The sequence below is a fragment of the Pyrgilauda ruficollis genome, unplaced genomic scaffold (genome assembly GCF_017590135.1).
Source record: "Pyrgilauda ruficollis isolate IOZ18807 unplaced genomic scaffold, ASM1759013v1 scaffold4, whole genome shotgun sequence".
Lineage (NCBI taxonomy): Eukaryota > Metazoa > Chordata > Aves > Passeriformes > Passeridae > Pyrgilauda > Pyrgilauda ruficollis.
This window is the reverse complement of record NW_024525489.1, coordinates 14,664,963-14,737,051: the sequence shown is the minus strand read 5'-3', so window position 1 is coordinate 14,737,051 and position 72,089 is coordinate 14,664,963. Positions and strand designations below refer to the sequence as shown.

Genomic DNA, 72,089 nt, shown 5'->3' with positions numbered 1-72,089 from the left:
TTGTGTTTCTGGAGAAATGTTTAAAATCCCTTTGCTTTCCTACTTCAGTGGCAAAATTTCCTGAAAGTTAGCCTTGAAAAGATCTTTAGTGTGACCAAGTACAAATTTGGGGTCCAGTGCATGTCAAAGCTGTGAGATGTTTTGGTTAGGATCCACAGTGTAGCCAGATGGCCTTTTCAATAGATGGTTGCAAAACATGACTTGGAATTAGTCTGTAGGGGTGAAATTACTTTATTCTCTCAGTAATGCACAATCTATTGTCTTTAAAGTTTGTTTTGTGGTTTTGTTTTTTTTTTTTCTTATTTGATTTTGCCTAATTCTGAAAACAATTTGTCCCTACAGACAACTTCCAGATACCTGATGTCATTTGGGGATTATCTTATACCAGGATTAACTGAAAACTCCATGTTTGTTTCTTCATGTCTTTTCTGGTGCCTATTTAGTACGTGCATTCCCTACTGCCGGGGTCTGAGGCATCTCTCCCATTGCTTATGCCCCAGGAATGAAAATGCTGTGGTACTGGTATATCCAAATTAAGGAAGCAGTTATGTCAGTTTGTTTTCTTGCAGGTTGCAGGAGGGTGTGTTGGTTGGATCTCTTTGGAAAGGGCAGAGAAATGAGGAGAAGATGGGGAAGAAAGTGGTTGCTTTTCAAGTTTGTTGTCAGCAGCTGTTCTGTTGTCCTGTTGGGGAGCTGAGGTGCTGCCAAGCACTGTCCAGTGCAGCTGTCAGTCAGGTGCACTGGTGGGCAGCCTGTTACTGCTGCTTCAAAGAGAAGGCGTGATGGAGGTGTCTTGTCAAGTGGAGCTCAGTTTGGTGACATTCAGGATTGAGAATCCTATGCTGAAATCCTTAAGTTATAAAGGTAAATAGAGGCATCTCTGCCTTTTTGCAAAGGTGACAGATGGACCTCCATACCCCCCAGATTTTTAAGGTGATGTGTTTGGTTCTTGGTGGATTTAAGAGAAGATAATCAAAATAACTTGCTCAATCCTGACATTTGGATTGATATAAACACTTTGAGATATCTTTTTCAAAGCTTGTGAAGCCCAATTATTTTAATATTAATGTAAAAAAAAAATATATTCTAGTAGTCGTGTTTAAGTCTCATTAAGAGAATTAGCCAGGGCCTCAAACTGTGCAGTGCGTGAAGCCAGTAATGAAACTTTAGACTTGAGTGATCTAATATCTGTTCTGTATATGACAAAGACCTAAATGACAGAAAGAAGAAAACACTGTGTTACACATCAAACTAAGAACTCTACAAACCCAAACTTCTCAGATCTCTTCTTTTTTTCCTCTAGTGAGTTTTTAAAAAGTGAGAAATTACTTTCCTGAGCCTGTGACTGTAACTTCACGAGACTGAAAACGGCAGTGCTATGAAGTCCCTTTTTTGGTAAAAGGTGTTTATTTTTCTGCTAAACTCTTGCAGCAGAAAGTGGAGAGTTGGCATCTTAGTGCCCGAGCCACAGAGGCTTGTCTGGGATCCTGCTCTGTGTGGGCAGGTAGGGAAAACCATCCCCTGGGATTTGTTGGCTGAGACTTCAACTACTTTTCTTTTGTCTCCAGAACCATTACAAAGATTTTGAAGAGCGATCCCTTAAGCTCAGCTATGATGAATAAGTATTGAACTCATGCATATTTTTTACTGGTAAAATTTATTTTTCTTTATGATCACAGTCCAAAGAGCTGGTGTTACAAAGAATCTGTCTGTAAGATATCTGCTGTAAATGGGTGGTCTGGAAATGCAGTCTGGCCTCACAGCTGCTTTCGGGGGGAAAGCACATCTCTGCATTGTAAGGAATGGTTTTGTGTTTGCAGAGCTGCGATGTAACCAAAATGCTGCTTTCAAGCTGTTCTGAAATAAACTGACTTGGTTGTTGTATGTAAGCACATAGCTCTGGAATGGGCTCAGCATTGCGTCCATCAGACAAGCAGCAGGGCAATGGGATGCATTATTTCCAAGTCGACTTCAAAGCACTGGGCTGATGAGGGAAAAGAATTCCATTCAAGTGGAAAACAGGTATGCTGTGGCAGGTGTAAAACTACTTTATGGAGACTGCACGAACAGTCTTATGTTCATTTAAGGAAAAAAACTAATCCCAAAGCGCAGGACCAAAACACCTCCCCAAGACTTAAAGAAAAAGGCACCCCGAGTGTGTGTGGGCGTGAGGGGCGGGAGGAACCGCGGCGGGCAGGGCCGGGCAGGGCAGGAGGAGCCGGGCAGAGCCGGGCCGGGCAGGGCAGGAGGAGCCGGGCAGGGCCGGGCAGGGCAGGAGGAGCCGGGCAGAGCCGAGCCGGGCCGGGCCGGGCAGGGCTGGCTGGCGCTAGGTGTCAGTGTGGGAGCACCGAGCGCAGCCGCGGCCCCGGCGGCAGCAGGAGCAGCTGCTGTCATGTGCACATATCAGATACAGCCTCGCTTTTTCTAGCTTAGCCTGAGCTTCTTGCCCGTATCCAAAAGCCCCTTTTCCAACAGCCTCTGTGTTTTAAATGCAAATCTTTATTTCTAAGTTAGTTTGGAGATCGTCACCTGCTGAGTTACCTCTGTCACAAACTACAGGAAAAATGGTAACAGCATCTGTTATGCACAAATGTTTCAGGTGACAAAGCTCCTAACCAAACGCTCCAAGAGAAGCAATGGCGCAGCTCCCACTGTGCCTCTGGGCCCTTGCTGCTCTCCTGTAACCTGTAAGTCCAGGTTTTGTAAGTCCTGCGCAAGTTACTGTCCCGTGGGGTGTTTCAGGGAGCGTGTTCTTCAGTAAAAGACAACGTGGCAGCCTGGGTTCCAAGCTGTGTAAGAGAAGGAGTTCTCCCAAGCTCTGCTGCAAGTGGCACTGCAGTTGGAAAGTTCGACACGTGCTCTTGCTGCTGTAATAGGTGGTGGCCAAGGCCTGATGAATTTTGGCAACATGGGCACTGGAGCTGTAGCCCTGCCTGAGCTGGGGCCAGCAGGAGGGATGTGAGCATCTCCCACCCTTGCACCCCAAGACCTGGTCTGTGTGTTTGGTGTAGCCTGGCAAGTGCAGGGTTCCCCCCATGGAGATGGGGGACACCCACTGAGCTGTGTATCTTTGAGCATGCTACCTCTGCACAGATATTTATTTTTTCAAAGCTTGAAAAAATACCTCTGCATCTGACTGAGCTCTCACTGAAGTCAATGGGAGATGGATCAAACTTCACATTCTTAAGGAGACTTGGAACTGCTCAAGAAAGTGGTGAGGGAGGCAGGTCTTAGCTGTTGTAACCTGGGGAGAGTCTGTGGGAGGAGGGTGCTGGCAGCCCATGCAGAGGAACAAAAGCAGAGGTGAAGAAGATGCACTCAAATTGTATCTGGAGATAAATGTCCATGCTGTCCAGCCCTAAGCAGAAGTTTTGTTTATCTGATCTTCAGTTAATTTTATAAGATTATTCTGTTCACTAAAAAAAGAAATAGGAGTTAAGCTGCTGGGTTTCTTAAAATTTTTTAAAACACATCTTGATTTTCTTGACATATGAGTTTTTCCATGACTAGAGTTTTTTAGCTAACCTCATATTTATCTGAGAGAGAAATCTCAGGCCAGATCCAGCTTAATTTATACTTAAGCAGCATTCCAGAATGAAGTCAGAAGGTGAGGGTCTAAAAAGTCATGCTGGAAAAGACAAAAATAGAAAAGAAAAAAGAGAACATCTACTTCTTTTCCCCCCAGCTATCTCTAAGTGCAGCAGTGAAGAAATTTTGAAATTTATTTTTTTCTCTTTCCATGCTGGCTTGTTTTTTTTTCACTGGAGAGCATCTGGGCCCTGACAGCTCCTGATGTGCTGGAGTGTGCCATCACTAGTCCTTACAAGGAATGCAGACCTAGCCCTGGTGTTGCTGTCTGTCTAGGAGCAGGAAGGTGTGTGCTGAAATGGGCACTGCAGACACTGTGTCTGTGTTTATATTGTTTTTGCATGGGTGTAGCTGACAGGATGCTAAAGATGCCCTTTGGGTGCTGGCTATTGCTGGTGCAGAGCTGTACCCTCACAGGAGGAAAGGTAAAACAGAGGTAAGAGACAGTGTGTCTTGGGCTCTCCAGCATCTTGCTGTACTGAGAGAAACAAAAACTGAGGGGAAAAGCCCAGCTTGACCATGGCCAGAAAGCGTGGTTGGACCTGTGTGAGTGGAAAGCAGGGCCTTAGGTGATCTAGGGCATTGCCAAACAAAGCCCTGCATGTTCCATCGAGGGAAACATCACCACACCTCCAGGCAGCCTGCCCCAGCCTTTAGCTGGTCTCACAGGAGAAGTTTTTGTGCCTGGAGATGAAATTTGCCCTGAAATAACTTAACTGCCCATCACAGTGAATCCTCATGAAGAGAGTGCCTTCATCATCTCTCAGTATCTGGCACTGGAAGGCAGGAATGGAATTCCCCTTGCTGAATGAACCCAATCCCTTCAGCCCTTCTTCATGTGGCAAGGTCTCCAATCCTATAACGATCTTGGGGCACTTACCCCCTATCCCCCAAACCTGCTGGGCTGCAGGTGTTCCTTCTTGACTGTGGGAGTAATACTGGGCACAGTGTCCAGATATGATGTGGGATAGCTGTAACCCTTGACATGCTGGGTTCAGCGTCACTGATACAGCGCAGTCAGGTACCGCTACTGGTACAGTCACTGCCATGGGGTGTTTTTCATCATGAGCTTTCAAAATGCTTTGTAAGGATGTTTTAGGAGTAGATCTCTGTTTTGGCCCTCCTGAGATTTTTCAGAGCATGTCAAAGCTTCTTCAGCCCTCCCATCTGTAGATCAGAAGAATTAAGTCTTATTTTAGATGCCCTCTTTCTTTTGGCATGGCAGACAAATACCTTTTGCAACATGTAATTCTAGGATGAAATGTACTGGAGGAAAAAGACCCTCTTAAAGAGTAAGAGGGGTACATCAATTTTACATGTAAACGAAAGGCAATGAAATCTTCCAAGTTTCTTTTTATGTACACCTCATGAAAGGAATTAAACTTTTTCTAAACTGTTCTATAAACAAAACTCCCTGTTTTTCTTGAATATTTTCCTGAGCAACATGACATTGACACAAAAAGAAGTCCTGATTCGGATATTGATCATTTTATCCAAAGCTGGGCAATTGCTCTGCCAGATTCCTGGGGATGGGGTTGCACGTTCTGTATGAGAATGCACTGGCCTTCTTGCTCAGCTCTGTGCTTGATGTTGAACTTTCATCCAAGCAAGGATCTGTGCCTGATATTCCTCATCTTTATAGCAGAAACCATGCTACTTACTTTTCCCTTTGATAGCAAAAAGACCTAAGTGACCTCTAATCTTTCTGTCTGGATCTTTACAAAGAATCATAGAGTTAACTAGGTTGGAAAAGACCTTTGAGATCATCAAGTCCATCCTATGACCTAGCACCACCTTGTCAACTAAACCATGGCACAGAGTGCCACATCCAGTCTTTTTTTAAACATCTCCAGGGACGTGGACTCCACCACCTCCCTGGGCAGCATTCCAGTGCCCAATCACTCTTTCAGTGAAGAATTTTTTCTGATGTCCAGAGTAAACTTCCCCTGGTGCAGCTTAAAACGGTGTCCTCTCCTTCTGTCTCTGTTTGCCTGGGAGAAGAGACTGACCCCCACCTGACTTACAACCTCTTGTCAGGCAGCTGTGGAGAGTGATAAGGTCCCCCCTGAGCCTCCTTTTTTCCCAGGCTGAACAACCCTAGCTCCCTCAGCTGTTCTTCACAGGACTTGTGTTCCAGACTCTTCAGCAGCCTTGCTGCCCTTGCAGGCATTTGGAGAGATAGCAATGTTACATTGTATGACATTTGGGAGGTCCACCACCCATCTGCCATTCAGGTTGCCCAAGCTTAAATTGCTTGTGGCAGATGATTCCCCACTGTGTTTGTGGAAAACCTTTGGTGTGGTGACCCCCAGCCCCCCAGCATGGTCCTGCCAGGGCTTTGCTGCCATTTCTGGGAGGCATTTGGGTTCAGCTTTCTTCCTGCAATTTAATCCTATTTGCTTTCCATCCCAGCAGACTTGCTAAACACCTCCACCTCCTTTCCAGCTGCTGGTTTTCATTGTGAAAACTTTATTGTATTATTCTCATTTTTCTCTTTCCTGTCAGGAGCAGCCCCAATTCTCTCCATCCTTTTCTACACCATGATTAGTTGCTCTTGCTGCTTTCCTGCAGGCTGCTGGTCAACACTTCCTCAAACTGGAGCATCCAAAATGACTCATTTGTGCTGAGACCAGACTGGTGCCAAGTGTGGGGGAGTATAACTCCAAATTTTCACATATGTCACCGCTGCACAGTGTGACCCAGGATGATGCTCCCCCTTCCTTAGCAACAAGTCGCTGTGACATAGATACTGACACCTAAATTCAACAGAACAACTGTATAGCCAAAGTGTTGTCTTGTTAAATGCCTGCTCTTCTAGAAACCTATGTCAGGTTTGCACTTTTTCTTGTCCTTATCAAACTGCCTTCTGTTTTTTCCAGTACTTTCTCCAGTTTGGCTAGATCACTTTGAATTCCTAGGCTGTCGCCTGTATACTAGAAGTCCTTCTACCCTATCCATCATCTTCAAATTTATCAATAGTATTTCAGGAGCTCAGTATCCATTAATGAAGATAGATAGTATAGTACCATAGACTGGCTTCAGTGAAATCCATGCTTAATGCACCCTTCTATTTTGATGAGAAATTTACTGGCAGTGGCTCTTAGAAGCAAGCTTTCTAACCAGCTCTGAACTGTCCTTATAATAGTGTCATATAGGCTCCCCTATAACACCTCATGTAAGAAAATGCTAAAGCTTTACTGTAGTCAAAGCACATCTATTGCTTATGCAGAATGACAGTTTCTATTTTTATCCTCTCACAGAAGGAACCTGCAAAGGTTTGAAATGTTAGTTCCTCCTTAATCTCTCCCATCACTCATCTGCTTGGCACCTTTCATGTATTTGCAAGTAGCCTGGTTTGTTCTTACAGTGTTTTTATGGGTACTAAAGTTCAGCCAACTGGTCTGCAGTTGTCTTGCTTCTCTGTCCCTCCTCTATTAAACTCATCTCTCCATTTGCCCTTGATCAGTTTTGTGGGACCTTGGTCACCCACCCCAAATTCTCAGGTAACCCCTGCCAGACCTCAGGTAGCTTCTGCTAGTGGTGAAAATGCCTGTGGGAAGTTTCATTATGATGCAACCAGTTTGAAATTGTTTAATTTATTGAAATGATCTTTTAAAATAAGTTTAGATAGTTTTCTCTTTTTTTAGCACCCTGAAATCTCAGTCTTTATTGGCAGCTCTGTCAGCTGTCCAATCACAGCTTGACCCCTCCAGTGGAAACAGAAAAAAAAAAATTGGCATTGATAGATTTAAGTGATAGAAATGTGGGAAGAAAAGGGCAGCCTGGTTCAGCAAGTCCCATCTCCAGTGCCCTTAAAGTATAACACCATGCAGAGACTACACAAGTCTCTGCACATAACAAGCCAAACCTCTTCAGCATGTTGGTGCCAGGAAGATCTTACCCTGGGCTGCTGACACTGAAAAGGCAGGCTGAGCTTTTGGAAAGCTGGGGATTGTCGCTCTGATTTTGTAAGACTTTGTTAAGCCTTCTGATGTTTACATTCTTTCAACAAACTTTTTCACACACAGTTCTGTAAATAACCTATGTTTTGCATTTTTTTCATAGAGGTGGAGAGAATTGATGGACCCTTGGTCTGTCCAGTGGCATTGGAGAGGTGGCACTGTCACCCTCCAATCCACTGTCACCTTTGGAAAACTATAAATGTTGGAGTCAGAAAATAAAGCTTCTTCTTTTTTGTTCCCCTCGAGAGCAGCAGTGTCTGTGTCATCATTTCGTGCCTTATCACAACAGGGGATTTACCTTCTTCCTTTCCCCTTCACAGGGGATCACATTCCTACTGCTGGCTGCAGCTGCCCTGCTGGGTGGGAGCTTCTGCAGGGCTCCAGGCACCACGGCAGGGCTGGCAAATGGGCTGAGGCTGCCAGGGGAGCCCTGGGCGAGCAGTCCCCACGGCAGGAGGGGCTGCGGTGGCCCAAGGAGTGTGGCCCCAGAGTGGGCTGTGACAGCCAAAGGACCACTCCCTCAGCCCTTTGTGCCAAGGGGGATGGATGCAAGGCTTGGACTCGTGATCCCTTGGTGCAAAGCTCTGGCTGGTGGTGGAACAGCGAGGAGAAAAATACAAACAAGAACTCCAGGAGGGAGCCTGGGGTAATGGCAATGCCCATCATTTAAACAACTCTTCTACTAACTTTTATCCAGGTTCTTCTTCTCAATTCAAAGGAAAATACACTTTATTCAGGGATTCTCTCTTTCCTGCAGCAATCCATGGCTTGCCTATTGTTTTGTGATGGCTGTACAGTTTCTAGTTCTCTGGTTTTTTTATGCAGCATCACCCCAGATCAGATACCCTCAGAAATGTCCCCAAGCTGTAAAAATGGGTTAATCATCCAACAATCTCTTGTTTCAAATTCAGTAAAGTATTATACAAGTATTCACAAATTATTATCTTTAAAAATAAGAGCAGCTTTACATGCAATTGTTTGTTCAACCAATGTACAAAGCAAAAATTTTTTGGAATGTTACATTATTGTTATGTTTTTTAATACTAGCTGTCCTTTAGTGAGTGTTAATCTCTGACAGATGGCTCTGTCCATCTGGCACTACTGAAGAGTGTAAAAATCTAATTTATGTGGAAAATTTATTTAAAATTGTGTATTAATTGGAAACAACTAAAACAACTGATCTTTTCATCCTGGGAGAGCATGATGGTGCCAAAGCACCACTAATAAATTCCACTGCCAAGAAGTGGGAGAGAGTTTGCAGACAGAGCTCATGGCATGAATACTTTTTCTCCTTTCTTAGTTGTGAAATATTTCTAAGGACAAAATATCCTGTGAACGAAGTGCAGTGTCCCTCACAGACAAACTGACACAGGCTCTGGCTGGTGCTGAAGGAAGGTGTGAGATCAGCCTGTTCCTCATTCTCTAGTATGAGGAAGGGCATCCCTCATGGAAAGGCACACTTGGAGATTCTGGATCCGAGTGTGCCTGGCGCAGTGCAACACCTGAAGGGATGTTGATGGACATTTCTGCTTCTCCCACCAGACTTACAGCTTTATCCTCACACTACTTGCTGAAAAGCCTGCAGCTCCTGCTGGCTGGTTTGGGGTGCTGAGGGCATTGCCAGGAGAAGGCAGTGGGGGAGAGCTGAGCACAAAGTCTGCAGCATGGGGGAAGAGAAGGAGGAGGAGGAGATGAGGGCCCTCTAGAAAGTCTGCAGCATGGCTCAGGTAGGGAGGTGGATCCACGTGGAACCAGGCTTTATCAGTCGGGCTGATAGTGGAGCAGTGTCACTTGGGCAGGCATCAGCTCCAGAAAAATTTAAAAAACAGGAGAGGCCCTGCAGTTGCACAGAAATTTATAATAAAGCATAGATTTTACCATCTTCACAGTATGATCCCTGTCCTATGGTGACCTGTTTGGTGAATACACTTGAATTTTTTGAAACCAGCCCTGACTGGTTTGCTGCGTTGCTCAGGGAATCTGAAAAGTTATTTGGATGTGATCTTAGAGAATAAAGCACATTTTGATTATGACAAGATAAACATTCATCTGTTATATTTTCTTCCTTTAACACCATCAAGTACTCAATTTAAAGAGCAACATAATTCTGAAATTTTTCCTGAAATAAAAAAAAAATCATTTTTCTAATGTTGGTTTAGAAAAGTTCTTTCTGTCTGCAATGGGCAAGATGATTGTTTTATCTTGGACCTTGAAAGGGTTGAGTATTGTTTTGTGCTGAAGGAAAAATATTATTTCATCCTGAAGATCAGAGCAGATTACTCAGTATTCCTTCAGAAAACAGATTTATATTTAGAATGACAATACATAAGGTTTTCTTAGCAATGGTACTTTTTTTTCCTACAAAAACAGTGTTCTGAAAGTAAATCTTCAGACAAGACTGCTTTGCATTAAAAACATGCTTTCTCTTTCATGACTGCCAGGTGAGGTTAGCCTCTTCAATCTGTGTGGAAAATTCTTAGGCGATTTATTAAAAAGGAAACTAATCAGAATTTTGCTATGTAATAGCAATCTATTAAAATGCAAAAATTTCATTTAACATGTATTTTTCTGGTGGTGTTATGATCATGAGGTATCTGACACCAGAAGCATAATTTCTGTTAAATTTCAATTGCATAATTTTGAAAGCTGTAAATCACTCTTTATTTCCTTTTAAATGCTCTATTATGATTCCCTAGCAGCAAGAGGTAATATTTCCAAAATTCAAAGCCAAGCTTTAGTCTGCATTGGATGCCAGGGGGCAGCCATCAGGGTGCTGCTCTCTGAAGCTGAGAAGCTGAAAGTGGATCCTTGGTCCACCATTCCCTGCCTGCACAACTGTCTCTGGAGTCCTGAGTGTGGGACTGCAAGGCTGCAGCAGGCAGCCAGGGCTGCTGACATGGAAACCAGAACCTGAAGCTCATGCTTTTGATACAGGAGACAGATGAGGTTTGGCAGCCTTTAAAGAGGATTGGAAACCAGGCATACTATGGGTTAGGGTGCATCTACAGTTTGCCTTCAAGAGACATACTGAGAAAGGCCAAGACCTACTCCCTTCCTCCAGGCTGTGGTCACCCAAACCTGGGTCCTCTTTTGAGGCTTAGTGCTAATGTGTTGCCTTTCATAACCAAACAAGTCCTTTGCATCCTTCAAAAGCAAGGAAGAAAAAAAAAAAAAAAAAGGCTTTGGTGGTAATGCTTAAATTTTATATTAGTGGTTTGAACACGTGCTCAGGAAATGTGACACATGCCTTTTAAGCTTTTCTCAGCTGGAGGATGTTCAAACCCACATCAGAGAATATCAGCAAGAAAGAGCCTGTAGCTGAGGGATGAGAGTGCTTTCGGGGCAGAGGGCAGGTCTGCTTACACATTGCACTCCAGTCTTTGGATGAAAAGCAAGAATAATTCTGGAACACAGACTGGAGCTCTGCTGGCCTTCTGAGTTATGCTTCCTCTATCCTGGTCTCTTCTTCTGTGCTCTGGAGAGCTGCATTTGTACTGCCTCTGCCCAAGGGTCCTGACCATGTGAAAGATACTTAAAATTACTACCTTGGAATAAAAATGCCTTGATAGAAACCTCTGAGAGGCAGGGCACAGGTGTTTTGTAACTGAATGCTGGTTTTTAAGGTTGGCCACATGCTCACAGCCCACATTTTACCTTGATCAGCCTTATGGTGAAAGTTACCAACACACATGGTCGTCACAGCATTGGCAAGCTTTCATTCCCCACACACTGAATTAAAAGCTGACTTGCAGTTCTTGTCTCTGCAAATGCCAGTTCAGAAGTGTCCCAAAGCTCCCAGATGCTTTAAAAGAGAGTGGCCCTGTCAGAAAAGGTCCCATGTGAAAGCTGCACTGTCAGCTTTTTGCACCTTCCCAAGTGTAAAGACAACAGAAATCCTGTGTTGTAGTGGGGCCAAACCCCTCTCAGGGTTTCCCATGGCCCTTGCTGGTCAGGCTGAAAGCCAGACTATCACTGCTGGTGGGAGAGGCTTGAGCCCATCCCTGGAGAGGCACACATTGCCTGAATGTAAATAACGGAAGAAGAAGAAAATTAAATCCAACAGTTATTTAGAATGAAATTCACAAACAGATCTGCTCTTCCACTGCCAAGGGTGTGCTCTGTGGAACCAAGGCATTTTATTGTAATTATAATGCTACCAGAGGGTCTCAGAGCCTGACTCCCACAGCCCAGCAAACACAAGACAATCCCAGAATTGATTCAAAGTAGTAATTCAGATCCTAGCTGTCACAAGCTAGACAGAAGCTTGAAATTTTATTTGTTTTCTATTAAAGGGTTCAAACAAGCAAAAAAGCTATGGGTACTTTTAAAATGTAATTATTTTAAAACCAATGCCTTTATATAAAGAAAGAGCCTGATGTGTGATTTTTGTACAGCATAGTTGACAATTCTGTGACTACCCTGCATTTACTAGGTCGCTTTGCATGTGCTCCACCATATATACACAAATTAGAAATTAGGACCCTGATGTCCATTTGCCAGCAAATACAGATACCTGGCTGTTTAGATCTGTTCTAGAGACGATGCCCAACATTAGTCAGTGTTTGCATTGCAGCATCTGGTGCTGTCTGTGGTGTCCCAGTTGAAAAACGCTTTCCAGAGGTAGCATTCACAGCTGGGCTTGTCACCACGGGCTCAACATCCGCAGCACCACAGGGTAGTTTTGAGCTCTGTTCTTTCCTGTAGCTGAAGCCTTTTGAAATCTTTGGAAGAGCTGCTCAGAATAGAGTACAGGTAAATAAGGGCTGCCCAAGGAACTGCTGAACTTGTGCTTTAATTTTTCTGCTATGACAGAAGCTATTTCAGATAGGCTATGATAAGTAGCAGATAAGTAACAGCACGTGGAAATAATGCTTCTCCCATGGCAGTGGGATTTTTGTGCTATCACTCACCTTTGCAAGACTTTATGTACAGACATGGGAAAGCAGAAGGAAACTCAGAGCAACCAGGGCCCTCCATCTATAACATGCTCGTTCCTCTTACTCCTGATCATAAAAGGAGTAGGCAAGGCTTGTTTTCTCCTTCCTCCCCATTTCCTCCTTTTTGCAGAGAAAACAAGTTAACTGAGCCAGTCTGATCAGGGAGCAGTTGGAAAAAAAAGAAAAAGAAAACAAAAATGGGAAAGTTTATAAAAACTGAATACATGCTTCTTTCCTGAAAGAAAAGAAGTGGATTTTGAGAAGATAACCAGCTCTTGACATGGGAAGCTCACTCCCCAAAGCCAGTGCTCAAGCCAAGAGGTCAGGTCTTGTATCTTGCTGTTTGCTATTATGTTTGCATGTTACTAGGCTGGAAGGTTTGTGGTTTATGCCATGACTATGAGGGAGTGCAAGCTTCCAGCCACACAAACAAATCCTGAGGCTTTAGCACAGGCTCGGTTTGTCAGTACAAAGTAACATTTAATTAACCTAGAAACTGTTACCCACGAGTTTGTCTGAGCAACAAATGATCAAAGAAGGTGTCTCTCCCCCATTTCATTGGTCTGGTTTGACTCCCTACAAAAGGATGTTTTGCACTCTGAGGGTGGAGGGGGGATGTTCTTCTTTGAAGTTGTTTTCAAGTGCTTTTGGCAAAGGTGGTAAGAAGCATGATGTTTTTAATCTCCTCCTCTTTGCAAAAATATTACCAGCTGCAGAGGCCAAAGCCTTTCCCTAGAACTGCAGAAGAGTGCAAAAGGCTGCTTGTCCAACCGGTGGTGAAAAGTAGAGGAGTACCTCCTCTACTTTTATACTGGCTTTTTCAGGAGCCAAGTAAAGGCGCTCTTGCTCAAGCATGGCAAGTGACGAGTCAAAGGACAGGTTGCCCAATGGGGCTGCAGTAAGCTGGGACAAGAAACTGGATGAGAGCTGAGCCCAAGAGAAATTGTTGAAGTTTTGCTCTTGGCAGCACTTTCAGCCCCAGCCAAACCTGAAAAGAAGCTGAGCTGGAGCTTTACTCAGCTGAACTCCCTGCTTTACATGCTGTTCCCAAAGTGAAGGGCAGCAGGCTTCACATGGAACTTGTAAGTGTCACATATTTTTATTGAATTCTGTTTCCTGATCCAGAGGGGAAGGAGCAGCAGCAGGGAAAAAAGGGGAGACCATCCTCTTCGGTGGTGTCACAACTAATTAAAGTGATTAAAGTCATGCTGTATCCATGACCTTAGAGGACATGCAGCAAAGACACAGCAGGGCATGTGGCTCAGTGGGTAACTATTTACATAGAACCCCTCACAAGGGCTTGTAATGTATTAAACCCAGCCTTCTGGCAGGAACAAAACAGACAAACACAAATCCCACAAAATTGACTTATTCTGTATTTTTTGAAGAGATTTATGAAAAAATGAAGATGCTGTTTGATAAGGAATTAAAAAGGGACTGGGAATAATATGCCTATTGGAATCCTGAGGTTCTTTAAGGACACCATTTTAGAAATAGAGAGTAAATGCTCCTCTCAAATGAATAAAAACTATGAAAGACCCCTGATAAGGCAAATAAGTCAGTTTGGTTAACCAGCAGAAGCTAACAGAAGTTTACAAAAAAAAAAAAATGGGGAAAAGGTTACTTCAAGCAGGGGATAAAGACAATGTCTGTCAAAGTACATGTGAAAATATAAAAAGGTTGGACCAGATAAAAGATTTTCAAGAGCAAGTCACCAGAGGCAAAAGCTAATATGAAACATTTTTAAACACATCAGAAGCAGGAAATGGTCAGATTATGTAATGAAAGCTTATTTGCACACCCAGAGAGGAGCACAGAGAGTAGGGGATGCACAACACCCTGCCCAGGTCCTCCCAGGCCCCTCCCAGGGACCATCAGACCACCAAAGATCCATCTCCAGAAGCCTGAGGATCACAGAGGCCCAAGGGCAAGTGGGGATGCAAATCAAGGATCCCCAAGGAAGGAGGGAGGAACTTCTCGAGGCTCCTCCTGGGGCTGTCCCCAGAGAACTTCAGCCCCAGTGTCCAGACCCTAACCCATCACAGAGCATCGCTGGGAGCAGCTCTCCAGACCTCCTTTTCATCTGTGGGGGTCCTTGTCTTGAGCTCTAGGACACATTATGGGAAAAGCTGCTTGGAATTATTCACACCTTATGACATGATGCCTAGAGGAGGAACCAAAGGAGGGTAAAGGCAGGGATTTCAGTACTTGGAGTGCTTTGTGTGCCTGTATCTACTGGGAATGCATTTCCAGTCTCACTGTTTTCCAGACTCACCCCTCTTGAGCTGTCAAACCCAGCATGATGCATTTTACCCAAACAAACCAGCCAGGAGTCTGTAGGAGAAACTTGATATTGAGGTGTAAAATGGGCAAGCAAGACAGTGGGCCCTGGCAGTAAGGTTAGCAGGAAAGTTTTGGTGTTCATTGTGTTGGACTTTAGCCTTCCTTTATGGCAAAAACGCTTCCTAAAACTAAAGAATGAGTAAATGAGATTTCAGAAGTGCTGATAGGAATAATGTCTGGTTAGCAGGGCCAGAAGCTACTCAGACCAGGCTTCTGAATATAGCTGTAACTCAGATATTGAGTCATGAAGCTACTGCTTGGATATATAATCCATCTAGGAATGATACCTCAGCTGTGATGCCACAGGAATGGAAATTGATAGATGTGACTAATGTTTAATCCAGAAAACAGATCAGCAATCCTGACATCCACTCAGGGTCATGGCACAGACTAAGACTAGTAGTCAGAGAGATGAGTGTGGAATGTTGGGAAAGGTCTCACACTGTGTAGAGAAAAGTCACTATGCGTGTTGGATTCCTTTGAAGCTTTTCAAAAAGAATTAAATTGCCAAGGGGTTAGAAGGAAGATAATTTGTGTATCAATAATGGGTTGAATAATGGAAAAGATTTTCTCATTGGAGAAAGGACTTCAGTAGAATCCCTAGGGAATCAGTGGTGGAGTCTGTGCTCTTCAGCATGCACATAAACAATCAGACGTGTGTGAACAGTGGGACAACACATTTTTTTTTACTAAAAAATCTACTCAGATGTACTATGCTTATTTGAGTTCAGTCAAGGTTTTCAAGTCACGTATTTGCAAATCTGCAAGGATTTACAAGCAGATCTCTAATGGTAAAAATGGACAAAGTTACCAAAAGTCTAAGGCATAACTGAAATTTAACCCAGGTGCAAATAAAATAGCAGCTACAATCTGGATTTATAGTCTCATCTATGTAGTTTTCAAGTAAAATAGTACTACAAATCAGTATTATAAAAAAACATTTATTGTAAATTATCCTGTCTCTTTAACTGGAGATATCTGGCCAAAAGGGCTGGCTGAAATCTGCTATCAGATATTATCTTATCTTATACTGAATAGCTTTATGGGCTTCTAGAAATAAAGGCTGTAAAGTGATTTCTGGGACCGGTCAATCCACTGGTGTCCAGCCAATTGGATTGACCAGACAGTCCGTCACCTCAGTGATGTGTATTTTATCCTTTCCTGACAGACTCGTGTTTCAAAGACCTGCAGCCTTAGGGAAACTAGTCTCCACCTTGCAACCCTTAATATTGTGATGTTTTCCTTAATGTTTATGTTCAGTGTCCTTTGCAGTTAATTAAGCCTACTATTTTTCATTGTGAATATGGGAAATAGCTTATTTATTTCCTTTGTAAGCAACATTATACATATTAAAGGACATAAAAGAACTTCCTGAATTTTAAAATATTCTTTTCCTTCAGTCTGAGAACCCAGTTACTTCAATCTTCCTTCACAAGTCGTATTTTCTAGATCACTAGTCATTTCTGCTGCTTTTTCCTTGCCTTTCTCCATCTGCAGGGATGAAAGCCAGACCACCACAAGGAATATTCCAGATGAGCTGTTACCAAGCACTGAGTAGAGCAGAATGGTAATTTCTTGTCTTGGTGTCTGTAGTCTTGCTTTTATAAGAATGGTTGACATGAGTTCAACTTCTTCAACTAGTTTATTGATTCCCCTTGGATCATTGCCAGCTATGATTTATGGCTCCAGGGGCCTCTGTGCTTTTGGCTCATTACCTAGAGACAGAGCAAACTGAGATGAGGTTCTGTAGAAACCACCTCTATGTGTTTTGCATTGAGCAGTGGCCCATATGTGTGCCACCAGCTTTGTACTGGGCCTGGGGTAGTTTTGTGTGAACCAGTGGCTGGGAAAGCATTGTCTTTAGGGTTTGGATGTGCTGCCTCTAAGGGGTTTCTGAGATGCAGCAAAGAGAAGTAGGCATATTTTCAGTAAGCAGAATTTACTGTGAAGCACTGTGAGCTTCCTCGTGGTTCTACAGTAGAAAAGACAGATAACCAACCATCCAGACTGTGCTTCCCTAAATTGTAGTATCAAGTGAAATAGTGCTGAGGAAGACCTGGCTAGAAACATAGAATGTGGAAACTCTTGCTTTTGCCCTTTCCACAGGATATGTTATTCCTGTTGCAGAAGGAAAACAAACCAGTTCAACATTATTTATACTTGACAAAACTATCTTAGCTAATACTCACCTTCTTTGTCTTCCATATATAGTTTGTTCATTTTTTTCCATCAATATATGGAAATTTCCACAAATTTCCATTTTCAGTGTAAATTTCCTTTAATCAATTGATAGCTTCCCATCTCCATTCTACACCTTTTAAAATTATCTTCTCTGGTTTTGATTTTGTCATCTTCAGGTCACCTTGTTTGGCCTTTGTGGGTTTGCTGAGATTGCATCATTGTGAGGTTACTTTCACCCAGCCTTCAGGATGTCAGACTGAGGTTTTCTTGTTCTAGTCCCCTTGAAAAGTTCCAAATTATCTGAATAATTTCTATGTCAGGCTTTGCATATTTTTGAGTGAAAACTTAAATTTGCATCTGATTCCAATTTTTTCAGATACCTGCTTGAAATAATTTTGCTCACTCAGATGCAGCCAAGAGCAAGCAAAATGGAAAGGTCACAAAGGCAATTTCACAATATTCTTTACTAAGCTTCAGCTAAAAACAGACTCAGCGAGGGCCAAACCCTGTCTCATTTTCTAGGTAATTTACAATAATGGAACACAGGAGAAAAATGCAGATATTACTCCAAAAAACACCTGGAATACAGACCAACAACCCTTGATGCTCATAATCAAAAGATATCCACCATCAACAGAAATCAAACTGGTGGAAGAACCTCATGCATTTTAGGCAAAATTTGAATGCTCCAGAGACAAAACCCTACTGAGAACAAAGGAGGAATGATGAGGGTCACAGTCAAACCACACAGTTTGCAGTCTATTTGCCAGATCCTTGGCCTAAAGATGACAGCCAAAGAATGGACAAAACTCTGCACTGCCCCATTCCCTGGAGGTTTGTCCATCTCTCCTCAAGCCTCAGGGTAAAGACCTGGTTATAATTAGGTGGCAAAACTTTCCCCCAAGTGTCTTTCACATGGCCTGAAAAAAGAGGCTAACTAACAAAGCCTGTGAACCTCAAGAGGCAAACCATTAGTGCTGGGTTTCCCACCTGGGAACACAGCTTCCTGAGTCACGGGTCAGTGTAGAGGGAAGCAGCTCCACTCCAGCCCATGCTGCTCCAAAGCTGAGATACTGCCAGGATCTTGATGAGATCTGATGAGTCACCACTGGACACATGTTCTGCAAAATGTAGGTGTTGGGTGGAGAGGGTTAAAACCGGAGGATTTGGTGAGGACAGAATGGTTTTTGCTTGAAGTTGGGAATTGGAACCTTACAGCTGGGAATGCTAAGAAAGTCGGTGTGGGAAAACTCCATTTATTATGCCTAGTGTCGTTCATCCTCTGCCTGCTTCGAGAAGTAGAATTCCTGTGTAGAGATAACAGTCTAACAGACATGCTTCAGCCTCCAGCTGGGAGAGAGAAAGATCATAAAAACACAGCCTTGTGATAAAATGCATGTGCACAAAACCTTCTAGGATGAACTGAGCCTAACACAGCCTGTTTCTCTGTCTGCCTTTGGTCTCTAGGATGAACTGAGACTAACACAGCCTGTGTTCCCATGTGTCTCAGCTGCCTGGTGTTGTTAGTGAGATAATGCAATAATCCACTCTTCACATTTCAGCTGCATTTTGGTGGTTGCCATGGTTTCCTCTGTGTGTCAATTCACACGGTGGGTCAAAGAAGAGCTGGTCCTCCCAGGCTCTTGACACTGTCACCTGCCTTCTGTGTCCCACACTTTAGCCTAGGGCAAAGCAGAAGGGAGCTGGTGCAAAAATTTGGGAGCTCAGGCCCAGACCACTTACCCCAAACTTTGTCATACCACACCTCCCATAAGACTGATTTTGCTATTTTGTGCTCTTGCTAGTTCCTAAGGTTCATCAAAAGACTGATAGTGTTAGTTCTATGGATCCCAGAACTCCTATGTGCTGCTTACAGAAAATTATTATTCACTTTCATATTTCCCAATACTGCCCAAATGGAGAAGAAGCCATCCCTCAAAAGAAGTCCATCTCTTTAGGAGAAATTGCTTTATCTAGGGTGAGTCACAGAAAGTCATGGGAGGAAAATGTTTGAAATAAAACATGAGCTATGAAACATCAGTTCAAATTCTTATATATAGCTTTGTTAGAGACAATAAAGATGGAAAATAAATTATCTACCATTGTAATATAACCTGTCAAATGGGCTACAAAGAGTGTGGCACCAAAATGCCATAAGTTATACTGTCTTTCCCTGGAAAGGAAATGTTACCAAACATTTAGCCAAGGCTAAATCACTGATCAGAGAGGATGTAGTTCCAAATGTTTTCCATATAGCATCTAGCTAAGAGTATTTCAAATCACTCCCCCAGAGTAAAAGGTCAGGCATTAAACAATTTGCCAAAAGAACAGATAACGTCTATGGAAGAAACATAAAAATTAAAGAAGAGATTACCTTGATCAAAAGAGGCACTCAAAGCACCAGTAAACAATCTGGAATTACTTCCTGAACAGAAATACAATGAAGACAGAGCTGCAAGTTCTACAATACAACTCAGGAAAACTTTCCTTCCTTACCTAGTAAAACAGTCAGTGTAACTGTGTCCACCCGCGTGCACCTCTGGCAAAGCATAAATCTGTCAGCTCTTGGAACATGCACTATATAAAGAAGAGACCCACACCGTGAATAATTCACAAAACACTTTTTACAGAAACTGAAAAGGAGCCAATTGCTGAGCCTCAGACAAACTACAGAATTTAAAATGGTTGCAGGCACTAATCCCCAGCACCATCCCTGGTCCAACACACACAGAAGTTTTCATTCTTTAGCTTGTATCATTCCAGTTGCTAGGCTTTAGGTATAGAGATGTGCACCTCAACACGTTAATCAGGTATGCAAAACAAGGCAAAATGCAGAAAAAATCACTCCTATACCATCTTCACATCATCCACAAAACCAACTGAGCATATCTTTCTCAGGGTGTGGTGAGAGCAAAACTATCCCTGATTCCCTGCTCCCGAGCTCAGAACTGTAACCCTCTGCCAGGATGGTTGTTACTCAGACCAAAAACTCACAACTCACACACAGAGTAGACACATATGAAGAACACTTCTTTAACGTGATCACAAGAGAAGTTAAAGCAGCATCCTTAGGCCTTGCCATTAGAATCAGACTTCTCACAACTCGTTTCAAGAGAAGCCCCATGTAGGTGGCAAGAGTGCCAATTGCGGGTTTCTCTGACAATGTACCCAGAACCAGATGCTGTTGAGGGACTCTGGACATTCTTTTATGTAGCAATTCCCTCCCTGTTGAATAACATGCTGGAAATTTGCCTTGGAGATTGAGGTAAGACATGGCACCAGCTTTTGGCTAAAACATAACGCTGACACATTAGTACAAAGATGTGCTTGAGGAAATTAATTTTAAACCTTATGTTTTCAGCATCAAGTAAATTTATAGCATCTAAACCCATGCTTAGTGCAACTGTTTTTTTCTGAAATAGGCTTGAGAATAACCACATACATTGAGATAGGCACTCAGAAACTCTGAGGTGAGCTGGAAAGAGAGAAATGCAAGTTGTGTCACCAAATACCATGGTTTGTTCCAGCCACAACCTCTGTCATTTGGATGATGACCCTTGGCAGACAAACTGAGCAGTGGAATGTTTTGATTACACACAGGCAGGGAGAATATTGATGAGCACCTGACCTGGTGCACAAGGAGACCATTGTCACTGATGCTGTGAAAGTGTGGCAGATGGGATGTGGCTGGAGTTTGGTGCAGATGGATTAAAGCCAAGTGCAATAGACAGGCATATTAGAGGAGGAGAGACATATAAATGTGGTGTGTAAAATGGCAGTAGACGCCTGTGTTTAGGGACCTGCCTCCTGCCCTTCCTGTACTTCCTGGGTTCCTCTAACTGCAATGGGATCCTGACTTGAAGAGAAGGCAAAGGTCTGTGAAATACTGACACTTATGTTACTCTGCCTCTGGGCACGGGTGGCCCTCCCAGCAACCCAGTGTCACTCTGGCTGCACACTGTGGCAGCCCCTACTGCATTTTCATCAGTATTTGTGGCAGCTGCCTTATTTAAGGCTGCAGCTGTCAGGAAAGCTAACAAGGTGCGTCTCACAGCACCGCTTTCATGAGACTTTACAAGGTGTTGTTAAGAGGAGTTTGCTCTGACACAGCACAGCGTCTGAACAAGATGTAAACTCCTCTGTGGAAACCCAGCACAAACTGCTGAGACCCTGAGATGTCAGTAAAAGCAGGTATCAGGACACCATCAGACCCTGAGGGTGCAAGTGGGCACCACAGAACCGTGTGTGCTTTCCAGCGAGCGTGTGTGTGTCCACAGGGCACATCAGCAGGGATTACAGCGCAGCAAGGTCTCCATCACAGCTCCTGCTCTGTCTGCTGCCCCAGACTCACAGACAGGGATGAGACTGGCTGTATGCACAGGGTACTTTTGTGTATAATTTCCTAGGAAATTAAAGTGGCCTTGCATTCTTTTTTACTCTTTTTTCCTGAAGGAAATAAGTGATGAGGTGAGATTTCCCAAGCATATGTGGAGCTCCAAGAAGTGGAGCAAGCCAAGAAGGGCACTGAGTGGCCTGTGCCAATAGTTTCAGTGCCTGGAAGAGCTTGAATATGGGGTTTTGCCTCCTAAGGAAAGGCTGGCAGAAGGCACTCTAGAGCCAAAATCAGTGACCTGCACTTCATCTGCCTAGAGGCAAGTGAGGTCCCAGTAAAATTCCTCAATGTGGGGCAGATGAGTACTGCCCAGGTTCAGACAGCCTGGAATGGAATATAGTGCATCTGTCTACAGAGAAACTGTAGTCACTTCTCTGGAATCTGATGTGAGATGCAAGACCTGTTACTGAGATGATTCAGCTGGGATCAAATTCTGAGCTGGTGAAAAAAATAAATTAAATCTCAAGGCAAATTCTTACATTTTGAATCTTGTAGACATAGAAACAGCAACACAGACATAGACGTAGACAGCAACATTTCTGACATTAAAAAGTTGCAATGTAACAGTGAAAGGGAAATAGGAAGGATGAAAATAAACTGAGGGAGTTGGACTGCAATCTTCCATTTTCATTTCAAATCATTCAAATATTACTATTTTCAATTTCTTTTTAGAATTGATACAAATGAATGAAATCTCAAGGAAATTGATTTTCCATCTGCTTTTTAAAACAGTGGAGGAAATCAACCTTTAGTTGGTAGTAAGTGATAACACAGAGTCCTTACTAATCTTCAAATTACACTTCAAAAAATGTTGCATGGATGAAACAAATTCTTTGGGAGGAACTGATTTTCACTGAGTAAATTCCTGTTCATGCCAGCTGAAGCCATAATTTGGGTCAGATGTCTGAGCAATTCACAGCTTGTAATAGATGAAGAATTGTTGTGATTACTTTGAAACACATGATGGGGTAAATTTCAATTGTCAAAATTCTTGTAAAATTGAAGCAGGGTAGGTTCCTGCTGACCAGAGATACTAATGAAAAATAGCTAGCAGCAAAAAGAATGGAAAAAAGGAGTGGCAAAACGCAAACCAGGGAAAATAGCAAAAGCTTGAATAGGAAACCCAGTCCTTGGGAAACATTTTGACACCCAGAGTACGGACCTATCTTCAGTGGGATCTGTTGTCCCCATATTTCAGGCCACGGGTGCTTTCAGAGCAGCCAGGATTTCACATTGTAATGCACCAGGATCGTGTCGTCGCTCCTTGAAGCAGCGCTGTTCCCATGCCAGAAAGAGAGACAGTCTGGAGCCTGCAAATGAGACACAGCCTCTGCTGGAATGTGTAAGGACAGCTGAGAGCTGCTTGATTTCATAAGTGTCTGGGATTTTCCAAGGCACCTGGGGTGCTCAGGTACCCACTCCTCACTGGCATCCACTGGAACTATGGCGCGTGGCTTTCCCGCATTCCTTACAACGCCTTTAATTGTGACGCCTGGAAAGAGGCCTTTCATTTTTGGGGATAACCTGTCTGCTTCTCACATGGAAAGGAATATCAGCTTAAAAATATTCTCATCAAGGAAGGACAAAGATGCATGGGCCTAGGTGAACTCAGCTGCCAGGGAGCCCCAGATCCATGAATACCCAGAGTCCATTGGTTAGCATGAGTGTCTGTGGCATTATCCCACATCTGTCCCTGCACCTCAGGTCTGAGCATCTCCTTGGCAAGACCATCCAGGGAGATGCTCAGAGGAAGGGAGTCAGCAGGGTTTCCATGGGAGCCAGCATGTTGTAGGTACTTGTACTTCATGAGTCACTGCTCCAGGCAAGATGAATGCAAAGCTGAAGTACACCAAGGCCTCCTCCCACACAGGTATCCCTGCTGGATGCAGGTCAGACTTTCTTATACTTCCCTAAGAACCCAAAAGAAAATGCTTCTAAAAGCACTGTAATTTCAGAAACTGAAGCTGCAAAGTCATCCAGTGCTTAACATCTTCTAGAACTGGGAAATCTTCTCCAACTTTACCTCAGCATCCTACCATACATACCAATTAGAAAAATTAAGCTTCTCTATGGTGGCAAAGTTTCCTTAACATTTGACTTGTAATAGTGACTGCTAGATGCCAGTCTCTCAACAAATGACCATTTCTTTGATGTTTTTCAACTGAGCTAAGTGAAGGGAAAAATATAGAAAGAAACCCTATTCAGTCCAAACTGACTATGGTGAAGGAAAACCCTTTACAAACCCAAAGAAAACTCAGGTTGATGTCCCCAGAGTAAATCTCACTATTGCTAGCCACTGTTGCATAAAGCAAAGAAATGCTGCCCTGAAACTGCAGTTAAATTTAAAATACATTTTAAATTTAAAATAAAACCAAGTTACTTTACTTTTTGGTACAATTATAGTCTTGGTTTTCATCCAGAACTTATCTTGTGAACCTTTCTGCTGCAACATTCCTTCACTGCCAAATCTGTTTTACTTTCTTCCACAAAGAAAAATGCAAGAATGTGGTGATGTTTCAATCCATTGTACAACAGACAGAAGTGGAAGCTCAGTGACACTATGGCTGAACGTGTGTATAACTTGTCCTTTAGGAAATGAAGACAAGTCCTTGAATGTAATTGTGCTAACCAACAAATGTTAAGCAAGTGCTTAGGTCTAACACAATTTGTTCTTACTAAGTTTTGCATAAAGAAAGATGAAAAGGTAATTGGCCAACTGATCTACATTTCTAAATTAATAGATCAGCAGTAATATTTGTCTCTAATATGTTTAGTGTACTTTTGACGCCTTCCAAAGTTTGTAATATAAAATTCAAAACCCATACTGGCTGAAGTTATACACCACAATAACTTATTATAGAATAGGCTGCTCCACTTTTAAAACTTGGTTTTGGTAACGTAAAATTAATTCTCAATACCAACTTTTATGTTGCTTTTTACCCCAATTCTCGATTGGGAACGGTTGTTAAAGAACAGAGCTGAGAATGTTATCTCTGCTGTTCAAGCAAACAAACTGGCACATTTATATAAAATATCTTCTTCCCATCACCTTTCACTACTAGATTCAGAGTAACTAAAAAAATGGATTCTTTTAATCTGAAAGGAATGGTGTAGAATGAGATAGTAAGATGGAGTGTAAGTGCAAAAGAGGAATTAAAACTGAAAGAGAACAAGAAATGCCATAGCAGGCAGCCTCAGGTAGAGATAAACAAATAATGGTTTAGTGGCTTTTTTTTTTCAACAAAATAGAAACTATGTAAAATAGGATATTTTAAAAATTTTGAATGATACATTAATTTATGCTTTACAAATTTAAGCAGCTTCAGCATTTTTTTTACGTTTTAAATGAAAACACCCTTTGGAAATGCATTATTGACTTATACTGACTAATTTTTTCTCTTTATTTGCTTCTCCTCTGTTGAAATAGTGAACTGAACCTGAAAACACGTTTCCATATTTCTGTCCTTGAACTGGCTATATGGCTACATCGTCTACAAAGTACTGGAATAGCTTCTCATACCAAGATGTTTCAAAGGTCATTTGGTTGCATATGTATTGCATCTCCCCCACTTTCCACAGCCTCACATTGCAGACATTAAATGGTCTATTAGTACTACTGTTATTTTGATTTTATCTGCTTTCAGGGTGACAGACTTCTCAGTAAGTGGAAATCTGAGAAAGATCTTTTCTGAGCTACAGACCCATTTTTGAATAATGTGCATGAATTCTGGAAGAGGGAAAGAAGAATGGAAACATGTCAGGACATGGCTTGAAGCATTTGAGAAATTTCTGCCTTGTGTTACCAATGCATATTGTGTTTTAGAATCTTCTAAAGGCAAATGCCTACTCGGTGGGTGGTGGGACAGCAGAAAGCTGCCCTTAGCAGAGCACAGAAGGAGAGAAGGAGAGAAGGAGAGCTGACTGCTCAGTGCTTCTGCCAGCTGGACAAGTGTGTGGAGGCACTTCTATCTTCAAAACCAGGGTGCAGAGGCATCAGGTGTGACCCAATACTTCTTCATGCTCTGATTCACAAAAAGCCCCCAACCCTTTTAATGAGCTCATTATGGCACACTGTCGATGTTGAGGCTGCTGTACATGTGTTGTCAGCATGCTATGGTATTTGCAATTGAATACGACCTTCTGTGACATTGAAAATTTGCCTGTCCATCCCAAAAGACATCCACATGTTTCAGGAAGGACAAGTGTGTTTCAATAAACCTTTTAATCAAGAACATATGCTTAAGAAACAAGAAAGCTTTTATTGATTTCATAAATAGCAAGACAATGTCAACCCTGTGCCAAGCAAACTATTGCACAGCTTACTGAAGTCTGTGGTACGTGTGTAATGGAGAATGGTAGTTGTATGCCAGAGGGACCATTAGTGGTCTCCTTGTCTGGGACCAGTGAGACAACTGCCTCTTCCTTCAGCTCTCTGTGGGGCTGCCATGGACTCCCTGCACTCAAGCAGCAGCTCTGGAGGACAGCAGGAGCAAAGGGTGCTGTGATCATGTTCTGCACCCTTCCTTCATGCCCATTTCCTTACGCCATCTCTCCAGAGTTAATCTCTTGACTGCTTTTTAAACACCCTCCAGTTCTTTTGGTTTTCACCCTGTAACATGTGTCTTGTATTCCAGTCTTCTAGTCGTGTTTGCCATCTCCTGAGAATGACTCATGAGATCAACACAGATTTCTCTGCAGGCCATGCTCAGGCAGGGGTTACCAGAACAGAGAAACCACACAGCTACATGGCATAAAGATGTTAGCCAATTGCCAGCAGCACTGCCAGATTAAATGGGTTTTTTCCCACAATCTCTTTTTCAGTTTTTGAATTTCATTTCTTTTTGCTCTTGCCATTGTGGGGAGTGCCTGAAAATGGAAAGGCATTTTTCCAGTTAAATCTCCTGGCAAATTTCTGGTACCATTGTTATGTGTCCTAACGTAACACTCCTTTGTCAGATGAGTTCCACTGGAGATGTTTTGATGATTATGAATAGATGATATTATCCTTACTTTTTTTGCACAGTCCTAATGCAGTTCACTGTTTTTGTCACAATATGGGGCGCATTTCAGGAGCAGCTCTTTTCCCACGACTCTTGATATATTTTAGCATTCTGTGATTGCTGGGAAGAAGCCAGTGGGAAGGCATGTCTCCATGGCAAGACCCCTCAAGGCTGCTAGGATAGAGTTTGATCCTCCATCAGGCCTTCCACAAGCTCTTTGGCATATGTTAATAACTTTCAGAGAAAAGTGGGACATTCAGCCCAGGCTGTGACAGAACAATGTATGCACACCAGCAGGACATTTTTACATATTTTACTTTCAACTCCTAACAAAGGAGCAAAATTCTTTTCAATTATTTTGAGAGAAAAAAAAAAGTGTTAAATTGGAAAAAAATACAATATCAGTAAAAGTCTTTTTTACCCCATTAAAAAAAATCCTCAGTTATGACTGTGTTCTTTTGTAGTTGCCTCTAACATTTCAGTAGCATAACTTTTCTGTTCAAATGATGATATTGTAACATAGATGAAGAAAAGTGAATTGCCTAAGTAAAACAAAAAAACATAATGAAAAAGGTCATAATAGACCCAGCTTGTTTTTATTATTGCAGAAGATATTACAAGCACTAACAATAGTCATGACTCTGCCTAATATTACTGGCACTTACTTGTAGAAATGCATATTTACAATTTCATATATGCTGAATTGCCTAGGTATTTGTAAAAATACATTCTACTTTGATACTTAATACATTAATTCAGAATGTTTCTTAAGAGGCTCCAAGATTTATTTTGAGTTGTTTCTAGGTATGCACAAATTTAAGTGCTCATTCTAATTTTAGAAATTTAATTTAAGGTAATTTGAATTCATATTCCACTTGCTATCACAATTAGACATTTTTAGAAATTCTATAAAGTTGAAAGTAGACATTTGCTAAGTTTTAAAAGTGTATGAGTTCTGTATGCTTGCCAGTATGTAGAACTTCTTAAGTTATGGGACTTGGCATACAGCTTAATGCAGGCAAAGTTGTTTCTCTCCTGCCATTGATGCCAAGTCAAAATGTTCTCAGTTTGTTCTTTTTCTTTATGTAGGTCAGCACTTAGCTAGAGTTGTCCTCTAATTCTGCCAAAATCATGTTGATCTTACTCTTAATAAAAGCCATAAATTTTAATTTTAGCTCTAGATAATGATTACAATACTTCTAACTTGAACAAATGTACGTGGGTCTTCAAGAGACTGGCAAATGCCACATTTCTGAAACAGAACCTAGATTCCAGTACCCTCAACAACCATGGAGGAGGCAAAACCTAGAGAAAATGTCAGACTATCCCCACAAAGAGGTTATTCCCCTACTCTTCCCCCAGCCCATGCCAAGTCTCAGCATGCTGTGCTGGCTTTGGACCAGTCCTGTAAGCTCTCTGTGAGAGGAGGGCGCAGCTGATAGCGGGATGATGGAGGAAAGCCACACCTTCTGCCACTGTGACCCAAGAGCAGACTTGGCAGGAAGGGCCTCTCTGCTCTGCTCAAGTGTTCAAGCCGAGCCAAGCCTCTGGAGAGGGATTTACATGGAAGGACATCTGCTTACAGGGGACAGCATGACTTTAGAGATGCAGTTTTTGGTTCACATGCTTACCCCCTGCCATTCCTTTCCACTCATGTCACTTTTGCTCCAGCTCCTCAGATGTTCCCAAATGGACAGCAGGATGGGTGGTGTCATTGGACACCCTCAAGAGACACAAAAGGAGCACAATAAACAAAATAGCAATCTAAAACAGTCAGTGTAAGCTTGATACATCTCTTAGTGCAGCCAATCCTTAGGAAGGCGGGCTCAGCAGCTCCAGAGAGGAAGAAATCAAAAGCCTGAAGTACTGAATTATGGAGATTTTGACTTCCTGTGGGATGGTCAGAGCAGCCTGGCAAAACAGAAATAAAGATTATTATGCCCTCACCCTTATCACTAGTGGCATACCAGGCTTGCAAGTGCACAAAAAAGGAAACAGAAGAACAACCAAAGGTGCTTGTAGCTTAAGCAAGAAGAATGACAAACTACTCCTAAAAGAATACTGCCAGGAGAAAACCAAAGAAGTATGTTTTGACAGCAGAGTCACAAAGCCAGCGTGGCCCGTGGTGTTTCAGGTCACGCCAGGAGTGAGCCAGCCCCACAGGCTGTGCAGTCAGCAGCGCTCCATCACTGGCACAGCTGGCCTGTCCCCGGGCACGCGCGGGCTCTGCGCCAAGCGCTGCCAGCCTGGCTCTCGGGTCTCGCAGGGCTGGTGATGCACGCTCCCCTCACTTGGGCTCCCTGGGGCTGTTAGAAGCTCTCAGCTCGCAGCACTGCTGTGCTGAGGGAAGTGACAGTCCCCAACACGCCAGCCTGCTCACCAGCCAGGGAATCGTGACTGCACGCAGTGCTATAATTGCCGTTTGACTTAACAGGCACACAGGGAGAAACTGACTGATTAGCTTGCTCGAAACTACCTGGGGAGTTTCTGGCAGATCTCAGAAGTGAATATAGATCTCCTGAGCGCTGGGTAAAATATTGAAGCACTCTTTCTCCTGCTAAACTTCTATTCTCTCCTCAGGCACATACTTCAGAGCAGCAAAATCTGAAGAAACAATACGACAAAATACACATCCCCAGGACCTCCTCTTGTGTGATACTGATGAAATCTGACACCAAATGGTAGCCAATTAATATTCTCTTGAAATCTAAGAAAAGGTTATTTATTCAACTTTTCTGAAGTCAAGAGGAGTCTTGTCAAGTAATCTCAATGCATTTATAATGAGGTTAGGAGGTGGGGAGGAGGCATGTAGCAAACAGAAAACAAGCGCATGTTAATCAGATGCTATGCTGATTAAACTATGAAAACCACAGACGTGTACATAGTAAAAAACAACAAGCACTTGATGTTAGTTTACAGTTTAGAGAACAGTAGTTTTTGCTGTACCTTGTGACCTGATATCTGCACTGAGCACATCATACTTGAGGTATTTCAAACTTTCTGCTTGAATCCACAAACATATTTAATCATATGTTCAGTACACATGCTCTGCCCCACATCTCACTCCTGTCCTTCCCCACATTTACCCCTTGCAGATGTAGCAGCCACCAGTCTCTGCTCAGTTCATGACCAACCCTCCTTGCGTCTCCTCTCCAATTCCTGCTGGCACTTGGGGCGCTGGATTTCAGATCTTTAGATGTAATGACTATAAATATAAATTCTGTGTGCCTTTCATTATCCAGATGGCATTACCCTGATTCTTACTGTAACTGCCAGACACAACTCATTCTCATTCTGCAGAATACTTTCATAAGGGTCCATCCACTGCTTATTGTATTGTTAGAAGTGGAAGTTAGTAGACATTGGCAAATTGTGATTATGCAGCCAGGCTTTCAGCAGTTACAACACAGCAACGTGTGGTTCACTGTTACTACTTCAGTGCCAAAGAATAACTGAGCCAAAAATTAAAACAAACTGTGAAGATAAGAAATACACTAAGAACCAGTTGGAGATATAATCAAGAATATGAACTTTTAGCAGACCAAGTCTAAGGAGACTGGTTTTCCAACTTCTATATTGTGCAATCTTTACTGTCACCATTTCCCTATTTAAGATAAACACATTGAATGATTTACAAGAAGGTGTATAAACATAAGCAACAAATTGAACAATCCACCTCACTACCTTACTACATAAAATTTCTTCATTAATTTAATATCATATTAGATTTACTGTTGCTGCAAATCTAATTGAACCATTCAATGCAGTATGTGAAAAGCTGAACTCTAAAGGCTGGGTTGGTAAGTCTGTGTGTTGGTAGTTGTGTTGGTGCCTCTGTGCTTCTATTTATTTTCTCTGGCTTTTGTTGGTGAAGGTGCAAGTGGCTGGGTTACTGTGCCACACTGTTCTGGAGAGATCTTTATTTCTCTAGGCTCTTTGCTGACTTCTTGAATGGTCAAAGAAGTGAAGAGTATTTCTGGTATGAGCAGCACAGCTTCATAATCTCATTATTATAATCTAAACAGAAGTGGATTTAATAGATCAGGAATGATTTCCTCTTGCTTCTCAGAGACTCACACTTTTCAGGGCCAGAAAGTACCTGATTCATCTTCTCTAAGTACCTAACAGAGGGCACTTCATTTAATCCAGCTGCTCATGTATTGCATTCAGTAATTATACTCACCTGAAGTACACTCCCTGGAAATGCAGACCGTCTTACTTGGAAATCAGATTAAGCAATAGACAATCAGCTACTTCTCTTTGAAAGTTTATTCTATGATAGTAATTTCCAACTTTAAAAATCATGATTTTTGATCAGCATTGTCTGTTTTTAAATTCCAGATATTGTTTTTTGTTACACATTTTTCTGATAAGCTAGAGAGTCAGCATCAAGTATTTTACCCAGTGAAGGTATTTTCACATATATAAAGTCACCTCTCAATTTTTATTAGCAAGTAATCTTAATTATTGATTAATTGGGTTTTTTTTTCAGTCCTGGATTATTTTATAGCTAATTTCAGAACTTTTGGAAACATTCTTTATAATATTAATGGTAAATTTGGAAACATAATAACTCTTGTAAGTGGCACTGTAACTTGCAGATTCAAAAGAACCTGAAGTAACAGGGGAAAGTGGAGACAATTGAGAAGGTGAAAACACAGCTCTGCCCTGTTTCATGTGAGGTCAGGAAATGAAGGTCCTCACCTTACAAGGCATCCCATTAGGTCCCACCTAAGTACGTTTATTTGAGACAGTTGTTTGTATGTGCTTTAGAGACATAAATGAAGTGCTGATCTCTTGTAGCTTGTGAAGACCAAACTTGCACAGGATGATGAGTCAAAAATAAGCAAAGAGCTGTCCTGTCAGGAGGGAGGATATCTGGGTTCCAGAAGTCAGTTTAACAGATAGCACTTCAGTGTCTCTGCAGATATTGAGACTGGAATGACAGACACCCATAATTACTCCTCTTGCTCATATGTATGGTTCAAGGCAAAACTTCTCTTTCACTATTTGCACTCTGCTGATTGGCTTACAAAATTGCCATTTGTACAGCCACTTTAAAAACATAACAAAAAAGTGTTGATTTGTGACTACGGAATTTATTTTAGAAGCTGGTAATGGCTTCAGACAGATGTAGTGGAATAACATAAAATTAAAAATAAATACGTCCTGCCAAACTTTGGCTGCATCTATGCTGTTGACTTGGATGATGTCGTGAATGGCACTAGAGGGCAAGTGTTAAATTGCTAGAATGATCCTTGGCACAGTTTTGGCCTAAACCAAAGAACCTTATGTTGGGATTATAATGCATGGTTTGGCAGGTGCTCTTGGCAAGGGTCTGTTCCCTGTAAACATCTTACATGCAAAATGTGTCCCTGAGTCTACAGACTGCCTGGAGTATCCTCACTGAAAACACAACCTGTTCTGTTCCTCTCACCAGGACAGGTCACAGTCCAAGGTACACTTGCAATTCCCATGTCAGTTATTCTCAGCTGGGTCACCAATGGTTGTTTTGGTCCTGGCTCAGATGAGGCTTATGCACTTGCCCAAACTAAAGTTATATCCATGATACAGCACCGTCATTTTTAGGTCTGTTGAGTTTTGTCATAAAGCCTAAATATGCCTAAATATGAGGATCAAGAGTTTACATGAAGACATTAGATCCATGCAGTTCTTGTAATTCTGGAAGAGTAAACAACTGCAAATGAAAAACAGAGTACCACAAAGGACTAGCAATCTTAAAAATAAATGTGATTATTAAATGTGATGATAACCACAAAATCTGTGACAAAATCAAAATGCACTAAAAGCAAATGCATCCAGTAACTGAAAGGAATGTGTTACTGGCATTCAAATTGTTCACTTGGTAACTTCCCTACCCCAATTAAAAGGAGCTGCCACAGAATTTAAGAGAATCACAGAGCAGCTGAGGTTGGAAGGAACTCATGGAGGTCATCTGGTTCAAGCAGGGTCACTTCGGGCAGGCTGCCCAGGACCATGTCCAGACAGCTTTTGGGTATCTGTCCTCAAGGACAGATATCTCCACAACCTTTCTGGACAGCCTGTGCCAGTGCTCAGCCACTGTAGCTGTGAAAAAGTCTTTATTGACATTGTGAGGGAGCCTCCTGTCTTTCAGTGTGTACCCACTGCCTCTGTTCCTGTCACTGGGCACCACCGGAATGTTCCTGGCTCCATTTTCTTTACACCCACTCTTCAGGTATTTGTGTGCATTGATGAGATCTGCCCTAAACCTTCTCTTCTAGGGGCTGAGCAGTGCCAGCCTCTGGGCTGACACGGGACAGGTGCTGCAGGCTGTGAGCCCCAGGGCAGGATCACCTCCCTCCTCCTGCTGGCAGTGCTCCTCCTAATGCAGCTGGCACAGCTCTGACCCTTGAAGGCACTATGTAACACAGACAGGTGATCACACAGAAATATTCATGACAATGGCTCCCACTGAATTATCACAAATATCTTTCTTTCTTTTTCTTTCTCTTCCTTTCTTCCTTTCTTTCTTCCTTTCTTTCTTCCTTCCTTTCTTTTTCTTTCTTCCTTTCTTTTGTAAGAGTTTGGGCTACCCCGGTTTGCTGCAGGATACCTAGAGTTTTCTAGCATCTGGGGATTGCTGCAGGTCAGGCTCCACCTGTGGATTCTCCCTTTAGGAGATAATTTGGGTACTGGAGTGCTCAGAGGAGTCCAAGTGCGATGGGTGCCTCAGGGCAGAGCAAAGAGGCAGAACAAAGCAGCACAGCCAGCCAGGAAGGTGCGTGCTTCTTGTTGAGAAAACTTTCCACACCTCCCTGTTACAGAAAACAATTGCTAGAAGTTCAGCAAACCGCAGACCTAAAGTATTCAACAAATTTCCTGTTTCCGTACTTGCTAACCACCACAAGAGATCCGAACCAAGAGGCTCTCAGATTTACATGGCTGGAAACAGATCCTACACAGGCAAATGAGGTATAAAAATGTGTCTGCAGAACCTGGATACTCAGAAGTTACTACCCAGTCAACTCTGTATAAGGACGCCAGACCTGATCTGTCCATGTCTTGCCTTCTTCCTGGATTCTCCATTTCCAGGAGGAGAAGCCCAGCAGCATCAGCTGGAAGTTGTGGCTCAGCTCCAGGCAGGTCTCTGATTTTAACTGGAAAGAGCTGAGGCTCTCCAGAGAAAGCTTCTGGCCTGCAATCTGGCATAGGCAGAGCTTCCACAGGCTGCATGCCCTGCTGGCTCAGACCACACGTGCCACCAGCCCCAGGCTGGGCAGGCAGCAGCACTGGTGCAGTGGCAAAGCCTGCTGCTGGGGTTCAGGCAGGGAAACGTGGCAGCACAGGAGCTGCTCTACCTCATTTGTTACTTCCATACACGGAAGGTAAGGGAAAAAATACCAAAAAGCATTATGGATGCCTGGCATTTCCCATAGTTAGGCTCTGTCCTGCTGTTTTTAAATTTTCCAGCTGTAACCATACAGTCTAACCATACAGCTCTCTGTATTGTTCTTAAATTTTCCAGCTCTAACCATACAGTCTGCCATTTTCCAAGCTTGGTGCCTGCTCAAAGTTTTGGAAAAGGTCAGCCAACAATTCAACTGTTTCTGAAAAGAAAATAACTAACCAAGCCAAAAAAAAAAAAAAAAATAGTGGCATTTTCTTTGAGCTGCTCTAGCACCCCCAAGCTTTGGAGCGTTCACATGAAATCTGTCAGGAGGTGGTCTCCCCATCTGGGACATGCCAAGAAAGAAGTCTTTGAAAATATGTGGTTTACAATGACCAGGAGAAACATATTACAGTTTATAACTAATTTCCCCAGAGAAACTGTCTGCAACGACAATGTCCCAGCTTCTGGCGAGCCCAGAAACTGGCTGTGCTGTGCAGGCTCAGCGCTTTACACCAGACACCACACGAGGAAAATTCTCTTGTGCTCCTCAAGCTCCCCCTGCTTTTCATTCTGTGATTCTCTGGCTCAGCTTCAGTGAGCTCAGACAGCTAACCTGAGCGTCTTCTTATAATACTGAGTGGGTAGGATGTTTTAGTGCTAACAAACTGGAAGAGGTGGGGCAGTGTGGGTGTAAAGGTACTGTCCTTCTCTGCTGGAAGAACTGCGCAGAGATCAGAGTATGGAAACCATAAATCATAGCAAAAGTGTCACCAGATAAAAGAAGATTAATTAAAGGAGAGAGCCGGGTGTCACATTCTGATCTCATGGCTTTTCTATATAGATACTGTTCAAGAAAATCTGAAGTAAGAGGAAATCCATTAAAAGCTTTAAAATATTAAGCCTCCACATATCCTTTGTGGGTTTTTGTTTGTCATAGGTTTTCTATTTTTATATTCATTCCAGTAATGATGTGAACACACTATTAAAAATAACTTGCTGCGAAACTCTGTGTTTCGCACTAGATTAAAGTTAATTCTGTAAAAGATTTATTCCTCCTTCTTCACACACACTGAACTAATCTGCCCTGTCTTCCTCAAAACCTATTCTCCCACTTTCATCAGTGTTACGAGTACAAGCAACAGTTGCCTATAAAATGTCACAAACTAAGTTAATGCCCATTTCTCCTGTTTTATTTGCTTCTTTACAGTTGCTTGCACAACTCAAAGGAGAGGCCTTTAAAAGAGAGTTATATTAACCACATGTTGTTTGGATCCTGCTCTTCCTATGCACAAACATCTTTGACTAAAGGAAAATGAAAATAAATTTCTCTTTTCATCTGCTCGATCTAACATGCAACACAAAGTAAAGTTATGCAGCTTCTAATGTCAGTGGATGAAAATTTCTGCTAAGTAGTAAAAGAAAACTTGTGACTGAGAGGGAAATGTCTCTATTAACTCTGTGCTCTTGTGGAATTAAAATTTTTATTGAAATAGCACAATTTTATGAGAATAGCAAACAGACCAAGAGGAAATGGAGATTTCCTTATTCAGCACAGGATATATATGATGCAAACCAAACAGTGCATGGCAGTTGATGGTTCCCTGTGCTTCCTGAATTCAGTCTAGCTACATTCATGTCAGCACTGGAAAGAGATTTGTTTAAAATTGCACCAGTGCACAGGGAGGTCTGAGAAACTACCTTACATAACTATTCTTCTTATTGAGCATTCTCATTCAAAACTGAACCCTGAGCCCTTCCTAAAGATTGTACCTGTGCAAATGCATTGTGTTTTAACCCCAGCCAGCAACCAAGTACCATGCAGCCCTCACTCCTGGAGTGACACCCCTGGTGCTTGGGACTCCCTATGCTCAAGCTCCAGGTCCTTTTGGTAAAGGGGACAGAGCACTTTCCTTCCCTGTGCTCTGATCCTGGTTTGCAGGAGCTCTCCCAGAGGAGTTTCCCTGGGCTGCAGGAAGGTGCTCAAACAGAACACAAGGTGTGTCACAAGGTGTGTCACAAGGTGTGTCACAAGGTGACAGGCTGAGCTTGGGGAGTGCCACACCCCAGCCATTCCAGTATTCTACAGTGGGCCACAAGGATTCTTGGCTACTCCTGAACTTAGGGAAAGAGACCTACAGTAGCACAAAATTACCTTGATTTTCGTCTGTAATTTTCTTCTGAAAAACCTCTATAGACTTCTAGGTATATAAATGACTCAGTTTTTCTCCAGATGACTCATATGTACAAACATATACCTATGACATATGTCATTTTGTACTTCCCATACATTTTGTACAATTCAATTCTTCGGAAGGGTTGGATTTTTCTTTTTAAAGATAGAACAAGCCAAGAGTTCTGAAGTCCTATCAGATACGCAAACAGGGTATTGCCTGTACATTCTCCTCCTCTCCCTTCAAATTCAGCAGGCCTGCAAACACTTTATAATTGAAGTTTTTTAACAAATACTCCCACTGAATTACTCACTGTTGAGACATAAAAAGCATTCAGAATATCTTTTATTTACTGGAGGAGAAAAAGTTTGAATTAAATGGTCTGTGTTTTGTAGCTTGATCATACTGACTTGAGATAATTTCAGAGCAGGATTTATTACTACCTTGTGTTTCTTTGGGCTGGTGAAACAAATGTCCAAACATGCTTCCATGGAAAAAATAAAGCTTGGTTTAAAATAAATTTTTTTGTAATGCTATACAAGCCACTTTTTTTTCAACATTGGACCTTGCCACTTTCTCTAAACTCCTGATGAATACAAAGAAAGCTTTTACAATATTGCTTTCACCTTTCTCATCACAATCTCTCACACGGTACTTAGGCAAGAAGAAGGAATTCTCAGGAGAAGATTTGTGCAGTGGTTGAATATGATGAATAATCATGCAGTTTGTTTCCAGCAATGAACATAAATTCCATGATACTTAACTTAGAGGAGTGTTTCTTCTGAACCTTAATTTACAGAGCAAGAGTGGGATTCAGGTCTCCTGACACAGTTCTCTAGACATCTTTCAGAGCCAGTGGAGAGAAACAAGCTTTTCTACGTTAAGATTCGTTGATCATACCTCTCATTCATTACCTCTTTGGATGAGACGAATCTCACCTTAAAGGTGCCTCCTCTTCTCCATGGACTGGAAACAGTTTCTATGTGAGTAGCTCACTGCTTCACCACTAGAAGCATTTCTGTTCTTTAGTCTTCCCCTGCAAACAAGTACAACTAGACTCCTTCAGCTTGGATCCAACCACACAGGATGATGAACAGGGGACTGCCTGAAGCTACCAGTGCTGTTTGAGATCACACCCCTCTCTAGTTCTTATGCTGTGCCTCTTTTAAGGTTTTACTTTGAATACAAAGCGTTCTCTTGAAGACTAATTAACTACTGAGCTCTGATATGCTTTGTGAAAGTCTTAGTCCATCACTGGTTCTCTTTCAGGAGGCACTATGGTAGAAGATGCACTCCATAAATGCCCCTAATGTGGTTCTATTGCTAATATGTCTTCACAGGATCAGGCTAGAGGTAGTTCAAAGTAATTCCCCATGAAACTTCCATATTATGGTTGACAAATTCTCCTATTCGACTGTTTTGCTACACAACCATTTGTTTTGGATTCCACTTCTTGGTAATTAAGATACAGATGGAGATTTCTAAAATCTGTCCTACAAGCACCTTCCCCCGCTGATGGTCCACAGCCAGGAGCTCTTGCTTGGACTCAGGTACCACTGCTGCTAGCCTGTGACCATCTGTGCTGCTTTATGGCCGGCGTGGCAGGCACAGTTCTGGTCCTGCCCTCCTTCATACACAGCTGGAAAGATGGCATATACCAGAGACTGTGAGCAGCAGGCAGCTTGCAAGCAGGCAGGCATCTTCTGTGGGGGTAAAAGTGCTCTGGCGTGTGGCTGACAGCCCTAACATGTCACACACTTGAAGGCCAAAAAAACCCTGACCTGTTTTACTCACTGCAACAAACATGACCTTAGCAACTACAGCACTCTACGAGGATAGGGGAGAAATTGTCTATGACTGAAATAGTTCTACTTCCCTAAGTAGCTGTCCCAGATAGGCAGCATAACACAACAAGTTCCTCCCCTGAACTACAGGATGGACTACAGCTGGTGGTTTGGTCTCCCTCTGCAAAAAGGGAATACCCTTAAGCAGAATGCAATTGAACCCAGAGCTCCTACATCCTAAATCTGTGTACTCACCACTCGGACCTTGAATGAAGATCAATTACCACTTCTGCTCCAGAAGATCAGTTTTGTGTGGCATCCAATCCTTTGCAGAGCTGCGTCCAACTGCTTTCTCAGTGAAGCTGCAAAATGACATGGACGACACTGTAATTTATGGCCTGGAAGTGATACGCTGTAATGGCCAGAAAAAATACAGAGTTTAGTATTCTGCTAGCCCTCTGACTGTAATTTAGCATCCCGTTAATCCTTATCAAATGGAGATCCCAGAGGAAACAGACAAAGAAAAGGACTGTAGTTTTAGGCAAACTTGTCAAAACTACTTCATGTGGTTCAGACAGAGGGGTTCCTGAGCACACCACAAATCTAGCACCACGTTAGGACCACCTTCATTAAAACTTGGGGCACTTAAAAAGTTTCAGCATGCTTGGGTTATGTCAAACATGACCTGGACTCGTCAGACTCGTGGTCTTGGACTGTTGTTTTCCAAGTCCTACCGCAAGCATCTACATTCTGTCATTTTTATCCTACCTTTGGCTTCTGTCTGCCTTTACTCTCCACCTGCCCGCAGTGGAGCGGCACTGCCTGGCACCAGGCGGCTGCTCAGCCCCGGCAGCACAGATGGCCGGGCAAGCCGCGGGGCACGGTGACACGCTGGGGCAGCGGCAGGGAACTCCGCCGCTCGCTCCCACCTCGCCGGCCGCGATTGCCTCCTGCGAGAGTCACCCCCGCTCACCTCCGGGCGCGCCCCCGCTCCGTGCCAGCCGTGCCGCCCCGCCGCGCCCGGCCCTCCCTCTCCCTCCCTCCCTCCCGCTCTCCCTTCGCCCCCCGCCGCCTCGGCCCTCGCTCCCGGCATGGATCGGCGGGAGGGGCCGGCAGGGACCCCGGCAGTGCGGGGCACGGGAGGGAAGGGGCGAGAGAGACAGGGAGGGATGGGGGACTGCTACCCTCCGGGCGGGACGGATGGCGGAGATGGAGGGGGACAGCTCCCCTTTGGACGGGGCAGGAGAGAGGGATGGAGTGGGACAGCTCCCCTCTAGATGGGACAGGAGGGAGGGATGGAATGGGACAGCTCCCCTCCGGGCAGGGCAGGAGAGAAGGATGGAGGGGGACAGCTCCCCTATAGATGGGACGGGAGGGAGGGAGCGGTACACCTTTGGGGAGCGATAGCTCCCCTTTGGACGGGACGGGCCGGACCGGGCCGGGAGGGAGGGATGGAGGGGAACAGCTCCCCTCCGGGCGCCTCGCCCGCTCCGGCACGAGGGGCTGCGCCCTGTGACGAGCCCGGGCGCTGGGAGGCAGCGCGGCGGGGCGGGGTGACGGCCGCGGCTCTAATAAGGCCGGGGCTGGCGTGGCCGAGGGCTGTTTGCCCCCGCCCGCCCCCGAGCATGCAGTGCTTCCCCGGGCTGGTGCTGGCGCTGAGCTCGCTGCTGGGCGCCCTGGCGCTGCTGCAGCTCTCGCTGCACCTGCGGGTGCCGTCCCGCTACGGGAAGCACGAGGAGCGGCTGTGCCGGCCGCGGGGCCGGCTGCCGGCGCGCTGCGCCTGGTTCCTGCAGGAGCTGCCCTCCTTCCTGGTGCCCGCGCTGCTGCTGGCGCTGCGCAGCCCGCCCCGCCTGGAGCCGCTCGGCTGCCGCCTCCTCTGCTGCCTCTTCTGCTGGCACTACTTCTACAGGTACCGCCGCCGGGCACGGCTCCCTGCCGCCTCGCCTCGGGAAAGCAAACCAAGGGAAGCTGCGGGAACGGGCGCAGCCGGAGCCGGGCGGGCGGTGCGGCCGGGGCAGGTCCTGGCCGCAGCATCGCTCCCGCCCCAGTCCGGCTGGACATCCGCGCCCCGGACTCCGCTCGAAGCGTAGGGACCGGCCGGGTGGGCATCTCTGCCCCAGCCCAGCCGCCGGGGGAAGGAGTAGGGGATGCTTGAAGCAGGGGAGAGGATGGATGCTTTGAATTGTTGTCTTAGGAGGAGGGAAAAAAAAAAAGAAATAAAGAAAAGAAAAAAGAAAAAAAAGAAGGTTTCACTAAGTTGAAGCAAAGGTTTGGATAAAACTCATCCAAATATTATGTAAAGGTACATAGGAAGCGCGTGTTTCGGGCAGGAGAAGAGCCGCATGTGCGGCGCCGGGAGCAGCGGCGGCCGCCGAGCGCAGCCGTGGGAATGCGCGCGAGGGTGGGCGAGGGCAAATCCAGGGAGCGCCGGGAGCGCACGGCGCTGCCCGCAGCGCGGGGCCAGCACGGCCAGAGCCACGGCACCTGACTTCGTTCTTTATGCTCAATTCGTCATCCCCGCTCCGCTACTGAAGTACAAATTTGTGTTGGTTTTTTTTTTTTTTTTTATTTTTTCTTTTTAGAAACCTAGTGTTGTCAGAGTCAACGAATGCTGTAACTCCAATTAATTCTGTATTTACTGATCAGGAGCTCAATAAATAGTAGAGTTTCTATCCAGTGTTGGTGATAACTTTGAAGAGTTACTACAACTGTCACCCAGTTCTGCAGACAGTGGGACTTGGTTGTGGAAAATATCACCAGAATCCATCTTCTGCTCCACTTCCATTTTCTGTGGAGTTCTTTCATGAGAAAGTTGAATTGTGGTTATCTGTTTATGGAAAAAAATGGCTTTTATTCACAAGTGGCAAGTGCATGTGAAAATGTTATGCCATTATGTAGTAAGGAGCAATGTAAATTCTGAGGCAAAACCTTGACTTGATTTGCCTTTTTCCACCACCATTCCTATATCTGCTTTTTTGTTTTGTTTTGTTTTGCTTGCTTCATAGAAATAGAAAACATTATTGTAATATTTGATCAGAAATAATTATTTGCTACTCAACCAAAATCAATACATTGAAAATTCAGTTGCAGTATCTCTACAAATAGTTTAGGGGTAGAAACTCAAGCGAAATCTTGTTCTGGAGAAATTTCAAACAGAGAATGGTTTACATTGCTAACACTATTTTAGACGTGTATTTGTTATCACTCCCATTGTCTTTGCTGCAGGAGTCAGCTCTAGGAGACACCCATAACATATTTGGCTTCCAGAAAGCTAGATGTATTGATTATATGTAGTTATACAGAATGTAGTTTAATGCATTCTGTTATCAAGAATTTCTGATTGTTTGAGAAACACAACTATCAATGAACACCACTAAACAACTGAAAGAAATATTACCCTACCACTATGCACACATCTATTGACTCTGTGGCTTCTTTTCCAAATTTACTGCTAGACTTAGGCAAAAGCACTGTGTTTTCACACAATTTCTTTCCCCGACAGTTCGGGAATCTTCTCATCTGTCGCTGGAATATCCTTCTTGTAAAAGTAAAAACCCTCACTTAACGAAGTCTGCATAAAAGTTTTCTTTCTAATGCAGCATGTTACTCCAATATTATTCTCACAGGCTGCAGCCCCTTCTCACACAAGCCATTCTGACATTCTGCTCAATCAATTAATATTTGAAATGTTGTTTTAAATATTGATACTCTGCTTATATGTAAAAGAACAGCAAAACCACAAAATAGGGATTTTTCTGGGTTTTGCCTGACAATACTGTAGGACAGGCAGGTTATTTGAGGGATCCTTGGTAGAATTACCTATGGCCACATGGATATGTTTATGATTAGAGCCTTCTTGATAACATGAAAGTTTTAACAATCAGCTAATTGTTATCTACAATTTCTAGCAGGTAGGATAATTTATTGTTACATAGAATTTTTTAGCCTTTATCTTACAGTTGAACAGAATTTCTGCAGCTTTCTTCTTTTCAAGACTTTTTAGCTACCTAGATTTTTTAGTCCTTGGACCCTCTGAAGGTTGGGTCAAATTCTTAGCAATCGGTAAGTGGCACAATAACTGTAATCTGGATTAAGCCTTTAACTAAAGGAATGGGATTTACTCAGTCTTTGGAGGAAGACGACAATGATGGAGGAGACATCCCTCACCTTTGGGCATTCACAGGTTTTGCCATCCAGAATCAGCTCCAGTCTAAGCCCACCTGCAGCTCCTGGATTTTCTAGAGAGTACCTCATGGGAATTTAGGCTTCCCTGTTCCATGCTAAGTGCCACCATATCCTGGTGACAATGCTGGTGGGAAAGCTGTCTTATTGTAGAGCTGAAAAAGGGGTGGAAAGAGTGCACTTACATATTATGTGCGCTTGCATATTACGGCTGTTTGCCTATAAAATGATGCTGAATAAATCATATTACCAAGGGGTAATGGTGGCACTGCGTTAGAAATTCCATTGCCATACAGTGTTTGAAAAGAGGTTCAGTAATTTGACATAACAGTCAGGACCTAGTTTGACTTTTTGGGTTTTGTTTTGTTTTGTTTTTAATTTTATTATCTTTACTTGGAATAATCTAACATCAGTTTTAAGTACTTCTGTGATTAAACTTGACTGCAAGGATAATAAGTAAAATGTTAAATCAATCAATAATAAAATTGCATTTACCTAATGGGTGTAGCCTACTTCATTTTCTGACTTTAAAATATTGAAATGAATAAAGGTGTTCCACTCTTAATCATAAAGGTATTTTGTTAATCCACTCCTAGTTTTACTACTGATCATCTGGTATGTGTACTTAAGCATTCCTCTGTGTTTGTATGAAACATTTTCTTTGCATATTGTTGCACAATTTAGTGACTTCTGTCTCTCCACAAGGGAGCTTTTGTAATTCCTAATCTTGTCTCATCTGCTATAGCAAACATACATGAGGAAGGGAAGTTTTCATCAGAGGTATGCTCAGAAGGACATTGCAGTCCATAATGGAGAAACACAGACTTCCAAAAGACTGCTGTGCTTCTCTGTTCTGCCTTCCCTTATGTTCTAGCCAGCTGTGTTGCCCCAGTAGCTCCTTTGAGACTGAAGCACATATTTCAGAGTAACTTCAAGTCTTGGTCTGAAGACCCCTGACAATGAAAAATACGCCATTTTTTAAATGGAAAAATCCAGTTATCTTCTAAATTCTTTTACCCTTACTTAAACAGGTTTAAAACGTCTTGCTTAGATTTGAGTGGTCTTGATTTTTCTCCCAGTGGGCCTTGCTCCTTCTGTCCACCCTGTACTAATTTAAAGCACTCCCTAGTGTCCTTCAGTATTCTCTTACCATGATATCACTTACATGGCACTGGATCATGTTTTAATTTACTTGTTACAGAGCTGTCAAGTCCTCTGTGAGCATCAGTTTGATCCAGATAATATAGGAGCACATGATCATATTTCTGGTGCATTAATTACCACACATGATGTTGTATTTATGCTGAATTTATGGGTTTGTGGTGGATTTATGCCAGATGTAGGGGAACAAACATTACCTGATCTGACACAGAGTTAGAGTAGTGCAGACACATGATACTTTATCCGACATGAGGTTGGTCAGGATAAAATTACCTTTTCATAAATTTAGGAACAGGTTTAAGCCACCATAATTAACTTGTCCTGCTTTTGGACATGTTGTCAAATAGCTACAATAAATTTTTTTTATTTGAACGGAGGTATCGTAATGTAGATTTATAATACCACTGAACCACAGCAGACCCTCAATGCAAGACTTTTTTTCCCCTCTCAGTCCTCAGATAATTTCTGTGGCTTTTTTCCCGTCTCCTTTTTTTTCTATATCCATTTTAAAATGAAGACATCAGTGTGTGATGTATGATACAGTGCCAGAGTTGTAGTAGCATGCCTAGAGATTCCTGTTCTGCCATCCTACTCTGATGTTTACAGATTGGGAGAGCTCTTTTCTGTTTGGAGTCATAGAGGGGCATCCTATGTTTCCAGGCTACTTAGAACACTCTGGAGCTGGTGTGACCCAGATTGTAACCAAGGTTACAATCTATTGCTCCTTAGGAGTGGTTTTCTTTTATATCACTGTATTTCCTTAATTTTTAAATAACTTTTTAATATGGGCACACTGCTTAGAAATGCTGTCCTGCTCACATTCATATTCACTGAATAGAATTTGTGCCATGGGCCAGCTTAATCAGTAGTAATTTTGTATTTATTGTCGGGCTCTTGAAGAATATGCTGGAGTGTTGAAGGGACCACCCTAATACTGCTCTGGAAGCTGGGTTAACGCTGGTGGTGCCTCACTGACAAGGACTTTGGAGGACCTCTCTGCTGGCCTGCAGGAGTCCTGAGAGCCAGTTCTGGCACGGCTGTGCCCCATCCAGCCCACTGCGGGCAGAGAAAGGAGACGGTCACCTGCGTGCTGACTGCTGGCCAGAGAGCCAGCCCTCCCTAGTGCTGCCCAGAGCAGAGACTTTCTGTCTGAGAGGATTCAGGAGGGAGGGGATGGAGCCGGGAGACCGCCCCTCCATCCTGCCTTGTCCAGTGGCCCGTGGTGAGCCGTGAGAGCAGAACGCTCTCCGCCTTTGCCTGCCGCCGCTAGGCAGCAGCCTCTCTCTTTGTGGCTTTCAGGAAGGGATGAAGGCAGCCTGCTGCTGCTGCTGCTGCTGCTGCTGCTGCTGCTGCTGCTGCTGCTGCTGCTGCTGCTGCTGCTGAGGGGAGCACAAGGAAGGGAGGAATCCCAGCCCCGGCCTCTTTGGCTGCTCTCCCGAGTTAGCCAGCTCTTTGTGTCCCAACGAGCGCTTTATCAGCACAGCGTGGCATGAATTTCGTCAAGCTCAGATGCTCTCTGGTGCTAAAGATAACATTCTTAAAACCGGAATTATTTGGAATATGAGAAAAAAAAAATCGAAATCTGAGTTTTCACGTCTGTTTCCAGTAAGATCATAGCATCTTCACTTTCACAGGGTAGGTTCTGTGGTTGCAGGGGCCTCCAAAAGTGATGGGGTGGGAAGGTAGAGAAAAGGAAGAAGTGAGAAAAGAAATGACTGCCAAGTCTGCCATCTGTATATGCAATCTCTGCAGAAAGCTGGTCATGAGCTGAAAATGATGAGTGGTGTAAGATGTAAGTACAGGAACACTTCTTGTGATAAATGACTTACAAGTATTTTACTTTGAAATGCAGTTTGTAATACAGCCTTTCCTGCTGGAGGGGCCGTGCTGGGAATGCCAGCAGAAGCCCTCAGGTGGCGAGGAGAAACCCGTTTGCTGCCCTTCCATTTTGCAGTCCAGCTTCAAAACCAAAGGTGGGAAACACAACATGCGGCAATGAGAGGAAACCTTTGCAATCCAATCCCACATAAATCTTCATTCTGCATTTCTCTTGCCAGTGAGGAAGACGGGGTGGTGAGGGAGCAGAGGAGATGCCACCGTGCACAATAGCAGCAGGGAAGGCCTTGTCACACTGATTTATGAAGATAATCCTGAAGACAGAGGTGTAAACGACAGGGTGCTGTATTTGCCCCTTCTGTGCTGCCCTTAATAGCTGGGGGCACTAGCAATTTAAAGAGGCATTTCAGTTTCAAAGACCATCTAGAATTACATTTACTTGTTTATTTTCTTCTCTTGCAAATTTGTTTTCAATCAAGTAAAATCTTTGTTTTCCATTTTATTCAGTTAATATATTAACAAACCAAATAAATGAAAAACAATGCTGTTTTCATTACTGGAGTGAACCTGAGAGACAGTAAGTAATGCTGCTCTTTGAGAAGCAGCTGGATCCCCAGACTCCCCTGTTTGGAGGTGACCCATTTGGTGTGCCTGTAGCTGGTTTTCTACAAATTGACATACTTCTAAAGAGATCAGGGAACGCAGAATTTTGTGGCAAGAGAATGAGAAGTGAGGAGCATTTGAAAACTACATCCTCACATAAGTTTTTAACACTTCTTTTGGCCAGTTTCCCTCTCTCTGGAACTAAGCTGGGGGGAAGAAAGAAAAAGGCTCGTGCTCTCCCCTGCTCTGCAGAATGCAGTGCCTGCCTGTGCTGCCTGGTTGGTCAGGCAGGTGCTGTGTTTACCTGGACACACCTGGACTGGCCCTTTTTTCAAGTAGGAATACCTACTTGTGATCAGTAAGAAAAACAGCTCAAGCCTCCAGAGAAATGCTGAAGGATGGAGGCTCCAAATGAGTAAGTTGTTTATAAATTAATATGCTCATAATTTTTAGATGTATTCTGTATTAGTTCATACAGAGCTTTAGTTACATTTTTTGAAACATGAAGTGGACAAACAGAAATTAGATTAAGTTTGAACAATATTTATGTATTTAAGTGGTGAATATAACCAGACCAGATAATAACCACTAGGTCAAATAGATCCAATCCAGAGATTATTTTTTCTCCCACAGAAATAGTTATTTTATCTTTTGGTCTTAGAAAGTTACCATTATTAAGTGTCAATAACTAAAGACATTTCTATTGTTGGCCTCTTATAACCTCTATAATTGATCTCCCAATACAAAATCTGCGGGTATTTGACAAGTAACAAATCCTGTTCTCTTTTCCTTCACCTTGATGCTTTGGAATAGACCCTGACCAGATTCCTTTTGGCTTTCACCAGCTACGCAGTAGCACATTTGCATCCTCTCTCCTGCTGTTTGGCCTTGGCAGTAATTCTAGATCTATCAGCAATATCCCTAACAGAGGCTGCCCATTTGCTGTGCCTCTTCTATGTATTCCTCGCTCCCCAGGCATCCCAGTGCATTACAGTAGTGCTAATATATAATTTCTTCTCTTCAGTGAAAATACTGGATTCATTGCTATTTTTATCCAGGTTCCTCAGATGAATGTATTAATAGGCAAGAAAAGCATCTCTTTGCCTCAGAATTGTAAAATGCTCATGTACCTAGTAGTGGTGTGGAGTTTGCTTCCTTGCAGTCTTCTCTAGCATTATGAAATACCTTCCTAAATCTGCTCTCAAAATAGAATACTATCTGATTGCCTTCCTAACAATTAGCACAAATAATCCTATCTATACACTCCTTTCCCAGTGGAAAGTGGGCTAACATTACAGAAACCTATTGTTTTTGCCCAGCCCAAATTGTACCCATGCGATTTTTCCATTTGTCTCTTGGTCTGGGAGATTTTCTGCAGAGATAACTTAAGAGTTTATCTTTCTTCACTTCTTTTCAAGACAACATGCCTCTTAGGAGTATCTCTGTATCAGATGCTAATTCACTTTTGCTGCTTTGTTATTACCAGGCAGCTTTAAATGCACTAAGGGGTGTTCATGCCTCCTCTGAGACCTCACTGTTGCTGTTAATTACAAAATGACTTGGTGGGTGTCAGTCCAGCCGCTCTGCAGGGAACTGTCCAAACTGCAGTCCCAGGGCAGACACCTGAGTCCCAGCCACCAGGACATCACCACGGCACGGGAAGGTTGCTCTGATCTCCCCTGTGTGAGGTTTGAGCCCACCCCCCAGGAACTTAAAGCACTTGCTATCCTGTGAGCTTAAATCCTTTAGGATGATAACATTCTGAGCTCCAAACCCCACTGGGCTTTGGTAAGACTGGCAAGGATCTGGTAAAGGTCTGGATTTGCATCACCACATTCCTGGTGTTGATATCAGAAAAGCAGAGTTATAAAGGGTTGTACTAAGACAGAGACAGAAAAAAAAATTAAATTATATACAGGAGTTTCTGTAAATGTGTTTACTTGAAAATAGTAATATTTTTACCAAAGAAGAAAATTATTTGTTTTAATCATGACATGTCTGCAGTATTCCCTTACTTGGGCTACTCTTTTAAGTGGGAAATAGAAGCCAAAAAAAAAAGTGTTAAGGTCCATTCCATATGCCTAGTGGGAAATTTGTGATGGATTGTGCTCCTTCAAGATCCACAAATCTGATTTTTTTATTTCTTATCACAGTAGAGGCAGCCATTAAGGAGGAAGTAGGACTTTCATATTAAGCCAATAAATATTGTTTGACAAAAGGATACACTTAAATAGCCCCTTTGTGTACTCAAAAGCTTGTGTAGTTAAGGAATTTGCCAGTTTTATGGAGCTCCATTAAGAAAAATAAAATAGTGAAATAACCTCCTAGTAGTATGATTATAAATCAGTGTCCATCCCAGACATTGCACATTTCCCTTGGTGTAAGTTATATTCTTGGTATCTCCTTCAAAATTAATTTTGGTCAAGAAGAGTTATGATAAAGAAATACTTTCAAACTTAAATTAAGAGACAATTCTTAATTTATACATCTCACAAGTGTTCTTCTCTGTCCAGAAGATGATTTAAATGTGGCAGATGAATTGATCAGTAGGGTGATCCTTACTGAACTTGGTAAAATAATTAAATTCATGTACATCTCCCCTATTTAAATGTAAGAGCTGTGTTACTCTTTGCCGACCACTCAGCTGACATTCTAATTATTTTTGCAACATCTCATTTTTAGAACAATAGCAATGGGATTATTTTGTTATTTAAAAAAAAAAACAAAAACAAAACCAAAAAAAAATACCTAAAACCCAAAAAAACCACAATTAAAATATTCATTAAAATATTCCATGTAGGAAAATGGGAAAAGACAACTCATAAGAAGAAAAAACAGTAAATTTTTCTACAAGTCCAAATTTATTTTAAGAACCAGCTAAATTCTATCTAGCTGTGAACTTTTGAAGCACCAGTTACTACTGTATTAATACCTAAGGATGGGCAGAAAGTTTCACCATTCCTAGGAAGGTGTATCTAAATGTGACCTTCAACAACAATGAAAAAAGTTCCTGTTTGAAGGAAGCTGCATTTGACCTCCTCCTTCCTAACTATCCTTTATAAACCCTTTATATACCCTTTATATGTAGTGGAGTAGCAACACCCACAGCCAGCTTTGGCCAGGTATAAAATACCATTTTGCTTACAACAGTGATAGAGTTCACCAACTTAATCCAGAACCTGCCATGCTGGGAGACTGCCTCCCAGAAATGGCTCTGGAAAATGTCACCTTATCAAGGTTGTCTTCAAAGAGATGTGCTGTCTGCTAGAGAAAGAGGGTTTGCCTAGGGGACATGCTAAGGAGCAGATGAGTTCCCAGGCAGGACTTTGCTGAAGCAGATCCAGAGGCAGGGTGGTGACCTGCAGATCTTTGGCACACTGGTGAAGGTGGGCTGGGTGACTTTCCTACAAAGGCAAGGCTCCTTGATCTAGGTAGCCATGTCATCATTCAGGGTGGGCAGGAAGGCTACAGAGAGCTCTGAGTAAGTTAGCTGGGCTACCCCAAGAAGTATAGTCATGTTAGCATGGTCTCCTGCTAGAGATGCACGTGCAAATACCTCCAGACGGCGTGGTCCTAAGCAAACCTTCCAGTCACTCCTGTCACACACCTGGGTAGGACAGTGCATGGACCTCTATTAAACTTCTGCTGCTCCTGAGAACAGGAGAGGAAGAAGTGTTGAGAAATGGCAGAGAGGAAGAAAAGTACTTGCATTACACCACTGAAGGTTTTTTTGCCTGTTTGCTTCTCTTTAGAACATTAAAAAAAAAAAAAAAGGATCATTAAAGCATTCACATTTTAAAACTTGGCCCAGATTAAGGTTGCTAAAGTGAGACATGCCTCTGACTCTTCCTAGGGAAAGCAATTTAAACTTGGCGGAGTTGTCTGAGAAGTGCATTTGTATCTGTTCAAACACATAAAGGTCGTCAGCTAACATTTTTAGAGTCTGTTCCTCTGGTTCAGCTGAGGCTACAAGCAGGACCACAGAATGTGAGCCTGCAATCCAGCCAAGTACGCTCTAGGCTGGCACTGTAGGGACAGAGCAAGGCTTTTCTGGCTGCTGGGATTATCAACAGAGAAGAACTAGTCTCCTAGCTGGAGTTCTGGCAACATGGATTAGGAAAAATACAACCTGTCTTGAATGCAGAGAAATAAAAACCACTGTGAGGTTTACAGTCAGGGCTACAAGGTGGGAAAAGACAGAAATGTCAGCTGAAAGAGCACAGGAAGGGACAAGTAGGAGAGTTGTCAACAACAGCTAGGGCAGTAGTGGGGCAGGAGTGAGAAGAAATGGGAAGGAAAAGGTCATGATGTGAGAGGGCAATATCCAGGTATCAAGAGATGATGCTGACATTACGCTGAGTGATTCACTCAGCAGCTTTCAGTGTCAGGAAATCTTTTGACATATTTTGCCAGGAAACAGATGATTGTGACTCAGAATCAGCCCATGGGAGTTTTTCTTTAGGGGGAAAAAAATAAAAGGCTTCCAAGTCCTCTGATTATTTTAATGTAAGCACAAACTCAGGATCTGACCTGGCCACTTCAAATTTTTTTTCCTCTCTATGTGTATGTACTGCCATGAGTGCAATGAGATCATAGAGGTTCAGTATGTTGGCTGAATATAATCTGACCAAGATTTAATGTTGAATAAGGATAGATTACCAATTGCCTGTCTTCCTTTGGTCATTTCTCAGGCCCACAGGGGCAATTTATGGAAAATAATGACACTTGATCTGATAAGTGCAGTCGTAAGAGCACAGATCTGTGCATCCTTGGATTTTGTGCCAGTTTTTATGTAGACACATCCTTCTGTTCTGCTCACGATCTCAACCTCTGTGAACTCTAAGAACTCTGCTCCAGTGGAGTGGGGAACTTTTTGAAGTGCACAGCATAGTGTCTGATTAAGTTACTGTGGCATGTATTTCACACTTTTGGCAGACTCCCACAGTTTAGCAATAGGAACAAAGTGATCTGTTTTCATAAATATCAAGTGATTATTTCTGAAGAAGAAAAGCGGGAGATACCTTTGGCTGGCTAAGGCTTTGACACACTATTGCTTAGATAAAACAACAAATATTCTCATAACCTCTAAGTACTGTTGCCCTTTAGATACTCTCAAGCAGTAGAGGTAATCATGAAGCACTGTGAGATCTGCACATTTGTCATCACCACAATCCATCTAGTCAAGTTGAACTTTAATCCCCATACAAGTCATCCTGTCCTCTAATCCCCATGAAAGCACAAATCTGGACCAAGTTTAATTAGGGTTTCAACTGTGATAGCTGGCCTGGTGCTGAGTCCATCAGAGCCTCTCTCTGGCTAAAATAGCATTATGTTCCCATTCCCAGGCAGTTCCTGTCCACATACAGTCCCCAAATTTTCTTCTCATTCCTGATGGGCATTTGTCTAGTCTGTCCTTGACAATTGCTGCTTATTAAGTTTCCTAGGAATCTAGTAATGTTCCAATGCCTCACTGTCTTTCCCTGATATCTAAGCTGCACTTTCTATACACCTGTTCAGGCCTGTTGCTTCTTACTGTGCTCCCAGTAGACGAGGAGAATGCTTGACTCCTTTCTTCTTTGCAGGAGCTTTTTATACAGTTGCAGATCGTTATGATGCAGATGTTATGACTGGTTTTCTCTTAGTTATTTTAAAGAGCCCTGAGTCCTTCAGTCTTTCCTCACATCACACTTCCTAGACCACAGCTGTTTGTCTTTGGGCTGCTTCCACTTTGTCTTTTATAGACATCTGGACAGAGTATGATTTAAGCTCCTACTAGCTCCATGCAAAGGGGAAAGATTACCTCAGGTATCTCCAACAACAAATTTTAACATTTGCCTTTTTCAAAATAGCCTGGCTTATTTGCTCATGCCCAGCTTGCCATCTACCAGCATGCCCTCTCCTATCCAGCCCATTTTTCAGCTTATCTTTTACATTTGGTCTTAGTTAAGTGTAGTATTTTGCCATTGTCTTTATTGAATTAAATCCACTGTTTTAAAATTATCAGACAAGTATTTCAAGACTATTCTAAACTCTGGTCTTCATTCTTGGTGTGCTCAGCATCTCTCAAAGCCATGTCAGCCACAAACATTGCAAATATTTTTTCCCCCAGAGGCATAATATTAATGAAAAACCTGAGCAGTACCAGAAGAGTCTTTTGCAGAACCTCCCTCAAAAGATCTTTCTAGTTTGATAGCAAACAATTGTGAACTATTCCTTGATACAATTTTTCAATCAGTTTATAGCCACTTGACATCTTCTAAACCAGGAAACTCCAAGTTATTTATAAGGTTGACATGTGAGACAGTGTAAAAAAACTGAGGACAAGACACAGGACATTGTCTGCTCCTACCATCCCTCTCTTATGATATATCCAATTTATGTCAATTCCTTCACTCAACAAACCTGCTTCATGAAAATAGGGTTACCTAAGTCATGTATGGAAATGAGCCCCGTCCCCTGCTGTTACAGATACGCAGGACTCTGAGTCCAAGAGGCTCTTACAGGTATTACTGCCCAGACAAGCAGTCAATCAGGCCTCACATTCTGCACTCCCCTGACCTGGCTGTGTGGTGTCTGAGGACAAACTGTGAGTTTGTAGGGGATGGTACTGATTTCAGCAGGGATCTGTACAGGGGATGTATTCCCTTTGCTCTATTAGCTCCACTTCACCTTCTTTGGCTATGAAAGACAAAAGCACATTTTAAAAAAAATCCCCATCTTTCTGATGAATATGCCAAATTTGGGAAGGAATGGTGAGAAAGATATTAATATCTGGTTCATCTGGCTCTTGCTTCAGTTGCCTTTGCTTAAGGGCAGTCAATCCATTCTTCCCTTTATTTAGTTCAGCTCTCATTCTGATCTTCTTTCCACAATACAAACAAAAATGAAAAACATAAGTGGCTGGGTAATAGCAAATGAAAATAAAATAATATTAAAATTAAGAATATTTCAAACCTATTTGGTGTTTATACCAAATTAGAATCATTTAAGAAATACATATGCTGGTGTAAATGTATACTGAGTGTGATTTGCTGATGGATTGTGACTTGCAGAGGCAGCTTGATAGTGCACCAAACCCAGCAGTTCTGTTCTTGGTGTCCCTTTAGAAAATGCATAATAACTGAACTACAGTGTTTTGATCCTATATCTGCAAAACCAGTACAATGCTTTTCATGATCAAATGGCTTTTTACCAGAAGAATTCTCCTTTGTTGGTTCTGTCTGGATGCTGGTAGTCACTGGGAGACACCAGATTTTCTAGTGACATTTTCAGAAATAATGGGAGAAAATCAAGAGGAGTAATGAAGCAATTTATAAACAAAATTGCAAAACACTTTTGAAACCTGGCCACTGTTGCAGTGAATTTAGAAGAGGAAAACTTTTTGCCTTGGAGTCAAGCCTACACAATTATTTTCTACTAATTAAAACCAAATACCCTTTTAAAGTTCTTATTCCTTTCCTTTTCCCTAATTTATTTTGCAAGCACTTATATTTCATTAAATATAGCACATCTAATAATATCTGTATGCAATGTGAAGAGGACTAAGCTTTACCTATAAACTGTATTTATCCTCCTTACTTTGCTAAATGGACAGCATACTAACAATTTATATCAATCAATGAGGCATTACTGACTAGTTCTAGCTGGTCACAATGACTAGTTCAGGTGTTTATAATGTTGGAACTGAGTATTACATAGCTCAGATTCCTTAAATTTATCCAAGGTCAAATGCATCGTGGTTTTTTTTTTCCTTCAATGATTGACAGTGATATAGAAGCACCATTTTTTAGCCTTTCCCATCAGATACACATGCTTTTGAAAATATTTTTTCCTATAACCCCCCTTGATTCAAAGGCAGCTGTAAGAAACTATGCTTTTCTGACCTGTCGCCAAGGTTTCAACCTGAAATCTCTTTTTAGCTCTGTGGCCACAAGTCAAGTGCAGTTGCTGGTTCCTTTGACTGTTCTGCAAGTGCTGTCATCCATGGTGTCAGCCTTCCTGGCACAGCAAGTACCACTCTGGAGCTTTACTCAAAAATGCTGGTGTTAAGCAACTGCTAATCTATTCTAAGGAGTTTATCATCTTTGAGATGTTCAGTTTGTAGAAAATGTTAGATGAGTCATGAGACGTTATGAAACCCTGAAGGTATCATGCTGGATTAGAGCAGAGGTTCCTTCACAGTCAGCACTCTGTCTTGGCAGATCATTCAAAACAAAATGCAGTAAATGGTGGTCAGTTGTCCTCAGCAGCTGCTACCTTCTGCCTCTCTTCAATGGAATATAATCTATCCCCTGAAATATAAGAATTAATATTAATTCCAAATCTTTGTCTTCTCATTATTAAAGAATCTGCCTTTGTCTGTAATTTCTGATTATCCTCCTTCTCCCAGTCCTACCCAGCTCTTTACTTCAGTTTTTTCTATATTATATTTGATAGAAATCTCATTGCATTCAACCTAATTTCCTTTCAGTATCAGGACAACTGTTGGTCACAGCTATTCAGCTCTCCCAAATAAATTATTTTCTAGTATTGTGTGTTATTTCTCTTCTGAAATAAGTTTATTCTTATTAGTCTTCAGTATAAGTTCAGCAGCCCTCATGGTTCAGTATGGCAGTCACTTACAAGTCTCTTCTAATTTTCCCACTGAATGCTACTGCATTTCTGATGTCTTTGCATTAAATCAGTGCTGCCCAGGTTTTCTCTTTCCCACTGCCTTGCTTCTCAGGAACTCCTTGAAACCCAACTATGGTGCCATGTGTCTCAGGGTTTGCTCAGTCCTTCTCCCATCCCTTGATCAGATGTGTGCCTCTACCTCTTGGCCAAGAAAGATGAGTCTGCTCCTGCCAGAAGTCTTCATCAGTCCTGGACCTGACGCTAAGAGACCACAAAGAAAGACTGTCCCTACAATAACAGGCTTCAGGTTGAATTTATCTTGGAAATGAACCACAAATATCCCAAGGATAGTAGATTGACCCAATTTTTTTAGATAGACTCCTCAGAAATTAACCTGATATGGCAGGTTTAGAATTGTTTTATACTATTGAATTATAAGATTTTAAATCATATATCTGTCTTTCTTATTCCTTAAATTATAGCCACCCAATTTTGTCCAAAGATTTTTGGAGGAACATGGAAGTAAGGTATTGCATATGGAAAAATATTGCTGTCTTGGAAAAGAGAGTTCTTTCCAACTTTGTTTTTGTCATCACTAGATAGATAAATCTGCATGATTAAAATAAAAAGGTAATTCTCTTGCTCCCCTCACTGACTCTGTTCAATGATTTAAGATGAGCTTCCAAACTGGGCCACAGTCCAGGAAGTGATTACAGTTACCTGATGGTTTCACATTGTCCAGTGATGCAGGGATGAGGAACATTCCTGTCCCAGTCAGGAGATGTGCCCTGCAGCTGGGATCACCCAGTGGCACTCACAGCCCACACCTTGCAGTGGTGGGCTCCTCAGGCAGCTCTGGCTGGGCATCAGCTCCAGAAAAAGAGCTCAGCTCCTGGATTTACAGCTTCCTTACACCAGGAGATGAGACACAGCTGCAGTACTGCAGGAGATGAGGTGTGCTGTCTGTCCTGCACCTGCAGAGGGTATTGCCAGAGGCTGGATGGGCAGTGCATGGTTCCTGCCTGCTGGCATTGCTGGTGTGTCCCCTGTGTGCACCCAGATTTTGTTCCTGAGTTTGTGACAGAGTATGTCTCACTGTGCAGACCCTAACAAAAGGGATATGGTCCACCCTGCACAGTACAAGTAGCTGCTAACAACCTACTTTTCCTCTAAATATTCCTGGCTGATGATGTTCTCAGTCTGTTGCAGAGTAAGTGGGGAAGGGAAGGGTAAAGCATCTCAGGGTAGGATGTTTGAGGAGAGGAATATGACAGGTGAGGAGTTTCTACCTGCATTGTGATGCTGGGGCATCTGTAGATATCATGATGAAGAAGGGTTAAAATGCTTAATTTCACTTTTGAAAGTATTTTGGAGTATTTTCTTTTACTTTCCATTTAAACTGATAGCAAATTAGCCTGCTGCTTGGAACTGAACTTTTACCCATCACATTTGTTTTACCCCAGTCTGGGATAACTGAAAATTTTTAATTGGCCACAGGAAAGTTAGGTGCCAGATTGTGTCCTGGTGTGGACTTGACAGATTTCTCCTATAAATATCCAATGACATATTTGAGTTGTGTGTAACAAAACTCAAAACCAGTAAAAGTTTAAAATTACCTCAGAGTGCATTTAACCTACAAATAACCTACAGAATGGGGCTTAGAAAGTATGTGCAGACTAATCAGCAGCAGATGTCTTTGGACATCTCATTTGGCATCCATAACGCTCCAGAATAATTAGAGGCTTTGTGTAAGTCATCACAACCACCCCAAATAGAAGTCCATCATGTTTGTGAACAACTTGAGCCTTTGTCCAAGTGGTGAGGTATGCTAAGGGTGCCAGCAGCTCCCTAGTAAGGTGATTCCAGTGACAACCTATGGTGTTAATGGTCAGTGCAAAGAGAACTGGTCTGTAATCTCCCCAGGTTTGGACACCAATCTTGTCAATCTGTGCACAAAAAAGAGGGAAAGTAATTCCATGGTTTGATAGCAGGCCAATCCTTTCATGTCTGACTGGTCTGTGGTTAGTGTAACACAAATCACAAGGTTTTTCTTATCACCTGAGATACAGGTATTTGTACAAATAAGAAAATGAAAACAACCCCATGAGGAAGGAGGGGCAGCAGGGTCTAGAGAACTGTCCTCTACTTAGAGAGGTCTTTGTTTGAGAAGGTACCAGTAGAGTGGTGAGAACTGCAGACAGCACCTCAGCAAGGAGTTTTCAGGGAGCTTGAAAGGGGGCTGCAAAATGGGCCCTCGATGGAGCAGGGTGTCTCACCTGCTGCATGAGCCCTGCAGCAGCTGCACAACACCCTCCTGTCTGTGTTTTCCAGGGTCAGCTCAGTGTACACATGAGCTGGGAGCTCCCTGAGGGCATCACCCTCATGGGAGGGCTTGGCTGCCTGCCCTGACCTGAGCCACCAGCTCTCCACACTTTTTGTACATCTGGGTGGGACAAGAAAGGAGCCAGAGCACTTCCCAGGCCACGGGAAGTGGTTCTCAGGCACTGTTTGGCACTTTGGTTCATCCTCACCAGCCATTCAGGGCAGGCCCTGCCACCCAGAAAATCCCTGCAAGGACTCAGAGCATTCCTGGTCAGGAGAAGCCCATAGCTCTCTTCAGGAAGCTGGCCAGGGTCACAGGGGATGGGCCAGGGCATTCAGACCGTGCCCCAGCATGAGGAGGACAAAGCTGGGTTACGGCCAGTGCCTGCCTTCAAGGAGAAAGGCACCACATCAGCCCTGCTCACCTTGCAGTCTTTCTGCTTCCTAGTCCTTTGTTCATCCTGGTTAGACCCAGAAGGAGGAGGTCCATCCATGGCTCTCTCTGCCCAGAGGCACAGATGGGCAGACACAGCACAAGGCTGGTGGTCCACAGGCCTGGAGGGAGCCATGTGTCCTCCATTCTTGGCACCCCTGACCCAGTTGTCACAGGTGTGAAACACCTTGAGCTTCCAGAGTGATAAATGAGCTGTTACTGTCTGAAATACTGCATCTAGGACAGCATTTGTGAAAAGATTTCCACCTTCTGTGGAAAGAAGAGCAAACCTATACTTTCCCTGGGTTTAGGTGAGAGTATCCAGAGTTTTGAAGAAGGTGGACTAATACCTCTAAGATGAAATCTGATGCAATGTCAAATGATTTTCTCTTCAAAACCTGTTCTTTTGGAAAATAAATGATGGGGAAGAAAATGAATAATACATTATTCATTCATTTAAAAAGAAGCTGTTGGCAATGGTTTAGTCAGATGTAGTGCCTTTGGCTGGTAAAGATAATAAAGGAGTAATGAATTAGTCATCAATACCGCACCAAAAGTAAAAGGTCAAATTTGTCATTGGACTAAAACCAAAAGGCCAGATTTGTTCTGTTATTCTAAAATGGTGGTCCTCAGGTCCTTTTTGGTTTTCACACTGCAAAATAGTTCCAGCAGAGCTTCAGAATCTTCCGTGGAATATTTAAAACTATTTAATGTCCCTGCTTTATCTCTGTTGCTTTTCCAAATCTCATCAGGAATAGTTTGTGCACCCTCAACTAGCCATGTAGTACAATCTCATACAGAGAATTGAATCTGGCCTCTGGTTTAACAGACCCACAGAGATTTCCTTGGAGAATTTGTTCCACAACAAAGATTCTTGGATGAAATCCTGACTTGGATTGTCCAAACTGCTATGAGGCAGGATTACAGTGATGCCAGGATTTTACTGCCTCAACAACTAAACAAAGCTGGTGCCTCCTGGCTCCCCTGCCATTGTACTTTTATTTTGCATGCAAGTTCTTTCTGTCCTGTATGCACTGCCTGGCAGAGAGGTTTGTGGCCTCCTGTTACTGCAGGATAAGTCACCTTTCAAGGGCCTATAACCTTTACAGCAATAGCAGCAACAGGAAGCAGCATGTAAACAATTAGTTTTTCTGGAACCTGAGAAACTCCTGTTTGCTTCAGCTGTAAAAACTCAGATGCTCTTAAACCTGACTGGTTTTGGCAAAGGATAAAGCAGTGCCAGTCCTACTTGAATCTGCTGTATAAATTCACCTCCTAAATAATTTTGTGTGGTCTGCATAATTCCCTCTTCTATACAATTTGCTGTCTTCAAGCTTGCATTTGCAATTTTCACACTTTCTCTCATAACTGTTCAGGTCGAATTTGTCAATATGACTTCAACAGCAGATCAGAATGCTAAAGCTGGCCTTGCTTACTCATAACTCCAGCATCACATTCCCAAAGGGCAAAGCCAGTAATTATTGGTAACATTACTCAAAAGAGCATTCCTTCCCATTCTGTAATAAATATGATAAATGTGATACCACTATCTGAAGAATATTTTCCATACCTCTTACGTTTTTCTTTCTTTAAAAATATTTAGCACTTCTGCATCACAGCTGCCTTAATTGCTAGAAGTCTGCCTTGCTTTGGAAAGCAGTGAATACATTAGCATGCTGCTGCTTGTACTCTGCTTACTCACTTCCAGACACAGTATGAGTTAATCTAGATTTATAATATTATGAGATTTTATGCCTCAGCTTGCTTAAGTTGACACTTGCAACATGGGATGTGAATTATTTATCAGCAATGCTTATATACTGGTATGTTGAGCACCATCCAAAGCCCAAGAGGGCAAAAGAAAAAAATTCAGAGTGTAGATTTTTCCACTTACAGAACTTAATTTGCCAGGTAAGAAAATACTTACTAAAAATGAATATAACTTCTTTGTTTCACTCTCCCAGGGATGATATGGATTGCCCGAAGGGTCAAGGGGGATACTCCCACCTGAAGCAAACATATATAAAAATTAAAACTCTACAAGCACCAATTATTTGCTCACACAGATGTTAATGCTACTGTGAGCACAGATGTTGTCTAAGAAAGCCCTATGTGCTGTAGCTGCATGGAAATCTCGGTGTCTAGCATATTAAACTTATGGCTGTAGCTCTTCTTATTTTAAACAAAAGCTTGAAAGCATGGAGGGGAGGCAGGGACTGGAGGTAAAGCAGCTCCCCAGGCAGGGAAAACCAGTGCTCTGCCCCTACACTGAAGTGTCCAAGCAGAGCAGGACAGAGCTGTTGTGCGTTAGAGATGCATGGGGGTCTCCTTCTGAGTGAAGTGGGAGAGGCTGGGACTGGAGATTTCCTCTTGGGCTGTATACTGCAGGGGCTGAGAGAGACAGAGGGGTCTCAGCACTGCCTTCAAGCCCATCTGCCACCATGGGTTAAAGCCCTCAGGGATCAGAAATGTCTTCTCCATAACAAAGCTCCTCCCGATGCTCGATGCTTGTGGCATAGTAATCCTTGTTTGGAGAATCAGTATTGCAGTTGGTGCTGCCCTTCACAAACATCCGTGATGTCTGAACATCATGTCCCCATGTCCCTCCGCAGCAACCAATCCTTGCTTGGCCCACTGGAGCATTAAATCAAGTCTTGAAATGAAAATGCAGTTTGTGGGCATGAATTCCTCATTTTCACCGACAAGCGTAGAGAAAGGTACAAAGACATTCTCAAAGCATCAGTGAATCTGGATGAGCTTTCTAACTTCCCACATTGGGTGCAGTCCTGAAGGACCAGAAAAAGATGTGTGTCTGTAGGATTTCATGTTCGAAATAAATTGCTGATCTTTATATTGTTGCTGTTATTTTCAATTTTTTTGTCTTTATTGACCTATTTTCTACTTTGTGCTTTGTCCAAGTTTTTTTCACTACAGCAGAGAAATTGCAAATACAATGTTATCATGAGCAATGTGCTGACTTTTTTTTCTTATCTACCTTAGGACATTTATTTACCCTTTCTTCACTAGAGGCAGACCTTTCCCACTGCAATTGCTTTTCTTTGGCATGTTATTCTGTATCTATAATGGCTTCCTCCAGGGGTACTACCTGATTTACTGCGCTGAATACCCAAACGATTGGTGCACCGACATCAGATTTACATCAGGTAATTACAGCTGCAGGATTCCCAAGATCTAATCTCCAAGCAATTTGTAAGCATTTTGAATTATGTCCTAATCTTCAGTGAATATGTGAGTCAAATCTGTTGTGATGGAAATCAGCATAAGACCTGCTTGCTGGCCCAGATAAAACAAGTAAATGTGCAGTAACTTTTTTTTTCCTCCTAGGCAGCCACCTTTAAAGGTATATCATGTTATGTGTTAGCCTCAAATCACGAGCCTTGTTTTACTGACACCACTCCAGAGCCTCCTGCTGCTATGGGCCATGGAGATGCAGTCTCTGGCACAGGTGCATGGGGGTGTGCCCTTGCTCAGCCAGAAGTGTGCACCCAGCAGTGGCTGTGTGTGAGCGCAAGCTGTGGCTTTCTCTTCCCTGCCAGGGAGCTTTGCACTCGATGCAGCTATTCTGAGTGAGAGAGAAAAGCAGGGCAAAACCCCAGCATGAATAAGGCTTTAGGGACAAAAAGCTCTTTTTTCTCATGTAAGGCACGGGGGAAGATTAGAGATCATGCACAGTCTGGTTGTATGTTAATACGATTCCTTTATATTCCATAACTTAATAGCCTAGCTACATTTCACCCTGTAAAATCTCTCAAAGAATAACTGAACAGGAGTAGTTAGATGGCATTACAGATTTGGTACTGCACAGAGAGTGGTTTTAAAAGTAAACATAGAAATGAGGATTAACATGGAGGTCTGAGGAAACATTTTGGATATGACAAGTACAAACTAACCAAGGTACTCTGTACCGTTTCAGACCATGGATGCAAATCCAGTCTTTTCAGACAGCACCACCTACTAAAAATTCTGGACATTGTTTAGTAAGACCTCACATATCCAACAAAGAAAACACCATATAACTTCATTTTCATGATAAATAAAATACATATTTAATGTTAAAAAAAAAAAAAAACCAAAAAAGAAAATCAGCACTAGCAGTACTTGAAATACTAAGGAAAAAACAAACAGTATATTCTTCTGCTACAGACTGTTGCCAACTTTCTGTTGCTACTGGAAATGTTGAAGTTTTATCAGCATTTAGTCTTTTATCTATACATTGTAGTGCACACACTATTTCTTTTCTTGCTTTCCCATCATTGTCAGATCTGGTTTTCTCAGTGTCCAACATGTCACAAAGTGAAGGGCATGTCACCTGCAGACTTTCTCCATCAAATGCCTCTAGTTTTTCAGTTAAATGGAATCTGGTCAATGGATGACTGTGGCCAGATAATGTCAGCATCCTTCAGCAAGCACCTGCTTTCCATCCACAGCCAAAGCTCTGTCCAGGCAGCCTCACTGGCAGTGAACTGAGAGGTGCTGAGATGTAGGTTCCTTTCCCAGTTCCAGTGCTGTGCTGGATAACTCTGTGTCTCTGTGCTCCCTTTTCCTCAGCAGTAAAATGAGGGGTTTGGTACTTGTCTACAGCTCAGTGCTTACTCTGCAGTAATGTGCACAGCTGTGGCTGGCTGTCATCAGCTGTGGTGGCCATGGGGTACTTTGTGTCCCACCATGAGTATTCAATAAATGGGGACTATGGTCACCTGGATGTTCAGCTGAAAGTGCTCTGGTGTCACCAGTCACCTTCTCCTGTTCAGTAGCCTTCTTGGTAACATCTTTTGACTTGAAAAAGAATCCACCCACCTAACATTATGACCCCTATCTGTCTGCTGCAAAGACAAACCTCACCCATGAGCTTGAGCAGGGATATCTAGACAGAGCTGCCTTTCTAATCCATTTCTTGTTGGTTTCTTAGGCCTCCTCTTATTTCTGCTGGGAATGGGAATCAACATTCACAGTGATCTCCTGCTGCGCCAACTGAGGAAACCCGGGGAAGTCACTTACAAGATTCCTCAAGGTATATTCCTATCCCCTCTTCCTTGAAGGAAGTAGGGCAGCAGAAAAAATAATGTTTTCTGACTGAATTCACAGGAGAGTGACAATAATGCCAGAGAAGCTGGTCCTGCACAGGTATTTGGTTCAGGTGCCCCCCCAAGCTGCAGGGACTGGTGTGAGCTGGCTGCAAACACTCCAAGGAAAGCAGCAAGAGTATCTGGAAAACACAGAAGATTGAAGTGGACACAGGAAGAGGATTTTAGCTTTGCAAAAGGCAGCTGCAAAGAAGGAAATAGTCTTCTCCATGCCCAGAAAGAACTAGTAGTGGACTTCTTACGGTGCAAAAGGTGGATTCAAAGTGTAAACTTTAGGGGAAAATAATAACACCAAGGTATTGAACTGCCTTTCCAGGAAATGTCTAGCTCTGCAGAGCAACATGGATTGGAATCCAAGAATTTCTTGGGCTTGATATTGACTCCTTCTGCTGGCTTGTTATGGATGGTGATATGTCTCTCCCAGAGTTTTTCACCTCCAATATTTACCAGCCTCTTGTAAATGTTGTGAAAAACTGAGATCCAGATTTTGCATTCCCCATAGGTAGTGAAGTTGCAAAATATTTTTGGGGCATAAAAAGAACTGACTAATGGTAATTATTATAATTTAAATCTAATAATGGTCTTTCTTAAGTTATTTTCCAAATGAAATTATTGTGAAAGTGCTGGAAACTTCTGAGTCAGAATCCCCCTTGATTCTTGTTTTTATACAAGAATTTCAAGCAAGATCCCCCTTTGCCATGGCTCCACTGGCTTCAGGGAAGTGCATTTAGGTTGCTGCTATGGGCTGTATAAGAAAGGGTACATATTCTGCTGCTGGCTTTATGTGAAAGAACCTTCCATGTGCAGGAGATGACTGTAAAAATTAAATATTTTTCTGTTGCTGCAGGAGGACTGTTCACCTACGTTTCTGGAGCCAACTACTTTGGAGAAATTGTGGAATGGTTTGGTTTTGCCATTGCAACCTGGTCCCTACCCGCCTTCGCCTTTGCCTTTTTCACTCTTTGCTGCATTGGTCCACGTGCTTATCACCATCACAGGTATCAAACTGTTCCTTGCCATATGCTGCTACTTCCCCTTGGAATGCAGTTTGCAAAATGCGAGGGAGGACTAGAGCCAGGATTTGGGATAAAACTGAAATCTAAAGCCATGTACAGGATGTGTATTGGCTTATTTGTGCAAGGCAAGCAATCAGCTTGCCCCCAGCCTGACAGTCATAGGATGTGACCTGAGCTGCATCACTGCTTCCACCCTGCTAAAGCCTCTCTTTACTGAGCCTCATAAACCTGAGCCTTTCCTAAAGGTTTCCCTTGCAACCTCTGCAGTCCTTTGGAATAGATATGCTCTGAATCCCAAAAATTTCTACTTTAGGCCTGTTAGAACTTTAGCAGTATTATCAGTTAATGAAATAACTGGGTGTAAATAGTTCTGGAGCTGCTCTTCTGCAGAGTTACACACCGAGGTAAAAAAGAAAGGCAGCTTGGAGCAGTTTTAAGGTTCCTCAGCTGATCTGTATTGAAACTGCGCAGTTTCCCTCTATGTATGCAGGTTCACTGTCTTGCTTATTTTCTTTCAGGTACTATCTCAAGACATTTACGGACTATCCAAAATCAAGGAAAGCCTTGATTCCTTTTGTTTTTTAATGATTGAAATATGGACTCTTTGTTTTGTTTTTATAGGATTTTTTTTCCAATTCCTAGTTTTAATGCTAGGTCTCATTATAATTAATTGTACAGATGATGTCCCCAGGATTGTAACAGACAAGAAGGTAATTTGGAATGGAAGTTCCTGTTTTAATTAGAGGGGAAATTGCAGATAGCTGTGGGCAAAAGGACTCCCTAAAAACATATTTGCTTCTCAGTGCAGTTCTATCTATGGAAAATAAATATGTACGTGCTTTGACATCAGGAAAAAAAAGGCTAAATATTGTTGCAGAAAAGTAAAAAATAAGCCCATTACTTTGGGGGAAGTCTTCAGCAGCCACTCCAATTTATAGCACTTCTGCAACTGCTCCTTCCTGCCTCCACGCTGCAGCACTCGTGCCCTCGCTCTGCTGGCAGTGCCCTGTGTGTTTCCTCACTTTAAACCAGAGAGGGGGGGTCTCATTTGCCCCTAAAAATTCCTCAGCCCATTGTTTTTCATCTAAAAGCCATCTTAACTCCCAGAAACACAATGTAACAGGAGGGAACTTGTGCTGGCACAAGGCTGGGAGCAGTGTGCCATGGCACAGAGGTGAGGCGAGGTACACGGAGATGGAAGCTGGCACTCACAGGCACAATGTCTGTGTTCCTTCCTTAAGCATTACTTTCCTCACTGTCAGATGATTAATCTTCAGCCATCAGGGTTTGTTTTTTAAATGTACTTTGTTATAGCAATTGCAGCTCCATTAGCATTTCTTTTCTCTTGCAAATCCAGATCTTTTCTTCAGAATAAAATTTTTTCAACTCAGTTGTTGTTCATAAAAAGATTTGAAATGGTGATGTATGACAAAAATTACAGCAAATAAAAAGCTCTGTGTTGAAGAAAATGTTCTCCGACACTGGCAGTACATTTTGTCTATGGAGAATATTTTCAGATATTCTTATTGGGAAATGATGCAGAGATATTATTGAATTTTTACAAACAGACAGAATGCCTCTTCCTAATTTCAGGATAGTTAGGAATTTTCCAAAAAATGTCATTTACTCCAATAAGAAGAGATGTCCCCTTGGATGCTGATCGTTTTAGTTACACTTTAGAGCATAAAATCCTGCTAAGAATTATGCTGAGTAGCTGAAAAGAAAAAGACCAGACTGCACACATGAAACATACTACCTGCTGTTGGAGTGACCTGATTGATTGTATGCAATTTCCTGCAAAACACAATAAAATTCATGTGAAACACAGAGCTGTGTTAGCCTATAATTTACTGTTTGGGGAAACAAATCTCCGTGACATTGCTTACCAAGTTCTGCTCACACCAGCTTCCTCCTTCTGGACAAACCCTCCCTTCTTTGCTCATATTATAAATCATCTTCACTACCAGAGCAGAGCAGGCAGCTGAGGCTGCTCCCACTGCTCAGTCCCTCTACAGCCCACAGGAGAGCCATGTGTAGGCAAAGGTAAGGGAGGGAGAAAATAAGATGCAAGCAAAATTGTTGCTGCATGGGATGAGAGTTTCTACATTAGCACGACAAACGTGTTTTCCTTTGATTGCCTTATTTAAAGCAAGGCTGGAGGCAGTGAGGACACCAGGGTGGAGAGTGTGACCTCTTCCCCAGGGAGTGGGTGCTGAGTACGAGCAGCAGTCATGCTCCCCAGAGCTCCTTCCCTCAGCATATCCTCCCTGATGACCCCTCCTTGCAATTTTCCCCTCCAAAGCCTCACAAGTGATGAGAGAGCAAACAGTCCATGAGTTCCAGTGTTCCTAGCTGCTGTCTTCTCATCTGTTTCTGAGCCAGGGGAGAGCAGGGACCATGCTCTGCCTCACCCTTTTGACCAGAACAGGACTTGTGCAGACTTCTCTGTCCCTCACATCCAAACAGGACTATTTCCTGCATTTATTTTGTTTTGCTTAATATGTGCACCAGGTAGTCTGTTATTGTCACTGTCAGTCCCAGATGCCAGTGCATGGAGCTGGGGTCAGAGTGGGAGAACTGGCGCTGGTCCAGGAGGAGATGGATCCAGGTAGGAGATACCTGCCTGGAGGCTGGAGGGTCCCACAGCCTGGCACTGTGCTCTCGCTGAGCACAGGGTGCCTCCAGGTGCTGGACATCTTGCGGAAGTATCTCCATCCTCTCTGTCATGGGCCTTGGACATGTGGCACAGAAAAATGTTGGTTGCAGGCAGGAAAGGAGCACATTTTCCTTCTTCCCCATCCCATGGCATTTTTGGACAGCAGGAGCAAGACACACATGCTTTAAACACCCTACAAGCAATGATTGCAATTAATTGTCATGGAGAGGTGGCACAGGCTCTCCCCATATGGAGATCCTCTGTGGGAGTGCTCCAGGGCAGCATAACTCCTCAGAATTTTTTTTTCATCATTCTTTACTTTTATAAGGAAAAATATATCCCCTTGTCTGTGGGAGAAAAAATGCAGCAGACATTTTCATATCCTTCTGCTCAAGCCTCTGGAAGTTATGTACACATATGATTTCAGAGCTGACTGCAGAATATTTTGCAAAGCAGCACTTCCCTGACTTTCTTTGCAATGTCCTTTTGTTCTGCCAAAACCCAGCAGATGTGTCCTCTGCTGGTAAGCATTTTAAATAATAGCTCGTTCCTTTTCTCCCCCTTTTGCAATACTGTTTTACTCTTTGGTTTCCTTCCATCATTCACATCATAGCCTTCACTAATCTTCGAGGAATATTTATGTTTGGGTGCTGTTCACCAGGAAAGAGCCTCTCTCAGAACAGCTCTTAGTGCTGCTGCTCTGACAGAAAGACCTCTCTTACATAGAGCTGATAACCCAGCCTTCATCCCTGCTGTCAGTCTGCTGGGAAAATGAATCCTTTATTCCCAAGACTCTTGTTAATTTAATTATTTTTGTACTTTTCAAGTGGTTTTCTTCAAAAGTTGACTTCCTGCAAACATGCACAATACTGCTGTGGTAATACACAAATTATTTAATCATGCATCTGACAGTTTCTGCTGCACAACATGTTTTCTGCACCTAAGAGATCAGACAGACACTCATGACCTCCAGAATTTAGATATCTAATCTCTTCTGACAACCAAACTCAGAATTAAATGCTGTTCACCGGGAGGCAAAGTGGAGAACAATGGCACTTGCCAGCCCTCATTCCCATCTCAGTGTGCCACACACACTTCAGCCTTCGCCTGGCTTTAGTCCATGCTTCAGTTAAGAGGTCACTCAAGACAATAGAATTTGCTTCCAGGCAATGTAGGGCACTCAGTTGTTGTTTTGAAGTACATATTTTATGTAATGTAGTTACACAAAAGGCAAAGCCCCCCCAATTTTGGCCTCTGAGTGACTGTCTTTCAGACAAGCACTCATCTGAGAGCTGCACTCCTGCTCCCATTGCTCTCCTGGAACAGAGCCTCTTATGCTTGGACAGAAGCTCTGAATATGTCTGCAGAAATATCAAACCACGGTGTATCCTGGTATCACAACTACTGAGGAACTCTCCCTAGGTAGGCAGAATGCTCTAATGGCTTAGGCTTAAGAATATCAGCTTTGTGCTGTTGACTGTGTCACTGCTTGACTGATGAATTCCACCCAGTGACTCACCACTTCTGGGGCCTTTCCCTTTCCCTTTCCCTTTCCCTTTCCCTTTCCCTTTCCCTTTCCCTCTCCCTTTCCCCTTTCCCCTTTCCCCTTATGAACCCATTGAACCTTATGACCATTTGCTGGTAACAGAGGGTTTGTCTGCATGTATTTGATTTACTTGTCCAATTAACAAAATCCTTTTAAATGCAAATCACCACAGGGTCTCATTTAAATCCAAGCATAGCTCTGGATGTCCTCTCCTCAGCCACCTCTGGGTTCTCCTGAAGCAGTCTGTTTCTCAGAGTAGGCATTACTAGAGATGTCTCCTGTCAGACTCAGACACCGCTGTCCCTGTGTGAGTAACGCGATCCAGGAAACACAAACATCCGACACCAATCCAGAGCCAGGGCCTGCCAGCTCCTCACGAGTAGCACCTCACATGCTCTGTGAGTAAAGCACTGACAGCCACTGACTGCTTGGGAACATGCCATTATTCACCTCAAAAAGAGGCAGCAAGTTTGATCTCTGCGGGAGCAAAGTTGGGGGGCAGACATCAAGAAGTGTCTAATAGCAACACCTGGAAATGTAAATGAACATAGGTGGATCTGGTTCTGTTCTATGTTATCACAAGTTACCACTGCCTTTCCAACAAACCCACCTTCAGTGCGCTGAGTCTGAAAGGTAAAAGAAAAAGACACAGTTTTTGGAAGTTCATTATCACAGAATCACAGAATTACAGAATGGTTTGGGTTGGAAGAGACCTTAAAAATCATAGAGTTCCAACCCCCTGGCCACGGGCAGGGACACCTTCTGCTGGACCAGGTTGTTCCTGGTCTAACTTCATATGCAAAGCTAGTTCCTTTGCATATTAAGAGAGGAGACTGATCTTAACTGATTCAGTATTTGGAATAATCCCACCAGCATACCTTTCAGGTAGGTGTCAAGGTCTCCCCCCTCCAGCAGAGTCAGTGGAGACATTATCTCCTCCAGAGAGATATTACTCCAGAGAGATATTCTCTCTCCAGAGAGAATTACTCCAGGCAGTAATTTCCAACACCCAGGCTGGAAGGCTACAATCCCAAATAGGAGATAAGGGTGCTAAAAGTACATCCCAGTAAGCCCACATCCATTCATTTAATAGCATGTGCATTGCATGTGATCAGGTGGGAAACAGCTGTGTCTGGGTGCTGTGACTAGCAGTGTTATTCCCAGAACTTGAGTTATCCTGTTTGGACACCTCTCATATCAGCTCCAGCATCACAGGCACCTGACAGGTTGCATTCCAGTTTACTTGCCTGCCTTTGCTATGTAAGATTACACATAATATTGTCTTGGCCATGCTTCCCTACCACACCAAATACACCGTGTCTGTTCAGGCTGAATATCCCCCTGCCCCGCAGTGCTGCTGCCACGAGGAAAGGCCCTTCACTGTGGATACGCTGCATTTTTATGCTATGTGGTAAAGGAGGGGACGGCTGCTGAAGGGTTCATTTCAATGAGTTCACAGCAGTCTTGCCTGAGCCTGAACTGTAATCTGTGTGGAGTGAGTTTGTTCTGCCTGAGTGGTGAGAGGGGAAACAGCTCCATGAGCCCCCTGTGCCCCATTCTGTGCCCACCAGACCTTGGGAGCTGGCCAGGGCCTCCCTGTGTCCACAGGGCACTGGGTATCACACCTGTGAAGGGGAACTCAGCTTTCTGAAAACCTTGGGAGAGTCCTCCTCTGCAACCCCATCTTCATTTTTCTCATCCTCAGTCCTCCCTAACAGGGGGCTGCCACACCTGGGGATGTCACACCAGAGCAAAGCCCTCCCCACCCAGCACAGTCAGGTACATATGTGCAGCCCTGAGTGAATCTGTTTTCTGTCATGGAAACTCCTCAACTCCTTCATCTCCCTGGCAAGAGAGCAGCTCACAGATGATTTGGAAATCACTCTCTGCCAAAATAGGATCTCTGCCATTTGACCAGAAAATCTGTGTTTCAGATCTCTGCAGGAACAGAAACCCTGTCCTTTCACCAATTAGAAACTTGGAAGGCATTCAAGTAGAGGAAACCAAGAAAATTATGTTCACACTGGATGTTCTAGAAATGGGGAAAGCTGGCTCTGGCAGGCCTACAGGCAATTTTAAAATACCAGCAAATATCACTCTTGGGATAAAAAGCTGGAATTAAAATACATTTACATCAATGGAGTCCCCTGATCTAAATAATCTCTTCCCTCTGCTGGTAATTTATAACTGGTAGTAAATAAGAAAACGTGTATTTCAGCACTGAATGTAGTCATCCTGCCTTCTGCACAGTGGGGTGAACGTCACCCTTGCACATCCTGGCAGGCTTGTACACTGAGAAATATTTCTGGGGATGGTAACTGAGCTATGCCAGGCAGTCTCCTTGTATGTGATACAACTTTGGCTTCACAGCCAGCAAGCCAGAGCCTGAGCCCAAAGGGTTTCAAGCATATCTGCAGATTAAGTCATAAACAGAAAAACGGGGACTCACAAAGCTGAGCTGGACACCCTAGAGCTGTGCTGATAACACTGGGCTGAACTCGGGCTTGGCAACCAGCACTTTTGAGCATGTCAAACAGTGAAAATCTCTCTGACTTCAGCAAGGATCTGGTTTCACATGTGTTTTCTCTGCTCAGATGTACTAATGGCCTGTAGCCAGTGATTTTCAGCTCTGTTTCTACCCAGCATGTCTTAACCCTGGCAATTCAGGCAAGATTTTTTTCATAAAACAATATTGCTGTTTTCCCTCATTTCTGCTAAGATGCTTTTTCACAGGCATTTCAGAATTTCTTCTCTCCTTAAGTCTTGGCCTCTTAAACATTTCCTGCAAGGAGGAGTAGGAGAGACTGAATTTGTACACCTCTGCCTTCCCCTTCTTTTCCAGTCTGGTTTAGCTACCAGCTCGAGTAGACACTGCCATTCCTGCAGCCCAGCTGAGAGCATCTGTCCTTCTGGCAGGATAGAGGCCAACCCAAACAGCTCTCCCTCAGTGTCCCACAATAGCAAAACCTTGCACCATTTCATTAACTTATTGTCTGCTTTGGTTTTTTTTTTTTTTTTTTTTTGTTTTTTTTTTTTTTTTTTCATGTGCCATGAAGAACCTCCTTGAAGAGTTTCCTCTCCTTCAGTCCCCTCTAAGGTTTCTGAAGTCCTCTGAATTGTGTGGCATTCTGTTTGGGTCTGTGTCAGCAAGTTCAGTGTCACCCTTCAGATTCCACTTGAACTGGCAGTCCCCAGGCCATGTCTTGGCTCTGTGAGGTTTATGGCCTTCCATCTCTAACTTTTCCTCTCCTCCACCTGCTAGGCTTTTCCTCTTCTCTTTTTAAAATCGATCTAAGCATTTGAAGCTCTGGGCTCTATCTGATGCTGCAGTTGGGATTTTGTCCCCCTGGGAGATGCAAGCCTGTATCCTGCATCCTTTCACTATGGGCCTACCCAGCAGGAAGCCTAAACTCTCAGCTAGCAAAGAGAAGCCAGCAGAGGAAATAAAATTGGGTTTTCTGCTCTAAAAGCAAATGAAGTTGGAAGAGACTAGAAGAGTGCTGAATTTCCTCTCTTCAGCAGGTCATGGAGGATGTGAACACAAATGTAATTCCATGTACTCCCTGGGAGGGGCAAAAGGGTCATGTCTGGGGCTAGAGCAGAGAGTCCATGGCAGGACTGGTTTGCTTAGGAGGTCAGCCCAGGTCAGATGAGGAGCTCCATAGAAGGTTCCATAACAGTAAGAAATGGGAAAGCTGTTGGCTGGGAAGGTCACTGAAAACTTTGGGGATGAAGCTCAGGATGGTGTAAAGGCATCAGTGGAGCCAATGCTCTCTGCCCAGACAAGTCATTCCCAGTCTTAGCACTACAGGTTAAGGATGAAGGAGCATCTCTAACATCAGCTCTGATAAGTATCAGTGGACTGGTCTGCATGTCCAGGGTGCCATCTTTGCTCTGAGCATGGTATAATTTTCTCCAAAGTGGGGTCATGCTGGTGGTTGGGGCTGGGCTGTGAGTCCCCTGGGACTCTCTGTTGACCAGGGCTCTGTTTAGACCCAGTCTATCTCTGACTTATCCAGACTAGATTAATGGGTCCTGGCTAGAAAGGCTACTAATAAATTTACTAATTGGGTTTCCTTTATTAGAAAGGTGGATTCTAATGCTGGCTCAAATGTACCCATTTGTGCAATGTTGTCTGGATGGTGTCTAGATGTTCTGGTAAACTAGACATAACCTGATTATATCCAAATAATTGTTTCCATTAATTTGAAACCACTATTCAGTGAAACCGACCCACAATTTCTGGTTGAGCCCTCACTTTGCAGGGCAGCTGGTGTCATAGCACCATCTCCTCAGTTTTTCTTGCTGTGAACACATGTCATTTGAGGTCTACTGAGACTGTGTTGCTTTTGCTGCTCAGAGGACATGATCAGCTCTTGCCAGCCTCATCCCTGCTGGCTGAAGCAGTGACTGGGAACTGAGTGAACTGGAATTCGAGTAAATTAAAGGAATGGGCTTGATTATGCCAGATGTCCTCGGCAATTAGAGTGTTACAGAGAGGAAAAGATTTAACCACAGCAGTGAGTCTGCCTGGGCATCCCCCAGGAGGTCAGGGAGTGCGTGATGGTTTCTGACAAGAACACCATGCCTCCTTCACCTAACACACTTTTGTTTGGGGTTTTCTATTGTGCTTTAACTGTGAGAGGAGGAACAGCCAAGGAGGGATGACTCACAGCCGTGCTGGAGGCAAGGCAATGACTCAGAGGTGGAGCTGGCTTGCAGTCCAGCTGCAGCCTTACATCACAGGGCAGTGGTGGGGCTGGAGAGGCTCCCAGTGTGCTCTCCTTATTAATAACCCTGACAAAAGATGCAGTGACTTCTTCTTGGCATCTTTTAGCGCGTTCTCTGCCAAAAATTGTCCCATATGTTCACCTGCTTCCATCTG

General features: G+C 43.1%; 1 protein-coding gene across 1 annotated transcript; it reads left to right on the top strand.

Annotated features, from left to right (window-relative positions):
- The first annotated feature begins 39,349 nt into the window (after positions 1-39,349).
- Positions 39,350-63,628, top strand: SRD5A2 (steroid 5 alpha-reductase 2). Its single transcript, XM_041477211.1, has 5 exons — positions 39,350-39,640; positions 59,882-60,045; positions 61,812-61,913; positions 62,834-62,984; positions 63,521-63,628. Exons 1-5 carry the CDS (start codon positions 39,357-39,359, stop codon positions 63,585-63,587), a joined length of 768 nt encoding a protein of 255 aa, XP_041333145.1. The 5' UTR covers positions 39,350-39,356; the 3' UTR covers positions 63,588-63,628.
- Positions 63,629-72,089: the final 8,461 nt, after the last annotated feature.

What these genes read in the sequence shown, in the direction of transcription:
- SRD5A2 (XM_041477211.1), top strand. Translation starts at nt 39,357, where the DNA reads ATGCAGTGCTTCCCCGGGCTGGTGCTGGCGCTGAGCTCGCTGCTGGGC. An exon ending in TGCTGGCACTACTTCTACAG is followed by an intron (nt 39,641 to 59,881) that starts GTACCGCCGCCG and finishes TATCTACCTTAG; the next exon opens with GACATTTATTTACCCTTTCT. An exon ending in CGTGCTTATCACCATCACAG is followed by an intron (nt 62,985 to 63,520) that starts GTATCAAACTGT and finishes ATTTTCTTTCAG; the next exon opens with GTACTATCTCAAGACATTTA.